This window comes from Pseudochaenichthys georgianus, chromosome 1, assembly GCF_902827115.2.
Source record: "Pseudochaenichthys georgianus chromosome 1, fPseGeo1.2, whole genome shotgun sequence".
Taxonomy (NCBI): domain Eukaryota; kingdom Metazoa; phylum Chordata; class Actinopteri; order Perciformes; family Channichthyidae; genus Pseudochaenichthys; species Pseudochaenichthys georgianus.
The window spans coordinates 15429181-15501269 of record NC_047503.1 but is presented as its reverse complement, the minus strand read 5'-3'; the positions used below and the strand labels follow the sequence as shown (position 1 = coordinate 15501269).

The 72089-nt window shown below is 42.8% G+C and overlaps 1 long non-coding RNA gene across 1 annotated transcript; it reads right to left on the bottom strand.

The window, feature by feature from the left end:
- Nucleotides 1-42798: 42798 nt before the first annotated feature.
- On the bottom strand, nucleotides 42799-43526 carry LOC139434483 (uncharacterized). Its single transcript, XR_011643831.1, has 2 exons — nucleotides 43461-43526; nucleotides 42799-42896 (listed from the first exon to the last, which is right to left on the bottom strand). It is a non-coding gene; the product is annotated as an uncharacterized lncRNA (long non-coding RNA).
- Nucleotides 43527-72089: the final 28563 nt, after the last annotated feature.

Here is a 72089-nt window from a genome sequence, read left to right as displayed (position 1 = left end):
GAAACAAGATAAAGTGGGAGGAAGTGACGGAGCGGGTGAGGTGAGATGGATGGAGCGTACTTTAGGGAGCAGAAGGAGAGTGATGACAGGTCAGGTAAGCCCATGGGGCTTGTGTCAGTGAATAATCTTCACATTAGCGTTGACTCATTTAAATAATATGGATGGCTCAGCAGATACAATGTTACTACAGGAATATTAAACCCTCATCTGCCTTTAAACAAAGTTATCTTTGTAAACAAAACCACACCTTTGCTTGATGTTCTGGGTGTTTAATAAACCAAATACAGTTGACTGCTATGCTTAAAAGTAAAATATCTGCAAGATACACTATTTGAACTATCTCAAGTGATGTTCTAAGACACCTTGAAGTAGTCACAATCATATTTTGAAGTTAAACATTTCAACATACATTCCCCGATTTATATAAGTTTATGGAACAGTATTGCCTTGCATTTTTAATTTGCATTAATAATCTAAATCGGAAAAGTAACTTTAGCTGTAAAAAGTGCAATATTTACCCCCACAATTGTAGTGCAGTAGAAGTAGAAAGTGTAATGGGGGTAGTGGAAGTACATGTAACTCATGTGACCCCCCTTTCAGCGAACATGAAAAAAACTTCGGTCTAATAATAATGATAATAATAATAATAATAATAATAATACATGAGACTTGTATAGCGCTTTTCTAGAAACTCAAATACACTTAAATTAAGATATTTCAGTGTGATTATCAGGCTCTGATTAGTATGTTTAAATTATTTACTGTATCACTAGACATGAAAAAATTACTAAATCAATTCGGCATTTGTTTTCGATCAGGTTTCATTAATCCAAACAGCATTACTTAGGTTGGCGGGACTGCCATGCAATTACAAACCGCTGCTCTGCTGCATGAAATTAGAAAACCTACATGCTCTTTTGAGCATGAAGCTGACCAGCGCAATTGAATGCAGGAGGTCAAGGATGAGTTCATGTTCACACGGTCGGGGCTTTAGAGCAACAATAAACTGTAATGGTGTTTGGGACCCACCGTTTTAAATCAGCTATCTTGCGATCAGCGCAACTCATTCACTTTGCTGATATTGGAATTTGCTTAACGTATACAAATTGTCTCAGTGTTGGTGGTTCTACACTGGCAGTCTTTTTTTATCAAAATGTCTTAAAAGATATCACCGAATCATGTGACACAGGCACAGGGAGCAAGTGTGCCCCGGGGAAGTCCTTTTGTTTACTGCGATGTGGATCAGGCCTCGGTTTAGATGGAACATGTAATGCCTCTAAGCAGCTTGCAGCTCTGGCTTCTCACTGACAGGATATCCGTCATAAAACGTGATAGTCTCTCATTCCTCACTGAGACACTCAAAGTCAGCTTCCCCCCCGCTCTCGCAGATTACACATTCGATCCACTTTGGATCTCTCTTTTCGTCATGTGTGAATTGTTGTGCTGTTGACTGCGTTGTAATGATGCACTTGATAAACGCCAAAGGGGGCTTCAGCTAAAACCTCACGTTGGCAGAAAAATAAGACAGCCAGCCGTGACTAAAACCTCACCTTGACTTTGACGGAGCAAGAAACCGCAATGTGCTCCGCCACAGAAACAGGGCAGGTGAGAGTTTGAGGGATGAGTTAAGTCGGCATTATTCTCATCAGGCGCAATGACAGCTCCGGTGGATTGGATTTGTCTCCCTTTTATTTATTTTTTAAAATATTTTTTTAACAGCCATAACTCATTCTGTCCGTGTAGCCACTGAGCCGAAGTATAGGAGTGTCGTTTCAGTGGGTTATTGAATTGTTTTGTATGCTCTTGTTTTAGTGCAAATGAATTCAGTTCATATTTGAGTGCAGGGCTTCTAGCTCAAGGTGTCAAATGTAGTGTGTTACACAAGCTACTCGGCCTTGGGAGAACTGTGCAGCTTTCACTGAGCAATCCTTTGTGTCTGTGTGAGAGAAAGAGAGAGTTGATGGTCTCTGTGTTTCCTCACACAGTATGAGCTGCACGTGCGCAGACACCAGTGTGCATTAGCGGGCAAGCAATAGGGATACCAACGTCTTTTCACAGTGGTAAGAGTATTGAAAGTTGCGTTGACATAGCAACCGTGACGAAATCTATAAATTACATTAATGGTCCCTCTCATTGTGCCTCTATCTTGATCAAATTCAGGTGCTGAAAAAATGATGGCTCCCTGCAGAGTTCACCGTTAGCCGAAGTGAAGGCGGCAGGTCACAGTGACAAGATGGTAGTTCCATGTGCAGATCCTTTTAGTACCATAACCTCAAACTTTATAGATGCTGCCTATTGTAGGCTTTTTGTGTTTTTTTATCTTTGAAACATTTTCTACAAATATATAAAGTCTCCCATTGAGGCTCTGCATATATTCTTTTTTTAAATCACATCAGTAAAATAAATGTTTCATTCCAGATGGAAGGGTACATTTACAGGTGATCTTATTGTTGCAGGTAATTGCCGCATCATTGCTTACTGTTGAAGTTATCAGTCCATTAAATGGCTGTTATCAGTTGTTATTACTGCCATTGTAGTTCTTTGGACGGGACAAAATGGGCAAATGCGGTAACCCACTGGGATAACGTCCTGAATAGAGAACCACAATGACGCGTCCTAAAACCCGGAAGTAAACTCCTTCCGGTTCCTTCGTCAAAAACCAATGCAATTTCTCCATAGGATTTTGGAAAATAGCTCGAAATAAGGTCTGTGGTTGACACACATTTAAGAGACGGATCACGTTTTGTTCAGTCGGATAATATCCACATGTCTATCCTACTTTTATAATTTTCGAATCATAAATCTAGTCGCCAGAAGCAAAATGCTAACGTTATGATATAAACTAACTACAGCAGGGTCGCTGCTTCAACATCACGCAACTTAAAGGGGAAAGGAAACACCATTACAGCTATAATATTCCGGTAGTTTATTCATTTTACAATGGATATTGATCGTAATATTTATTGTATATGATATTACTCGCCAAAAGAAAATTAATTATCCGCCGGCCGGGTGGGGAATTCCGGGACCAGGCCGCTGCCATTAGGGGAGTCCCAAATGGTGACGTCACTGTGTGGGTCCTCGCTACGGGTATCCATACCGGAAGTCAACACAACGTAGCAGATATGGCAGCGATGGAGGAATTTTGCAATGAGATCAACGTTTTGAACGATGAATTTGACTATTCGTCGGGAGATGACATTGATGTGGAAGCATCTATAGTTACCAGGCATCCCATGGCCTATGCTTATGAACCGATTCGGTCTAATACTAGAGTGGCATACGATCCGGAATCCGCCGAAAGTACCGACGGTTCTGAACTCGCCGAGTGGGATACCACCAGTTCCAGTACCGACTCGGTCTCAGAGGAAGAAGATGTTGCTCAACACCCGGGACGAATGGACAACACAGATTGGTGTACAATGTAACAATTGTGTGGTGATGCCATCGGAAAATGAATGTAGATGTTGCAGGGGAATTGGTATCGACCACATGCTCAATTCAGACGGGCATAATCTCCAGTGTATCATGGAACACCGACTGTTCCCTATGGTTTCCATCGAGAATGATATGTTGGTGATCGCAATGGTATCGCTACGAGACGTGCGTGCATCAACCCTCGAACGACCAATAAATAACGAGTAAGTGTAGGCCCTATTTAAAAATATATAATTGTTTTAAATTAAATGATTTGTATTTATAGGTGAATCCTATTTATTTCAGCCTCTACATACTAACAGCTTATCGGCAATTCACCATCTGGACTAGAGGTTTCCTTGGAAAAGGGTGCCGAAACCTGCCTGTGTTGTGAATCGGATACGAAGTCACTACCCATCAGTAACCTACAAAGGATTTGAATATTCTGGAGGGATATGATGTGACCAATGATTCCATGCATGGAAGGCAAATCTTTGAAAGTGAAATCGTGACATTTAGGCTAGCGAAGAAAATTCTACTTTGATAATGGAACCATTCATACAATGTTTGTGATATATCAGAACAGTATTTACAACTTATATTATTAAGCATATACATGTATCTCACTAGATTCTACAAATGTTTTTCAGTGCTCGATGTTCATAAAGTAATAAAGACCATTTTCCTGAACCAAACTATGTTTTTACCCTTCAAATAATAATATACAAATACTACCAGCATATATTTCTTCAGCCATAGACGTCCTTTATTTATTTGCCACAGAGCCCCACAGGCTCACTGACTTAATGTATTCCCCACTGACATATCAAGCCCCATATACAAGTTGTATTCATTGTTTTGTGTGTTAGCCATTAATTAGTCCAATAATAACAAATCTTACTATACAATAGTGCACACACACCACAACTCCCTGTCCACCCCTGCTATTCTGTCATCATTATAATACCACCTCACCCATGGCCAATGACAAAGGAACAACTTTCTGTCTTCCCACCCTTTTGTCATGGAGCTTACCCTGTGCCATCCACCCACCTATCAACACTCCGTTTCTTTCTATGCCTGTTTTCCATGCCCTTTATATATTTAAAGTGATATCATTATCACACTATTGGCCGACTTCAAATACCACAGACCCATTGATCACAACTGGCAGACTTCAAATACTAGTACCACAGACATAGAACCCCATGGGCGGACTTCCTATCCCACAGGCACATAGATCCCCACGGGCTGACTAAGCTTCATACACCACAGACACATTGAGCCCCACAGGCGACAGACACATAGAGACCGACATTACTTGTTCACAAATCGACTTAGGTGGTGTGCCACAGCATCCTCCTTCGATGGTTTTAGCAGGCCTTTATGCGCACCAAGTGTCCTTTTCTCCTTCTCTGCATCTGTACGACGGTGTTCTGCAAGTTCGGACCTCATGGACGATGCTGATAAACACCTATCGACTACCCCGACCATGATTTCTCTTCGGAAGTTGTAGCTTTTTGGTGTCTTCATCGCCTTCACCACATATCCTCCAGCAGGCTTCGAGTACTGCAGTTTGAACTGCAGTGCCCCTTTCTTGGTCTGTGCCTGCTCACGGTCGATGTTGTGGTTGTGATCCAATGCAGCGAGGCGTGCCTGAAAGCTCTCCTCCGTGAACTTCTTGCGCTTTGGAACGTACTTTGTATACAAAGAATGGATGCTCTCCAGCTCGCCAGTATGGATCCCTTCTGTAACCTGCAATTGAACAGAGTGGGTCATGAATGTCAGCATTATTTAGCATTTTTGTTATTACTTAATTTGTCAGATTGCGAACTATTGGAGTCGAGAGATGCCAGACATGCAATTCTCAAACATCACTATTGAATAATCACCCATGGTTGGTGGATAATTAAAATACTGATATTAATTATGCATGTGTTTGTATTTTTTTTTATACATATTTTCAATTTCATATTTTACTGTTTGTTCAGGGCTACATCCGTTGAATATATTCTCTTTAGATAAATATACTGCTTTGTGGTGAGGTAAGGCCAGAATATATAAATGAAGAAGGGCAATTAAGACAATACCTTATCTAGTTTTTTCAACAGTCTCTTGTCCATGACCACTTTCTGTAGAGTGCCAAAGGCCTTGGATGAACGCTCCAACCAAGGTCGGGAACTCCCATCCTCTTCAGAATAAGGCTTGTGTTCACACTTCAGCATCTTCTCTGCCGACAGCCACTCGTGAACATTGATGATATGATGGAGGATGGATGTCCATTTCTCCTTCAGCAGTAACGCGTCACCATCACATGTACACACACAGTACCAAAGATGGTTGGAATGGATACCATGCGCACCCACTCCTTCAGCTCGGTATTCCTGCTCTGCAGCATCCGCTTCTTCACACCTTTCACAATGTGCCACAAGTCAAACTCATGCTTGATGGTCTTGTGGTCCTCACGTAGCATCTTCTGCACTGCAGGGTGGCAGTCTGTGGCTAGTATGGAAATTGTCACATTGTGATCCTGAAAAGATATTTACCATACATTTAATTTAATAAAGCCAACATCTTCAATTTCTATCACACGGGTTGATAGCTACCCCCCACCCCGTGTCCAAGTCAAAGTTAGAGGGCCAGGCAATTTTCTCATGTAAAATCACAATTTGGTCAATTGTAGGATTAATTTTTGCAACATGGAATTTAAGACTTAACAATTTAGGTGGATTTCTATATTTTCATGTGACAATGTTTGTCCGAAATCATGGCCTCTCTAGCATATCATGTAACACATTTACATACATTATATATCTTTGGCTATCAGCAGAGATCCCATACATATAATGGCACAGGCAGACAGCTAGACATCACAACCTTTCTATTCCAAATTGACAATCGTTATTTAAAATTAGACAAAAGATTATACAATATATTGTATCAATACTACATGTACTATTTGTAAGGGAAACTTCTGTGTAGCAATGCAGTGGGAGTCACCGACTCAGGAAGGAGACAGGGTAGAGCAGGAGCTTCGATGTCAAACACTGGAGGTGTATTTGGAGTTAACGGCCGGAGAATTCACATCACAAGTCACAGCAGTCACGGTCTGACTGCACGGGTGGTTGCCACGTCAATTCTGGAGCGCCTCTCTCTTGCTAGCCCATTTAACTGGTTTCACAGAGAGTAATCAACATGTTTTGATAAGATAGCTTTAGACAGTTTGGGCACCTGCGTCCGCCACTTATGGCCTCGAATATGTCATACCCTGGAGTCCACAAACAACAAAGAAGGAAGTGTCCCAGTGCACCCACAACAACAGACCATCTGTGACCTAGTGTTGACCGGTCACAGAATGGGAACAATAACATTATGGCTGAAGCAGCCTATGTCCTTAAAGGAGATAAACTGACGTCAGGGTTGGTCCTGTACGTCATATCTAGGAGTCTAGGTCAATTATTTCCCTAACAGTCCTCTCTTTTTATCATTTATGATAACCTATAAACATTAGTCTAATAATAATTTGGTCAATACTTAAATCAATATGCGTCTCCAGATTTGAGTGTGGTCTCACCTTACATTAATTACATCACAAAGTAGAATAAGATTTAAACATTCAATCACAATGATTGATACAGCCAATCATAATAGGAAAAATCATCTCTCATCAGTGTTTGATCATCTTTTGTCAAAAGCATAATAATGAACACACATAAAACACAGATGCATAAATAGCAAAAATACTTGTTTTAAACTAATATATTTTATCATTTATCATTAGTTAATTTCATTCTTTAAATTATACTTCTCTAATTTGAGGATCAAATATGCTAGATAATTGTTATATGAAATATTATAAATATTAGTTTTGGGCCAAAACTGAAATTAATCCAGTACTTGAAACATCATTGTAGGTCTTTCTGTGTATGGATAATACATTAGAGAGTAGTGTTGTTAAGCCTGATTGCTGGACGATTAAGGATATTAACATTATCTGTGATAATAGTATAAATATCTTATTATTCAATCTGAAAATATTAATTAATTAATTCTGTTTAGTGCGAAAGTGTAATCTGATACGGCAAAAATATATTAATCACCACTATTCAACACATGTCTGGTCATTGGAAATATAAAGACAGTCATTAATTGTACATCTGTAAACATCCAAGATATAAAATCAATTAAAAGTTAATCTCTGTACGGGAGCTGGAAGAACGTGTCCTTCAGTCTTTCTGACTCGTTCTCCTCCTCTCTTTATGACAAAGAGTGTGTGGTGTGTGTAAAAGCATCCTGATACTGTAGATTAGCACTGAGGTGCTGATTGGCTCTAACTCTTCTTCATCAGAGCGCCATATTTAAACCCCCCAATTGCTCTGCTTTTGTGTGGCTCATCAGTGAGCACTGCAGTTGATCCCCCCAGTGAAACGGAGGCTCATCCGCCTGCATTCCTTCTGCTGCTTGAGAGTAGTGCCAGACAAAACTGCGTATTCCAAGTGGCGCATCCAGGTCTCCCCCGTGATGGGAGAGGTTAGGAAGACATCTTGTATGAAGCGTCTGAAGTCCTCGCTCGTCCCGCAGGGTTGTCTGCCTGAGCCCGCCGAGCAGAATGGTGAAGAAGCATCCCATCTCCTCAGATAGTTGAAGATTAGAATCCTCTCATCTCGATCGACCTCGTGCCTCCTTGCCCGTGGCTGGGGGTGCCCTCTGCAGCCGGAGAGTGTGACCCTCTCTCTCTGACCCTTGGCCTTCAGAGCTGTCCTAGTTATTGGGTTAACACTTGATAGGGATGTTTTCCTGAGTGAAGACAACTCAAGGTAATGGATTAGCACATTATCATTTTAATTACAAAAATAGGATAGGCCCCTCAGAATTATTTGGGAGCCTTCCCGACACATGCACATGCATAAATGTAAGGTTTGTGTTAGTCATTTAACATGCAAGAATCATATACTCATCAGTCCAAAGCAGAGAAATGTTATTGTAATTTAAAGGTGAGCTAGTCCCTGTGGATATAACCCCTTCTCAATGATTCTAACTGTTATATTAATTCACCATTTACCGTTTGATAACATATTAGTTTATCAAAAATATTTTCCTCTTCCATAAAACAGGTTTGAGAAATAAATGTTCCAATATAAAATCAATTACTCAATATAATTGACTCTTCCCTCCCTTTTCTTACATATGTCACATATGAAATAATAACTTAGGAGTCTATTTAAGCATGGTGTAATCTATTACTCGAGAAGACTCAGTATCACCTGTGTGCAGGAAATGTATACCTTTGTTGAAAAACAAAGCATCTCTGATTCGGGAGGAAAAGCTTCATCCCCCCTAACATCTGAGTTATTACTGATGGCATAGCATAGCATGAATGGAATTGGGTGTCTGAGGGTGTTATTACTGATAAATGTCAAACAAATTCAAAACCTTACATTTGAAAACAGGTTTGCATTCCTCCACTTAAGGTGACGTTATCATTGGAAACAATAAAAGCTAATTGTTTTGATGTAGCCTTTAGTTTTACCAGGTGCAAACATGGTCCATATAGTGTGAATACATGTAGAACTAAGAGGCCCCTGACATTAGGCCTATTTTAAAAATAGTAGGGGCTTTTAACAGCTTGCCAACTTTACAGGCATCCTCCGCATAGCAGTATGAATAGCCTTAAAAAAACAACCCACTCTGCGGTAACGAGAGTCATATTTCTGAACCAAATGCCCTAAGTTAAGCCGTTAGTCCCATCTGACTGACCCAAGGGTTTGGTGCTGGTGTGACCGGGAGGCTTCCAGGTGTTCAAAGCAGATGTCAAGCTTTCAGTTCATGGCTTGGTGGGGGGAGTGGCCCACGTGAGACAGTATCAGCTTGAGGAGCATTGTCTCTGGGAGCAGGGAATGGTGTCCATTCTCGGACCAGACCATTAATGTCATTTCATATAGAGCAGCCATAGCATCTCTGTGACTGCACTCAGCCGGACGGCAGCAGGGCATAACTGGGTGACTCTTTGTGAAGCCGTCCAAGGCCATAGACAAAATGGAACCACGTACTAACAAAAGGGACACAAGGTCATCAATGTCTCTCTTTAACATTGGCCTAATTGCACAACAAATGAGTGGGGAAAAGAAATGTGGAACACTATTCCATCATGTGAAATGTTGAGTTAATCTGAATAATTACTTATGGGTTGAAATCAAATTAACATTAACATTAGAACTAAAGTCAGTCAAAATTGGACTTGCACGGATCAGAATCTAAGCAATACACCATTTTCCCTGCTCTGTAATGAAAAGGATAACAAGATTAGGTACATTACAGGAGTGTTTAAAACACCCAAACATGCACACTTATCTTATTCTAGTAGAGATTAGAGGACAAGGTCTAATGTTGTGAACAAAATGATCAAGTCAAAGTTATTTTATTTATTCTATGTTATGTACCACATTTAAATTAATAATTAATCTTGAATTACTAATAACTTTAAAGAAGGCAACAATTTATAATTTGGATAAAGTGAAAACTCGTCCAAAGTGTGTGTGTGTGTGTGTGTGTGTGTGTGTGTGTGTGTGTGTGTGTGTGTGTGTGTGTGTGTGTGTGTGTGTGTGTGTGTGTGTGTGTGTGTGTGTGTGTGTGTGTGTGTGTGTGTGTGTGTGTGTGTGTGTGTGTGTGTGTGTGTGTGTGTGTGTGTGTGTGTGTGTGTGTGTGTGTGTGTGTGTGTGTGCTTGTCTGCCCAAGGTTTAAAACATTTGGGGCAGCACAGCAGTGAGAATGTTATGAGAACCAATATGTTGTTTACACTAAACTCGAAGGAAGCTAGACTGGAACATTTTAAATAAATCAAAACACTTGCACATTAATTAAATACATTTGACATTTAGCTCGAGCTGGGTTCAATACTTTTCTTTATGGTATTTAAAATTGGGCTCGAGTAGAACCCCTGGATTTGGCTTGCAACACAAAGTGATACTGATCTCTGTTGGACTTGGAAATGTTATGATTCAAAGTGTGGGCCTGTAAAAGAGGCCCTTGGAAAACAACATCTATTTTTTAACTGTAATTACTTATTTTACAACTATTTTAATTTTAGTAATGTCTATGGAGACCAATTGGTTGATACGAGAAATAATTTGAAGCAGTTTAATAAAGAATGTTAGACTATTTTTAAAACTGTAATTGAACTTCAACCTATATTAATTATCTGATTCCAGTGGCCAGTTGGAACAGACAATCAACAACGTTTCCATTTTGCAGCAACAGCACAAAAGGTTTCAACAACAATTAATGAAACAAATAATACAACATTGACCTACAAAAACAGATTTTGCAACCCTGATCTCCTCAGGCAGGTCTCTGAGGGTCTCGGGGCGCAGGACGGAGCATAGGGTTTATTCAAGGTCACAAACATATCTTAACATATCAGCAATACCATTTAAGAATGGATTCTTAAAGCAATATAATCTTCTTTTCTTCTTACACCTACAACGCACGCCCTGAACAGTGTGCTTCTTGTTTACATTTTCCTCTGCACACTGAGAGGCAGGACATATAAACACTCTTTTGCTATTTATTTTAATTTTGCAGCACATTTATACGACCAGAATTTTGCTTTACATCTTTATATTATTTATTTTTCTCAAGTCATTTACTTTTGGTGAGATAACTAAAGTTTAGTTCATTTTACCCTGGCTATGGACTGATTCATTATTAGTTGTTACAAAAAATTCACAAGACGGCGGGACAAACCAATATAGACCCCCCATACAAACAATCAGACAAACAAAACATGAACTCCAAATAAACACCAGCGTGACAGCAAAGCTCATCCAGCTCAATTTAGTCCGAATTAAGAGGTTTTTCAGAGGGGGTAGGGAATTATAGAAATGGAGCACTCGCGCATCCACCCTTGTACAAGTGCTAAGATCGTGCCTGAAGACCGTCCAAAAGCAATAACTAGCTTATCCTCCTGCGACAAACACTATTCCATCAGTGGCGCTATGAACCCCCGATCAGGAGAACATAGACTTTTTTTTCTCTACCCTTTCTCTCCAAACAGCCCAGTTAAATGAAGCTTAGCGCAAGTTCAGACAGGAAGACCTAACACTCCGTATTGCTCGTCATGGCAATACTTGCTCCCTGCATCTAAATGACAGGGAGCGCCACTCCTCAGCTAACCTATCACGCCCATCCATTTACAAGCCTAATTATCGCACCTGTTAATCCCTCTATATATGCTCTCCCCTTTTCTATCAGCTGTCTTCCAGGTGTCAACGCGTAAGCAGCAGCAGGGCTTCGTCCCAGCTCCAGGCATTATTCATCAGCTCCGCAGTCTGGCGGATTAAGCTACAGGCGGCGTTCCCCAGTCGGCTAGCGGTTCCAGCCGGCCGCCCCGCAAACCCGGACGCGGGAGGAAAAGACAAGGAAATGGGGCCCCACGGAAGTTCCTCCGGCTTAATGGAAACGGGCTACTTCACCCAAACAATTGACGCACGCCTTCAGTCTCTCAAGAGGGTATCACTGGCTTCAGGGCCGCTCAAATGCGGCGCTTCCGGCTTCACGCGGAACGGGTCCTCATCGCATGCGAAGCTTTACCCATTCTGGCTTCAAACCACAACCCCTCCTGCAGGCAGGCAGGGCTCAAGCTACATCCCATTGAAGCTACTTCCTCCTGCGCCTCACTCTAAAATAGGCGTCAGAGTAGCGCTGGCAAGAGGGGTAAGGTGAGTTCCAGGCAGTGTTGGGTGTAACGTGTTACAGTATGGAGTTTCAGTAACGTATTACTTGCATTACTAATGCAGTCGGGTAATTACTACCCATTACAATGCTCAGTAACTAACGCAGTTTCAAGCTTCAACACAGCGTTACCTGAAATGAATGGCGCCAACTCATTTCTAATATGCAAAAGACAAACAAATGCGTCTATGATGTATTTTCGATCAGACGAGATCTCTCTCCCCGGTCTGCGTGCGAGGGGGCGGGGCAGTTTACACACACGCAGCTGCTGCTACATGCAGCGGAGCACTCTGCGGAGGTGGCGGAGAGAACGTGCTCCGAGGTGTGGTTAAACTTTACCCGTCTCGACGTGGAGAATGCTCGTTGCCAAAAGTGCAATAAGAGTTTAGCTTTTGTCTAAACATTTATCAAAGTGCAGCACATTCAGACAGAGGAATGCACCGTTTTCGACTGTCTAGCAGCTCTGTAGCCCCATCCACGACTAACGTTTCCACGTCAGGTGTCATGTATGCTAGCAGCAACACACAGAGTTCACTAAATTATACAAACATGGGTTAATGATTAGAGGTAACTGAGTATTTTATTTTGTTGGGCTAGAGTCTTTCCCACGCTGTTTTCCGGGAATAATAGTCAAAGCCGTCAGGTGCAGCATAGGCAAGACGAGAAGATTTGTCATAACTTTAACGAAAACGTCTGCTACCACCCATATCGTACATTCCTCCACATCTGCAGTCCTGCAAGGACGCTCATCCGAGGTCTGTATGCCCCAGGCGCAACCACAGCTTTGCCAGTACCTCGCGCCAGGAACCACATGGCAAATAATCTTTCAAACCACCCCACCCGCATTAACGCCACGCATTAGCAGCGGCCGTATCTACTCACTCAGACACTCAATGAGTCTTCGTTTTTATTCACGGATGCTGCCCATCCGTGGGGTTTTGGGGAGTTTCTTTCAGGGAGAAAGAGAAGTTCACGTAAGATGATAGAAGACAGTCTAATCATCCAATCAAGTGCATCTATGTCTCACCGTGGCGTAATTAAACTGCTAATTAAGCTAGTCCCATATCATGGGTCATGGTTCAGTATTTACCTAGGCATACATCATTTTATGCTGCGCATATTTCACTCATTTATACTGGTTCATGCTCACATGGCTTACGATAAGCCAGGGTATAACATTCATGTATCATTGTACTCAAGCTAACAGCTGCATTACATTGTCTACATCTCCCTCTTCCCCCGGACATCGACTCGTGCCGGCAATCCTAGATCTCTCAGTTTACCTATGGTAAACATGCATATAACTGGTGGTGGTGTCTTAATAGCATTTCAGGGCTTCGTCCAGGATAGGTGCAGCAACCCTGCCGCAATCAAGGTAATTATTCCTCATCCCTACAACAACCAGACGGCCATCCAAGATCTCTCTTCCCTGGTATTTATACATTTTAGTGGTAGTGTTCATCTGTGCATGTTTAACCCTGCATCGCAGGTCATCGACCATCGTGTCGGCAATGTTTAGTGGTAGTGTTCACGTAAGCCCGGCGCTGATTCCGGCCGTCGACTTCCGAGTCAGCATCTTATGATGTACAGTAAGCCCGGCAGCGATTCCGGCCGTTGTTTAGTGGTAGTACGTAAGCCCGGCCTGATTCCGGCCGTTGGCTCTCGGGTCAAGCATCTTATGATGTACAGTAAGCCCAGCAGAGAACAGTAAGCCCGGCAGCGATTCCGGCCGTTGTTTAGTGGTAGTGTTCTCGTAAGTCCGGCGCTGATTCCGGCCGTCGACCTTTGGGTCAGCATCTTATGATGTACAGTAAGCCCGGCAGTGATTCCGGCCGATTGTTTAATCCACATGTTAATCTCTCATTTCATCCATAGATCACCGCAGTCAGCCCACAAGACGTTCCGGAACCTCTGCCCAGGAGCCAGCGCTCAACCCGCCAAGATTCCTCCCCTGCATCTCCTCTCTCTCTCTTAAATAGAAGCCCCCTAGAAAGGCACCTCGAATCAGCCAGGTTTTATGAGGAAGGGCTTAGCGCGTCCACCCTCAAAACATATGATTTCGCTTGGAGAACGTTTGCGACGTTTTGCTTTTCCGTAGGCATCACACTTAAACCTGTTCTCATCACCACCGTGTGTGCCTTCATGTGCTACTGCGCCACTGATCGCCACCTCAAACCCCAATACATCCGGGGCCTCTTAGCAGGAGTTCAGTTTAACATTCGCTGTTCCGATCCCGGCTTTCCCAGCCTGTTCGCAAACCAGTCAGTCAAACTCATCCTCAAAGGTCTCATTAAAATGTTCCCCCCGTCTTAGACCGGAGACGCCCTATTACACTCTCCACTTTACGCCTCATGCTCTCCAAACTTAGAAGTGGGTTATTCTCCCCTTATATCGATGCACTACTCGATGCTCTATTTCTCCTAGCTTTTTATGCCTTTCTCAGACCAGGCGAATTTACCACAGCTTCCCTTACTTTCGATTCCAATCGAGACGTCAGCTTTTCTGACATATCCTTTCACGCTAGCCACTTTAGTTTATATCTTAAACACTCCAAATGCGGCGGCGCCTGCTCCGTCATCGCCGCCCGCATCGACTCCCAGTTCTGCCCTTATAAGGCCATGATCAAGTTCCTACGGCTTAGACCTACCTCTAATCCTCTCCCACCATTATTCATTATCTCAGGGAATTTTCCTTTAACGCAATGACAGTTCAATGTCTATTTAAAACAAGTCCTCATTAAATCCGGGTTATCACCCCTTCTATACACGGGGCACTCCTTTAGAATAGGCGCAGCTACTTCCGCTGCTAATCAAGGTGTCTCATCCTCATCCCTGCAACAACTCGGACGGTGGTCCTCCTCCGCTTTCTCATCCTACATTCGCCCTGACCTCAATGCCGTGCTGGCTATCCAAAGGTCTCTCCAACCGTAACAAATTGGTACGTATGCATATAACTGGTGGTGGTTCTTAGCATGTCAGCACGTATGTCACCCCGCGGCTCATGTTTATTTCTGCATATCTAAACCTGTATATCCAGGCTGTAAAACCTTCGGGTCTGTATAACGTGTCCCTGCTAAGGCAGGTTGCCCCGCACGTTCAGGAAGCCTCGCACGTTCCGGGCGCCCCGCTGGTCGGGTCGCCCGGTGCGTCCGGGTAGCCCCGTTCGCCCGGGATGCCCCGTACGTCCGGGACGCCCTGTACGGCCAGGATGCCCTGTATGTCCAGGATGCCCCGTACGTCCGGGACGCCCTGTACGTCCAGGATGCCCTGTATGTCCAGGATGCCCTGTACGTCCAGGATGCCCCGTATGTCCGGGATGCCCTGTACGTCCAGGATGCCCCGTACATCCGGGAAGCCCCGTATGTCCGGGTCGTGAAACCTCCGGTCCGTATAATGTTTCCCTGCTAAAGTCAGGTTGCCCCGCACGTTCGGGAAGCCCTGCACGTTCCGAGCGCCCAGCATGTCGGGTCGCCCGGTGCGTCCGGGATGCCCCGTACATACGGGACGCCCTGTATGTCCAGGATGCCCTGTATGTCCAGGATGCCCCGTACGTCCGGGATGCCCTGTACGTCCAGGATGCCCCCTCCGGGATGCCCCGTACGTCCGGGAAGCCCTGTACGTCCAGGAAGGATGCCCGGGAGGCATCAGTCGTTTAAATTCTCACATGTATTAACCTCTCCTTTTTCCATCCATAGATTCCACTGCATCCCACAAGGTAAGATTCTTCACATTCAGTACTTCATACTTCATTCTTTTGGGGGTTCATCGGAAACGGTTCTTCCCTTCCCGATTGATATCCTACAAAACCTGGGCCTAATCGCCAAAACAACATTTCATTCACTTGTTATAAACTGTCATCATTATGTTTCATTTATATAATGTGACCGATAATAAATATGTATTCCATACATCACGTCTCTCCTGATTGAAATGAAGCTTAGCGCAAGTTCAGACAGGAAGACCTAACACTCCGTATTGCTCGTCATGGCAATACTTGCTCCCTGCATCTAAATGACAGGGAGCGCCACTCCTCAGCTAACCTATCACGCCCAACCATTTACAAGCCTAATTATCACACCTGTTAATCCCTCTATATATACTCTCCCCTTTTCTATCAGCTGTCTTCCAGGTGTCAACGCGCAACCCTCCTCCACCCCTTCGCCTCCTGCTTTCAACTCCATGCATGCACACACATGCATTTCCAAACATTTGGACTACCTATGTTGCAAATGTATTATCTTTTCAATTTACACACGGCATCTATTGCACGTCTGTCCGTCCTGGGAGAGGGATCCCTCCTCTGTTGCTCTCCCTGAGGTTTCTCCCATTTTGCCCTTTAAACTGGGTTTTCTTCGGAAGTTTTTCCTTGTACGATGTGAGGGTCTAAGGACAGAGGGTGTCGTATTGTCATACTGATATTCTGTACACACTGTGAAGACCACTGAGACAAATGTAACATTCGTGATATTGGGCTATATGACTAAACATTGATTGATCGATTGATTGAACTCTGGGCCAAGCTTAACCTTCTCCCTTCCAACCGGACCTAACCACTTATCACCACCACCAGTGTCTAGACCCAGGGGGGTTCATCGGAAACGGTTCTTCCCTTCCCGATTGATATCCTACAAAACCTGGGCCTAATCGCCAAAACAACATTTCATTCACTTGTTATAAACTGTCATCATTATGTTTCATTTATATAATGTGACCGATAATAAATATGTATTCCATACATCACATCTCTCCTGATTGAACTGTAGTCCTGCTTGACCAGCCTATACCCTATCGAGTTCACTTCAAGATGAAACACAGTTTTGTTCTACACTCTGCTTGCCACTGCCCACCTGTGATCAATTAGCCTATAATTTTATGTATGCACCCCGGACCGGCACCAGTTCCTCTAGCCATGTATAGGGAACCGTGGCGCATCGGGTGATGCACGCATCTCGCGCTGCCCCGGCCTTGCCAGCAATGTAGAAGACGGTCACAACAACAAGTGCTTTTAGACCATCCCTGTTTTTTTTAATAGAGATGGTGGTGGTGTGAGTTAAAGCTATAGACAAAAAGCTGTGACTTTCTCCCTCTCAGCTGCACAGCTCCAGCCCCACAAACACAGGGAGGTTTTACACACACACCCAAGCTTGCAGCTGGAGCCGTGTTTACAGAGGCGATAGCAGTGATATCTCCGGCTGCTTATTTTCAACTGCTGTGTTTGGCCGCTGAAAAACCCCCAGAATTCGGCGATTTGTCCAATACAAATATTTTACATTGCTTTCAATTCACACAGAAGCTCCACTTCACTGATGCCTTTCTTTAAGGTTTTCTGAACATGAGCTGTGCATGCTTGTATGGCAAATACGTCCCGAGCAGCATACACAGAGAAAATCAGCCAGGACAAAAGTCCCCAGACACTGATTCCCTGGGTTTACTATCCCCAAATTATCATCAACCAAAAACGAAACGCAGCTGCTCAGTTTCACAGGTAATTCTTTAGAATCACAGATTCTGGCAAGGCAATGTCCAAATGTAGATTTGAAAATCACACTTACCAGCTCTGAAGATTTGTTGGTATCCTGCCGACAACGCCAAATTGTAAGGGAAACTTCTGTGTAGCAATGCAGTGGGAGTCACCGACTCAGGAAGGAGACAGGGTAGAGCAGGAGCTTCGATGTCAAACACTGGAGGTTTATTTGGAGTTAACGGCCGGAGAATTCACATCACAAGTCACAGCAGTCACGGTCTGACTGCACGGGTGGTTGCCACGTCAATTCTGGAGCGCCTCTCTCTTGCTAGCCCATTTAACTGGTTTCACAGAGAGTAATCAACATGTTTTGATAAGATAGCTTTAGACAGTTTGGGCACACTGAGTTACCTGCATCCGCCACTTATGGCCTCGAATATGTCATACCCTGGAGTCCACAAACAACAAAGAAGGAAGTGTCCCTGTGCACCTAAACAACAGACCATCTGTGACCTAGTGTTGACCGGTCACAGAATGGGAACAATAACATTATGGCTGAAGCAACCTATGTCCTTAAAGGAGATAAACTGACGTCAGGGTTGGTGCTGTACGTCATATCTAGGTGTCTAGGTCAATTATTTCCCTAACACTATTGACCTGTGAAATAAACAAACTAACAATAGAATACCTGTAGTTTGGAAATACATCTTTCAATTCCAACAGGCTCCAACCAGTAGCTATTTTTGACCTCTGTCACCTTCACTGTCTGCTGGGCAATGATGAGCCTTGAGTTGATATCAAGCATGGTGTACGTTCCAAACGTAGCACAATGACCAGGGCTGTCACATCGCCCATCGCCTGACAAAGTGACAACCTGATCGCCAGTTGCTGCCATCACTGCCTCATTGTGCAAGTTCCAGACACTGGTAACTTCCGGCAGCAAATACACTCTCTGGATGTTATAGCAGTGTCTTGTCGAGAGTGATTCCAGGCCCAGACACTGGCATATCTCAGAAAATGGGCCATAAGCATTTCCAGTCAGGAAAATCACGGCTGGCACTAACAGGTTGCAGGACATTGTGCCATTTAAGAGGGGTTGAGAAGTCCACACAAACTCATGGCCATCTATGCAGTCAGTTTTCACTGTCAGTCCAAAGCCTTTGGCTGAACAGTACGGCCTGCTGATCACACATTTTCCGCATTCGGCAAAGTTGCATACACAAAACAGCTTCATCAGTTGTGCATGGGATACCAGATATTTTTTGTCTGACACTGGATCTTCTCCGCCATCCACTGAATGTTCTCCATCATCCTCGCTGTCTTCGCCGTCATTCTGTATAATTTCATCTTCAGTAGGGCTGTAGTCCGACGAAGAAGGCTCAGTCCCTAGAATGCTCTCCCCAGAGCTGGAAGCATCTTCTTCAGGCATTGACACATCAGGTGTTGGACTCGGTGGTGCTTTGGCCATTGCATCTGCAGGTGCCAGTGTGGCGGATCCACCTGCAATGTCCCTGCTGACGCAATATGGATGATCATGACTGAGCAACTGACTGTTGTTGATGTCATCGGTCCCAGTCTGCACACTCACCAAAGTCACAGTTTTTACACGGGCATGGTTCCAGTGGTTCCGTCTGTGTGGCCACAGTCACTGACTGCCCACGTTTAGTTGTGTGTGCCTCCAGTACCTGGGAATCATCACTTGCATCATCAGCACCTATGCAGGATGTATCTTCTGTCTGACAGGACAACAATCCTGCAGCAGTATGGACAGCTCGTTTGACCTGAAACAAAACAATATAAATATGTTACAGGTTAAGGTGAACTAGAAATATTCAAAATCATGACTATGATAAGTTGGCCGGAAAAACCCCATCACCACTATTTACCAATGTGATTATTCCATAATGGTAAAATAAAGAAACTGTTCATAGAAACCTAAGAATTAAAAGAACGTGATCGAGCCACCACAGCCCATCAGAGAGCAAACAATCAGCCTGAGCTCCATGGAGATGCCCTATAATTATGTAGATCTATGTGTATCTCGGCCGTTGGAAAAAAAATAGGAAAATATTTGTTTTTGAAGACTATTTAAGCAAACTCTCAAACTGTTATTACTCAGAGCTAAATATATTATGTATAAAGGATTGTGTTATTATTAAGCACATGTTCAGAAAATACTCAAGCAGGGCTAAGGATGGGCAGTCATTTTGATGAAGTATACTCCTACCAGGCTACCACATGTACCAGTGGTCCGTTGACATATATTTTGTATTATTTTCCAACACCTCATACATCTTGGCAATACCATCCATTGAGCACCTAGTCCAGCAATACTAGCCTTTTTAGGGCTGTTATCGACAGATGAGCGTGTGTATGCCAGTTTAATTAGTTGAGCTATAGAACACCCCCAATTCTCCATTGTACGTCATAATAATAGCTACCATTTAGTTTGGACGCGATTGTGTTAATTAATAAGGTAACACTGTGTCAGTAAATACATGTGTGAGCTAGTAATCTGGTAGTGCTGCAATATTTACCTCTCTCTCGGCAGCTGAAGCAACTCGTTTGGTGGCTCGAACTTCACGTTTGTTGACACTGTCATTGTCTTGCACGGCCGACATGCTGGGACGGTCGGTGTTCCCGACTGCATACGTTGAGAAATCGAATATTGTGGGAACAGATCCTGGCTTCAAATCCGATGTTTTGTATTGAACCAGGCATCCAGACTCATCAAACCTCATTTTGTGGACATAATCGTCATTTTTAAAGTGTTCGCTGCACACACGTGCGTACGTGCGTACTGATTCAGCGGCGGATCGGACCGTTTCATAGAAATAACCCATGCTTTGAGCAGCTTCTCATCCGTTAGTGGCAGCCTATGGAAATGTACTTCTTCCTTCTTCGTATAAAAACCATTTGTGCAGCCTGGGGCAATACAATACGCTCCTGACAACGACCGTTTTCTTTTGTTGTAAACCACTGGCGCATTGCACGCCATGTTGTTTGTTATTGAGCTTTGGCCCAGGAAGCCGTACCCACTCAGTGACGTCACTGGGAAAGTCCCGGATCTATGGAAGCGCCCAAGGTGTTACAATTGGGTGAAGCAGGTAGGACTCAAATGCAGAATAACGAAAAACGGCTCCTAAAGGAAGGGGTCGCAAGGCCAGGTTGGCAGCACGAGCGCAAAGAGCCAGGGTTCCAGAACCAGTTCAGCCCCCAGCAGCCATGGTTACGGACCCAGTTCTGGCCCCAGCAGCCATGGTTCCGTGCCCCAGTACCATCCCACATAGCCATGGTACCGTGCTCCAGTACCACCCCACACAGCCATGGATCTGTGTTCCGGTTCCCTGCCCAGCAGCCATGGTTCCGGCTCCAGTGCCGGTCCCAGCAGCCACGGTCCCTGCTCCGGAACCGGACTTTACAGCCATGTTTCCGGCTCCAGAACCGGACCTTTCAGCCAGGATTCTGGCTTCAATTCCAGCCCCAGTCCCGGTCCCAGCAGCCTTGGGGCCAGACCCAGATGTGGCCCCAGCTGCCACAGTCCCATCTCCAGTACCCCCTCGAGTTCCCACTCGAGTTCCCTCCTTTAGTCCCTCCTTTAGTCCCTCCTCTGGTCCCTCCTTTAGTCCCTCCTCGAGTCCCCTCTCTAGTTCGCCTCTCGAGTCCCCTCTCAAGTTCCCTTCTCTAGTCCCTCCTCTAGTCCCCTCTGGAGTCCCCTCTCCAGTTCCCTCCTCTAGTCCCTCCTTTAGTCCCTCCTCTGGTCCCTCCTCTAGTCCCTCCTCTAGTCCCTCCTTTAGTCCCTCCTCGAGTCCCCTCTCTAGTTCGCCTCTCGAGTCCCCTCTCAAGTTCCCTTCTCTAGTCCCTCCTCTAGTCTCTCCTCTAGTCCCCTCTGGAGTTCCCTCTCCAGTTCCCTCCTTTAGTCCCTCCTCTAGTTCGCCTCTCGAGTCCCCTCTCAAGTTCCCTTCTATAGTCCCTCCTCTAGTCTCTCCTCTAGTCCCCTCTGTAGTCCCTTCCCTAGTCCCTCCTCAGGTCACTTTCCTAGTCCCTTCTCTAGTCCCATCTCAAGTCCCTACTGAAGTGCTGTTGGAGGTCCCGCAGACTACTCTTCTGCCGGGGTCCTGCCAACCCCAGGTCCTGTGCCGTTGGAGGTCCCGCAGACTACTCTTCTGCCGGGGGTCCTGCCAACCCCATGTCCTGTGCCGTTGGAGGTCCCGCAGACTGCTCTTCTGCCGGGGGTCCTGCCAACTCCATGTCCTGTCCCGTTGGGGGTCCCGCCGACTGCTCTCCTGCCGGGGGTCCTGCCAACCCTGTGTCCTGTCCCGTTGGAGGTCCCGCCGCCTACTCTCCTGCCGGGGGGCCTGCCAGCTCCTTGTCCTGTCTCGTTGGTGGTCCCGCCGACTGCTCTCCTGCCGGGGGTCCTGCCAACTCTTAGTCCTGTGCCGTTGGAGGCCCCGTCGACTACTCTCCTGCCGGGGGTCCTGCCAACCCTTTGTCCTGTCCCGTTGGGGGTCCCGCCGTCTACTCTCCTGCCGGGGGTCCTGCCAGCTCCTTGTCCTGTCTCATTGGAGGTCCCGCCGACTGCTCTCCTGCCGGGGGTCCTGCCAACTCTTAGTCCTGTGCCGTTGGAGGCCCCACCGACTACTCTCCCGCCGGGGGTCCTGCCAACCCTTTGTCCTGTCCCGTTGGGGGTCCCGCCGTCTACTCTCCTGCCGGGGGTCCTGCCAGCTCCTTGTCCTGTCTCGTTGGAGGTCCCGCCGACTGCTCTCCTGCCGGGGGTCCTGCCGGCCCTTTGTCCTGTCCCGTTGGGGGTCCCGCCGTCTGCTCTCCTGCCGGGGGTCCTGCCGGCTCCTTGTCCTGTCTCGTTGGGGGTCCCGCCGACTGCTCTCCTGCCGGGGGTCCTGCCAACCCTTTGTCCTGTGCTGTTGGAGGCCCCGCCGACTACTCTCCTGCCGGGGGTCCTGCCAACCCTTTGTCCTGTCCCGTTGGGGGTCCCGCCGTCTACTCTTCTGCCGGGGGTCCTGCCAGCTCCTTGTCCTGTCTCGTTGGAGGTCCCGCCGACTGCTCTCCTGCCGGGGGTCCTGCCGGCCCTTTGTCCTGTCCCGTTGGGGGTCCCGCCATCTGCTCTCCTGCCGGGGGTCCTGCCGGCTCCTTGTCCTGTCTCGTTGGGGGTCCCGCCGACTGCTCTCCTGCCGGGGGTCCTGCCAACCCTTTGTCCTGTGCTGTTGGAGGCCCCGCCGACTGCTCTCCTGCCGGGGGTCCTGCCAATCCCGTGTCCTGGTCCTCTTCCGTGGGGGATCCTGCCGAGGCCTGTCCCACCAGCTCCGACACCGGGTCCTGCCCGGCCTCCGGCGCTGTCCCGTCAGCACCTTCCTGCCCGGCCTGCGGAGCTGTCTGGTCTTCGCCCTCGAGCCCGGCCCCCTGAGTGCAGCGGTGCTCGCCCTCGGGCCCGGCCCCCTGACTCTTCCTGCTGCTGCCTTCGCCCCTCCATGGTCCCCACCTTGGACTCTGTCTTGCCCCCGGGCCATCCGCCCGAGTCCCCCTTTTTGGACTCTGCCTTACCCCCGGGCCGTCCGCCCGAGACCCCTTCCTGGTCCTCTGTCTTGCCCCCGGGCCGTCCGCCCGAATCCCCCTTTTTGGACTCTGCCTTACCCCCGGGCCGTCCGCCCGAGACCCCTTCCTGGTCCTCTGCCTTGCCCCTGGGCGGTCAGTTCAGTCCCGTCCTCCTGACCCCCTCCTCCCACCCTGGTGGCTTAGTGATGCGTCCCTCCTCTGGACCCCCTCCACCCACCCTGCTTGAGTTTTTGGATTTTGTTTTGGGACGTCTGGGATCCGTCCCTTGAGGGGGGGGTACTGTTAGGATTTGTCTGTGTTGGTATTTTTCTTGTCCTTTTCTATCTTTGGGTTTCCTATTTTGTAAAGTGTTCACCCCCGTTTCCTGCCTGTTTGCTTTCTGTCGGTTTCCCTCTCTGATTACCCAATTGTGTTCACCTGGTAGCTATGTGTTTTCTCCTCCCTCCTCACCTGTCTCGTGTTTATGTGATTAGTCCTGGGTATATTTAAGTTCTGGGTTTTCTGTCTCTCTTTGTCGGGTTGTCTTGTGTATTGGCTTGTCCTCGGTGAGTGTTCTGTGCTGTATTTGTCAGCATAGCCTTGGAATAAAGGAATTATTTTTACGTTAATCTGCATTTGGGTCCTACCTGCTTCACACACCGTAACAATTGGGTAGGGACTTGAGACGTGACTCGAGAGGGGAACTAGAGACGGAACTCCAGAGGGGACTAGAGGAGAGACTAGAGGAGGAACAAGAGGAGGGACTAGAGGAGGAACTAGAGGAGGGAACTCGAGAGGGGACTTGAGAGGGGAACTAGAGAGGGGACTCGAGGAGGGACTAGAGAGGGGACTAGAGGAGGGACTAGAGGAGGGACCTCGAGAGGGAACTCGAGAGGGGACTGGAGAGGGGACTCGAGAAGTGTCTAGAGGAGGGACTAGAGATGGGACTAGGGAATTGACTAGAGGCGGGACTTGAGTAGGGACTAGAGATGGAACTCGAGAGGTGACTCGAGAGGGGACTGGAGAGGGGACTCGAGAGGGAACTGGAGATGGGACTAGAGAAGGGACTTGGGAAGGGACTCGGGAAGGGACTTGGGAAGGGACTTGAGAAGGGACTTGAGTAGGGACTAGAGATTGGACTAGAGAAGGGACTAGAGGTGGGACTGGAGAAGGGACTAGAGAAGGGACTAGGAAAGTGACCTGAGGAGGGACTAGGGAAGGGACTAGAGAAGGGACTAGAAGAGGGACTATGGCAGCTGGGACCAGGACTGGGGCCGGAACCATGGCTGCTGGGGCCAGAATTGGGGCTGTAACCATGGTTGCTGAGGCCGGAACCAGGGCCGGAACCATGGCCGCTGGGGCCAGAACTGGGGCCGGAGCCGCTGGAGTACGGGCTGGAATCCTGGCCTTGCATCTTCCAGAGACCTTTCGGAGGCTCCGTGGACCTCCAAACGCCAGACGGGTTCCTGAGAAAAGGTCTGAGGTTGGAACTGGAGCCGCTGGAACTGGAACAGAGGCCTGGACCATGGCTGTGTGGGCCAGGTAATCGAGCAAGGAAACATAGCTCTGCGGGCCGGTACTGGTGCATGGATCCATGGCTGTGGAAACCGGAACTGAAGCCGGGATCATGGCTGTTGGAGCACGGGCTGGAATCCTGGCCCTGCGTCTCCTAGAGGCTCTTTGGAGACTCTGTGGACCTTCAACAGGACAGTAGTTGGATCCCAGGAAAGGGTTAGAAGCTTGTGCCAATTCTTCAGGGCTACTTGAAAAGGTTTGTAGCCACTCCGGCAACAAGCTCCTGAGCCAGGGCTTGCAAGCAACCTCCCGGCATGCCTCCTTCAAAGCAGCCTCTTTACCCCGTCTAGATTAGGCGTTCTTCCAGGTGTAAAAAATGTACTCCAGAGAATACCCAAGACATTCCGCCTGTGGGGCCAAAACATTGAAATCTGCTGAGTCCAAATTTGGTCGGTTCATTCTGTTACGATTGGGTGAAGCAGGTAGGACTCAAATGCAGAATAACGAAAAGCGAGCTTTATTAAATAATAAAGCTGTGGCAAAAACAAGGCAGAATCCAAAATATCCAAAGCAGCACAAGGAACACAGACCGTGGAATAACATGGAGGGGAAACGGACAGAAAGCAGACAGGCAGGAAACGGGGGTGAACACTTTACACAATAAAACCCAAAGACAAGAAAAACACCAACACAGACAAAACTACAAACGTGACATAACATGAGAATCGTGATAGAATCGTGACACAAGGTCATTAGGTGCGTATTTCAAAAAATAAATGTGCGTATCTCGATCGTTTACATTGGAAATAGAATAGATAAATACATTTCCTAATGGGAATATTGTCGCATGAAAAGCAGTTTGAAAAGTGTTTCCATTTCCCTTTAAGATCCATATTCAAAACTACAGATTCAAAATTGTTCAAGTTGAAGCGTTTGTTTTAACAGTTTGCAAGAGCGCAGGTACTTGCTTTCAAGCAGAACAGGGCAAACAAACTTAGCGGGAGTGTTTACGTGTTTGATGTAATGACGTACAACGTCCTCAACAACTTCTGTAGTCCTATTCAGCCACTTGTTAACAACAATCGTTTTTCAGACACGTAAACTCTTCAAAAATCACCAGTAGGGTCACTGCTGATGTATTTAATGTCGTAGAACAAAACGTGATCTGTCTCTTCAATTTGTGTTAAACACAGACTTTATTTCGAGTTATTGTCCATTGCATTGCTTTTTGTCGAAGGAACCGGAAGTGGTACAAATGCTAACTTACTTCCGGGTCTTAGGACGCGTCACTGTGGTTCTCTATTGACACAAAAACAACTTATTTAGGTTTGATAAAAGATCAGGGTCTGACTCTGGCCCGGCGCCACGAGGGGGCATTGCCCCCTCAGTTGTATTATTAGCCCCCTCACTTTGAGCATTATTCATCCATCAAAAAGTACAATAAATATCACAATTATTAAATAACTTTAGATCAGATATGTGGGGCCGTCAAGCAACGTGTAAAAAATAGGGCTGTCAGTCGATTAAAATATTTAATCGCGATTAATCGCATGATTGTCCATAGTTAATCGCGATTAATCGCACATTTTTCATCTGTTATAAATGTACCTTAGAGGGATATTTTTCAAGTTTTTAATACTCTTATCAACATATGAGTGGACAAATACGCTTTATGCAAATGTTTGTTTATCATTTGATCAATGACAAATATTCTCATGAATATTAAACATAACAACCTCTGAACATAAAAAATATCTGCCTCAATTCAACCTGGAACCTCTCTCATACAATAATACAGTGTGTGTGTGTGTGTGTGTGTGTGTGTGTGTGTGTGTGTGTGTGTGTGTGTGTGTGTGTGTGTGTGTGTGTGTGTGTGTGTGTGTGTGTGTGTGTGTGTGTGTGTGTGTGTGTGTGTGTGTGTGTGTGTGTGTGGTTATTGTCTCATTATACCGCACTGTGAATGAATTAAAAGTAAATATATAAGTCATCATGAACACATCTGTCCATCAGACAGAGGGCTGCTGTGCCTCCTGTCATCATTAATGGACGTCTCTTTAAAATGACCGCTCAGAGGAGAGGAGTTCTCATTTCTCTAACTGCCTGCTGCTTTTCCTCGGCTCCCCTCCTCGGCTCCTCAAGCTCGCATCTCCTGTGGGCGGGACTAAGTCTCGAGGATAGGAGTCGAGGAGGGGAATTAGTGAAATGAGAAAGGGCCACTGTGATGGATCGTTGGAGCTATGTGCAACTCAAGACATATGCTCGAACGGGAGCTGCCTGGACGCTGCCTGTGTGCTGACTTTTCGTCCCACTGTCTGGCTCAACCCGGTATCACGGCAAGACGTGAACATGTGACGATTTACCATGCTGGGAGACGTGAAGATGTCACGATTTCGTCCCTTCAAACGTTACAGTTACACGGTATTGTTAACTCATGTTAACCAGTGGAGAAATAACCAGAAATACCAAGCAAATGCTACCCCGACGTAATGATTTATTTTTTAATAGTCACACTCGATTACGCCGATTTTCTTGTTGGCCCAGCTGATCGACATCTCTTTTAGCAGAAACAAAGGCTACATTAATGTATTAAAGCGATGTTATTCCATGCGTGTGGATGTGGAATTAACGGACGTGACGTTGTGCGATTGAGTTGCCAGGCAACAGCTTCGGTTCATGTTAATGCAAAGCTCTCTGTCGACCGGGCCATTTTCGTTCCTACCCTCACCTATGGTCATGAAGGATGGGTCATGACCGAAAGAACGAGATCGCGGATACAAGCGGCCGAGATGGGTTTTCTCCGCAGGGTGGCTGGTGTCTCCCTTAGGGATAAGGTGAGAAGTTCGGTCATCCGGGAGGGACTCGGAGTTGAGCCGCTCCTCCTTCGCGTCGAAAGGAGCCAGTTGAGGTGGTTCATTTCTCAACACATATGAAACAGAACTGTAAGCGGATTTACTTTTTCTTTATAGATATTTTACAAATCACTCCCCTTTCAAACTGTATTCTTGTTTATTAATAACAACTTTTTTTTACTGTCATATACCTGTTTACTTTATTCTCTTGTTTTTTGATAACCATAATGATCATATAAAGATGTGCCTTTACCTCACTGGTTGGAGAAAAAGCTTCTTATATTCGTTAGCATAGCTAGCTAACCAGATGCTAATAACAACAAAGTTATTGACTGTATGATCAGAATGACAGATGAACAGATCGCCACTGGGCTTACAACTAAAGACACAGACACGCAAAAACTGCAGCATGTGTACGGACTTATGGATACTGCAATTTTTTCCCGGAGTGGCGTTCTGGTCCTCTCCGTCAGAATTGCACCCCTGTCAGACGAGACATATACCACGTGATGACACGTTAGGCTCGTGTTGTGTTCAAGTACCATGACCGTTGCCAGGAAAAACAGGCACTCGCTTGTTTAATTATTTTGCGGTCTAGATTTCTTTAATTTTTTTCTTTTTTGCGTGTGTTTAGAAATTACCTCGAGGGCCATACCAAATGGTCTCTCGGGCCGTATGGCCCGGGGGCCGGAGGTTCCCCACCCCTGACTTAGACAAACAATTCAAAAAACAAAATGTATTTAAAGACCAATCTTTATTTGAATGTGCCTCTTAACCTGATATATTAGTTATACAGTAATAGTATTGACAATCTAAAAAAACTGAGCAACTCAACAGTCAACTTTATATTTCTTATTGTCTAAAGCAGTGGTTCCCAACCTGGGGGGCACCCATTTTTTTACATATAATTGTAAAGCAATACATGATTGTCACTAAAAGCCTTGTCTCTACATTACAATAAAATATAACAAATAATTGATTAATTAATTTGAATAACAATTCAAGTTAGTAGCTAAAGGCATAAAAAGACAGAAATGTATAATTCTTTCTTTAATATAAATGTTTCTTCTGCCCGTAAAGTGTCCATAGCAGGCTTTTCTGGATAATTGCATTTTTAAAACACAGTCATTGTCCATGCCGGTTTCAGTTGGATTATTTGTCACAGTTGCTCCGATCAGATCGGTCTCCTCCATTTTGTAGATTATTTACGACTTTTGAATCCACATAAACACATCGGCAAAATCCGGCTTACTTTGAGCATGTGTTTTAAACATAGACTGTATATATAAATGGACATAGGGTCCGTGACGTCACCCATAGGATTCTGCAGAGTTGCCGTGAAGCCCTTAGTAAGCGGAGTCGGCCACTAACGGCTCGACAGTGACGTCAGTCTAACTCCCGCCTTCTCCCGCCTGCTCCAAATAAGGGCAAAGAGGCGGTGCTGAGGCGGGACCTGCTGCCACCGAGCGTGACGTTCCAGACCTAGCTCAGGCTAAGAAGCTAAGCTAACATGCTCTCAGTATTAAGCTAACAACCTATGCTAACAACCCAGCTTGCGGTCACTGCTCCTCGTTCCCGACCATTCTGAAGGTAAGATACCCTGTAACTTTACAAAACTTGTCCTTTTGATTTAAATGTTCTTGAACCTACACTATACAATTGTGCTTCACCGTTTTTCAAATATAAATGTCATTTGTAACTAAACTTTGTAAACTAGCAGAGATATGGCCAGTGTTGCGTGAATTAAATGTGATTAATGAAATATGACTGTAGAAAAAGAAAGGTGCTTTTATATTGATTAAACCATTTTTATTTATTTCAGCATTAAGAAAAAAGAAGATGGCAGCCTCCTCCACGCCAAACTGCACAACCTGTAAGTTGATGGTCCTGGCTTACTTTACATGACTTCAGATGGTTGACATTACACACAAACATACTATACATATACATGTGTGCACAATTGTAGATAAACAGCACACAGTATATAAATATATATATATATATATATAAACTGTGTGCTGTTAATCTGTTTTTTGAGGTTTTGCTCTCTTGTTACTTTTAACCATACAGGTGTGATTTCATAGTTATTTTGTATGTTATTGTCAAAGGAACAAAATGAGCAACACTTTATACTTAATTTGATATTCCTCATTATCTGAAGCATTTGTTACTCTCATTTATTTTCCTCCCATAGTGACTGTATGGATAATCGGAGACAGCTATGTCCGGCGTGGAGCCCAGAGAGCTACAGAGACCATCAGCAGCAACCTTGGCCTCGACCTGAGGGTGTGCTGGTTCGGTTGGGGTGGACTGCGCTGGAGAGGTGTCCTCCCTTTATTTTCCTACTCCCTGCGAGGAAGAGCAGTCCCGGATGTCCTCCTCATCCACTGTGACTTGGGGGATGTGCCCAGTGTTCAGTTGCTGAACCAGATGGAGGACCTGCACCAGCTTCACCATCGGCACCCTGGCTTGAAGATCATGCTCTCCCAGAGGCGCCGGTGGAGGGCTGGTGCAAATCCTGTCAAAATTGACAAGGCCCGGAAGTTTGTTAACAGTGTTATGGCTACTTTTGTTCATAGCATAAATGGTGCCATTGTTGACCACTCCAACATTAGACATGACAGTCCTGGGCTGTTTTTGCGAGATGGAGTTCATTGCACCCCTAGGGGAAATGATATTTTTTTCAGTCACTAGCCAATTGCCTGAAAGACCACCTCCAAAGACTGTGAACTGCTAAAATGTCAGTATCACTGTTTTTGGATTTGGCCTTTAGAGTATGTATTCTAAGGCCCTTGCTAAGCCCAAACTGTCATGGCTAATGTTGAGTTAGATATTACATCTGTAGCCATAACACTGTTAACATGGCTGCTCTTCCTCTTCCCCCAATGGACTCTGCAGCTCTCCAGGCCCATGCTGGGCATGGCTGTCTGTCAAACCTTTTATTTTGTATTTGTTATGATGTTTTTTTTTATTTTATTTGTTAAAATAATTATGTATTTATGTAAATATTGAAAATAAATTACATTCATATTTTCACTTATTTTGTCTACTGCTTACTGAAAATGTTAGCTATCACATCCAAATGGGACTATCAAATGAAAGGATAAGCTAACCATACAATACAGAAAACATTACACATTAAGGCTCAAATCTTTTCCCAAGCCGGAGCAGTCTGAAAAGAGTCCCAAGTTTAAAAACACAAAATCTTGACAATGAACACTACGCTGTCATTTATCAGTGATAATGCAAACAACAAGAAGGTCTCCCCTAATCCCATGTATTTTGGCATCAATGTCATAAGCATAGAATGTAATTATGAAGTGCAATACCCACAATCCCTACAGGGTCGTAACGTCACAGAAGATAATACCTTTTAGAGAGTTTCTAAATTGTTCAGTATGCAGATAAATATTTGTTTTACAATAGAAACATTTTTCCCACATGTTGTGAGCATCAACTTTAAATCTTTTGTCAACAAATAAAAAACATCTTAATTTCCTTTAGGACAACATTTTGTTTATAACACCACATTAACAATAAGCATAGGAACATGATAAATGCCAACATTTAAGATTGTGCTTTTACTCTTTATTTAATCAGATCTATTTCACATTGAAAATGTGATAAATACACATTGAAAGTTACATCTTGCATTTTATGAAAAGTAAAGGTTTCGAATCATTGTATGACTTAAGTACACTAGAAAATAAATTAAAGATGTGCAACAACTGTATCAGTAATTACAATGATATAACTTATGTACAGGGTTGGGAGGGCTACTTGCCAAAAACACAACCAGATATAAAAGTAATGTAACGTGATAACTTTATTTTTGTTTTGGATTACCTCAATATCAAATGCAATGCAAATAAACACAGGAGAGAAGAAATATTAACATGATTTGTTTACTTAAATGTATAATATAATACCATAAAGCAGATTCAGGCAGTAGGTGTATAGATTCACAATTAAAGTATTAGCCTACAGAACAGTACGGCTTCCAGAGAAGAGATACAATTTGATCATTTTACATATATATGCTCTTTTTAGGTTTTGAATAAGATTGTAATCCTGAGTTTCCCTATTATTAAAAAAAGTACAACTAATCCGATTACATCGTTTCCTATGTAACTAAGGATTACACTTTCCTTTTTTTCTATACGATCTTGATTCGTGTTAGATGTAATCCATTACTACCTAAGCCAATACAAGTCATACCTTTTGGAAAATTGTCTCAAGTTATAAATCTCTTTCACGTGGAGAAGACATCCCATTGGCCGAGGCGTTGCAACTTCCCTCAAGCGTCCTACATGAAAGAAAGATCACATGTTAGAAATGTGTGCACAAACTATTCAGTATGACCCGTCTTAGTTTAAAGCCCAAGTGTAAGAGTGAACAGAGGCGGAGTCTGCCTGTTTTCCAATTTGTTTTGTTTGTTGGCTGCTGCTACCCAAACCAACATCCTCCTCACAAGCATTGACTGTTGGAATGTCATTATGCTCCACAAGTGGAACAACAAAGGCTTCTTCAGGTGTGCCTTGTATCATAATGATATTGCTCTGATCAGCAACAAGACTGTTTTCACCACTACCATGGTCGACATCTGCAACCTCCTCATTGCTGTTAACAGTCGAACTAGGAGTGTCACTTACCTCGTCATTGTTACTCACCCTGCTTTTCCTTCTAGGCTGTTGTTCTTTGCCTTTGGTGAAATAGAAAATGGTGGGCACTACAGTGTTTTTCAGGCATCTCCTTCCCTAATAAAAATAATAAACAAAAACACATAAAATAACTTTTTGAGGTCTGTAGATATTAGTGCTGTAGCGACGCGTCGACAACGTCGACTTCAAAATATCGTCGACGACATATTTCCGCGTCGCTACACACGTGGGTCACCCACAGCAACAAGCAGTTCTAGCTGTGGTGGCTACCATTAGCAGCTAGCATTTGCTCTCCGATTTTTACATTAAAATGGAATTATGGATTATAAATTCAATCATTTTTTTATACATAGACGTTAAAAACCTATGGATTAACCGATTCAGCCGCGTTTTTTCTCATTTTAATGCCATTGAACACGTCTTTTGATCAGATTGACAGCTATGGTGGTGAGACGATCTCCCTAGAAGCTCTGTAAAGGTACGTGTTGTGATGACTGTATTTGCTTCCCCTGTCGCGAGTCCGGATCACTCAGTGATGATACTATATACCTACATAATCTGTGGAACCTCAGTTTTAATCGGATATCTTGTATGTGCAGCTACGATAAGTAATAAGGGTACTTTTATCTTGAGTTCTGTGCCAATGTCCGTTAGCATTTTTCGCTCAGGGGTAATTTAGATGTGAGACTTGTGTTTTGTTTTGGTAAACATGGTTTGTATCGTCAATTAGCTGAGATTATTCCCGTTAATCTGGTATAACACATTAATAGGTTCTTAAATATTAAGATCCCCTGAGACACAGTATCATGAAAAATTAGTTTTTTACATTACGTTTTTTATGAATTGAACAACAGAAAAATAATCGTTAGATTAGGCGACTAATCGATCAAATAATCGCCCGATTAATCGTTTTCAAAATAATCGTTTCCCCCCAGCACTAGTAGATATTCAACTTTCTTTTCAATAATGTTGTTTTAAATGTAAGAGTGCATTATAAAAGACAATAGAGGGCCAACATGTTAACTATGCAGTTAATCTATTCAACAATTACGTGTTTCCAAGATTCAGATTCAAAGGATTTATATCATAGCACATAGTCTACAGTGTAGGAATGGCAATGAAAATCATCTGTCCCGAGCTCCTCCAACAATGCAACATAGTTATATAAGACATAAAATAATAAAAGAAATTCAAAATTAAATTAAGAATAATAAATTAGTGCAGGCAGAAATCTATATACACGTAAATATAATAAGACATATGCAAGAACAGAATGTAAAGATAAATATTGTATAGTAAAATTAAATTAAATACTTTTTTTTTGTACAGTGATAGCTGTTAAGATAAATAAGTTATAAGATGACAACAGATGAATGAATGTTGCTATTAAAATAATGTAAAAAAAGGTAATATAATTCATCTGTTTTTAACATAGAGTATGTGGGGGAAATGGCAATTCTGTTAAACTCAAAGAGCGCTTACAGGCTGAACTCTCAATACAAGCACGGAAGAGAGGAGACGTGAGTATGGAAGTAAAATGATTTATTTCCAATTCAAAACTCACACCATACTGCTGGGGAATTACTAATCCGGATCTGGGAATTACTAGGGGGGGAGAGTGGAGGTCCGTAGTTGATGATCCGGAGGATGTCGGAGAGAGCAGGCTGGAGCCGGGGTTCGGAGATTCGCAGCGGAACACGGGTGAGATGAGCCGGGGAATCAGAGTTCAATAGAGTGAGCAGGCTGGAGCTGGTAGTGATAATAATCCGAGGTTCGCTGACGAGGTGGTGTTGGCTGGACGTGGCAGGCAGAGTAGTTGACGGATTCTGGGCAGAGAAATACAGGTTTTAGTATAAAACTTTGACTTGGAAACTAGGTTTAGTTTTCTAGAAATCACTACGTGTTACCCAGTGGTGTAGTGGAGATTTTTTTACTGGGGGGACGCTATTTTAAATTAGGTCATCCCAAACAATGCCAAACAAGTGCGCACGCGCGCAGTGCACTCACAAAACGGGCAGAGAGGTCCACAGAAACTACCGGTATGCTTAGTCCTACTTTACTTACTGTACTGCAAAAAGCAGACGGCGCTGTGCTCAACAGACACACACAGACTCAAAACCATGGACACACTGGCACATACGTTACATAAACAATGTATAGGCCTAAATTGCATAAACTACAGTATTGCAACTAAGCATGCTTTTCTCTCTTTCTCTATCTCCACTTTCAAAATCTATTTAAAACTCATAATAAACAAACAAAATTCCCAAAGTTGTCCTGAAATTAACTTATTAAATAAACAAAACGAAAAATATATATAGCCTACTAATGCAAACATTGAATCTGGACTGGAAATTATTCTGATTAGGCCTAGCCTACATTGCAAATAAGCAGACAGCGCTGCTTTTTTCACACACACACACACACACCTTGCGTTTTGAAGACTGATACATCAGATATGGATGAACAAACTTTGCAGCCCAGTTTCCCAGCTTTGCAGTCTATCCACGGGTATGTCTCTTGTTTCCTCCGCCACATCTCCTCCGTCCATACCTCTGGGAAAGGTGAGCTTGAGCTAGCCAGGGGAACGTTGCTAGCGCAGCTAACGTGCACGTTAGCTAGCATTATCCACGTCTTTAGGCGGCTCTTGTGATGATGTACTGTAGTACTAGTAGCAGCTTCACTTGTAGCTTCGGTGCTGCTAGACTCTTTCTTCTTGTGAATTATATTCTTTTTAGAAAAGAAGTCAAGTAAAAAATGTTTGCCTGCCATTATAGAGCTTTTTCTTTAGCGTTCTTGAGGGAAAGAGCTGCCGCAAAATCGGCGGGCGGTAAGCTGGCCGTGGGTGTGTCACTGACACACCCCCAGCTCCCCGCGGGGTCACGAGCCTGATGACTAATCATAATTCTTTAAGGAAATCGTTTTTATTTTTATTATAATTACTGTGAAATGTATTATGTTTTTGTCATTATTACAACAAATACACACTTGCAAGTTGCAACTGATAAGACTGGCAATGATTTTATATTTATTAGACTATTACAGAAAAGATCATGCTCCAAATAAGTGGGGGTACGGCGTACCCCCGCGTCCAACGCCCACTACATCACTGGTGTTACCAGTGTATCTTTCACGACGAACTGGTGAATACTAGATGAGGAAGCCGGGTATTTAAGCAGGTGTGGGTGAGTAGATAATCAGGAAGATGAGTAGCAGCTGCGGAGGTGAATTGACGGGAACTGACAGTAGGTCAGCCACGCCCAGCCAGGAAGACAGACAGATACAAACAAATATGAAACAAAAAGAGAAGCAGAAGAAGGTAAAACTGCACATCCTTACAGTACCCCCCCCCCCCCCCCCCCTCAACGGGAGCCTCCTGGCGACCACCAGGCTTTTCGGGATGAGCCCTGTGGAAATCCCTCACCATAACGGGGTCCATTATCCGAGATCGAGGAACCCAGCAACGCTCCTCCAGGTTGTAACCCTCCCAATCCACCAAGTACTGTAAGCCCCTACCCCGGCGTCTAACATCCAAGAGTCGATGCACGGTATAGGCAGCATGATCATCAATGACTCGGGGGGGAGGAGGGGGAATGGCCGGAGGGCACAAGTCACTGGTGTGAACTGGGTTGATTTGTGAAACATGAAAAGTGGGATGGATCCTGATGATCCTGGGGAGCTTCAGGCGGACAGCAGAGGGGTTGATTATGCGCTCAATGGGGAAGGGGCCAATAAACCGGGGAGACAGCTTCTTGGACTCGGTAAGGAGGGGGATATTCTTGGAGGACAACCAAACCGATTGTCCAGGGGTGTAAAGGGGAGCAACAAGTCTGCGATGGTTGGCTGATTGCTGGGTCTTGGCGGAAGTTCGGAGGAGGGCAGATCGAGTGTCTCTCCAGATCTTACGGCACAGACGAACATGATGCTGGACAGATGGAACAGCCAACTCAATCTCCTCTTCGGGAAACAAGGGTGGCTGGTACCCTAGAGAGGCTTCGAAAGGAGAGAGTCCTGTAGCTGATGACGTGAGGGAATTGTGAGAATATTCCACCCAAGGCAGATGAGAGCTCCAGATCTTCTGATTCCGGTTTACAACACAGCGGAGGGCAGATTCCAGGTCCTGATTGGCCCTTTCGGTTTGACCATTAGACTGGGGGTGGTACCCGGAAGTTAAACTGACCGACGCACCCAGTGAACGACAAAAGGTCTTCCAAACTTGGGAGGTGAACTGAGGTCCACGGTCGGAGACGATGTCAGCCGGGATTCCATGTAGGCGGACAACATGCTGGGTGAGAAGTTGGGAGGTTTCCAGGGCTGAGGGGAGCTTGGGTAGAGCAACAAAATGAGCACACTTAGAGAAGCGGTCAACAACAGTTAGGATTGTCGTATTACCATGAGAGGGGGGCAGACCGGTGACAAAGTCCAGAGCAATATGTGACCAGGGTCGACTAGGGATTGGAAGGGGTTGGAGCAAACCTGCAGGTTTCTGATGAGAGGCCTTACTCCTGGCACATATTGTACAGGCTGAGACGAATTCCCTTGTATCCTTGTCGACTGTTGGCCACCAGAAATGTCTTTTGAGAAGGGAGAGGGTCCGGTTAGCACCGGGATGGTTGGAGAAACGGGAGCTGTGAACCCACTGCAGGACTTGGGAACGGACTGAGTTTGGGACAAACAGACGGTTAGGCGGACCACAACCAGGGTCTGGTTGTTCCAACAGTGCCTCCTGGATAGCGTTACTGATCTTCCAGGTGACGACTCCCACAACACATCTCTGGGGAAGAATAGAGTCCGAAGTAGAGACTGGACCCTCAGACGTGAATGATCTGGACAGGGCATCGGGCTTAGTATTCTTGGAACCTGGGCGATAGGTGAGAGAGAAGTTGAAGTGTCCAAAGAAGAGAGCCCACCTGGCTTGTCGAGAATTTAGCCGTTTGGCTGACTGAATGTACTCAAGGTTCTTATGGTCAGTCCACACCAGGAATGGCTGCTCGCTGCCCTCGAGCCAGTGCCGCCACTCATCCAATGCCATCTTAACTGCCAGCAGCTCCCTGTTGCCCACATCATAGTTTCTCTCAGCTGGGGAGAGACGGCGAGAGAAGAAAGCACAAGGATGAAGCTTGTTGCTTGGCCCGGAAGTCTGAGACAGAACAGCACCAACTCCGATGTCAGAGGCGTCAACTTCGACCACAAATTGTCTGCTTGAGTCAGGCTGGATGAGAATGGGGGCTGAAGTGAACTGGGACTTAAGTCTAAGAAAAGCATTGTTAGCTTCAGGGGTCCAGGAGAACTTAATCTTGATAGAGGTGAGACTGGAGAGTGGAGCAGCAACCTTGCTATAATGCTTGATGAACCGGCGATAGAAGTTGGCAAACCCCAGGAACCTTTGCAACTCCTTCCGAGAAGTGGGGACTGGCCACTCAGAGACTGCGAGAATCTTCCCTGGATCCGCCTCCAACCTGCCTTGCCGGATGATGTATCCAAGAAAACTGATCCGTTCCTGGTGAAACTCACACTTCTCTGCCTTGACGTAGAGCTTGTTCTCAAGCAGCCTCTGAAAAACCAGACTGACGTGTCTTTGGTGTTCCTCCAGGCTCTTGGAGAAGATCAGAATATCATCGATGTACACAAAGACAAACTGGTTGAGATAATCACGCAAGACATCATTTACCAGGGACTGAAAAACTGCTGGGGCATTGGAGAGTCCAAAGGGCATGACGAGATACTCAAAGTGGCCAAGGGGGGTGTTAAAGGCAGTCTTCTACTCATCACCTTGGCGGATACGAACCCAGTGATAGGCATTTCTGAGATCAAGCTTTGAGAAGATGGTGGCACCTTGAAGTGGCTCAAAAGCAGAGTTGATCAGGGGAAGTGGGTACTTATTCTTAACTGTGATGTTATTTAAGTCAATACAGGGTCGAAGAGTTTTATCCTTTTTGTCCACAAAGAAAAACCCCGCACCCAGAGGGGAGGAAGAAGGACGAATTATTCCTGAAGCCAGGGAATCACTGATGTATTTCTCCATGGACTCTCTCTCAGGCCGGGACAGATTATAGAGCTTGCTGGTGGGTAACGGAGCCCCAGGAAGCAAAACAATGGGACAGTCATATGGACGGTGAGGAGGGAGAGAGAGAGCCCTATCCTTACTGAAGACCTCACCCAGGTTGTGGTAAACGTTAGGAACGTCGGATAAATCTACATCTGGAGAGACACATGAAGCAGGTAACGGGTTAACAGGAACTGGAGGCACAGCTGACTGTAGACAGTTAAGGTGACACTTCTGATTCCATTCAATGATCCTTCCTCCAGCCCAGGGGTCTGCAACCTTTTTGACCAAAAGAGCCATTTTGTCCCCTTTGCCCAACAATTTGTTTTGTCTGGAGCCGCAAAACATATTTGATAGCTTATAAAGTTGTATTTACTGTTATATCATAGACAAAAACTACAGTTTTTTTGCATTTATTATTTATAAAACTGTTAACCTCTAATAAGAAACAAAGAACTCTTGTAAGGAGAATAAAAAAAAATACACAGGCCTACTTTAAAATAAATTAAACACAGCACTTGGGGAGTCCTCTGCACATTTGAAGGAAAAAAAAATACAATTAAAATGGGCCCACTTTGAAATAAATAAAACATATAGCTGCACCCTAAAAAGAGTTAACTGATTGCATTATGACTGAAGATCGTCAGCTGTTTTCTCCTCGATACGTAAAGGCTGCAGCACCTTTAACAACTTCTCTCCACATATCAAACATACCTGTAAGCCTCCGGAACACAGGATTTATTTTCTTTGATTTATCCATAGTTCACTCATCGAGCCGGGGTCAGGTTATTCGCCTGCAGGAAAAGGCGCTAGCGCGGGACCGGAGCAGGATGTGACGCATATTTTAGTTGACCTAATTAAAACAGTTTTGTTTTTTATTTATGCGTCACAGTATCACCTCAAAATACAAGATACGAAACATTTTCAACCATGCAACAAAATATAAATAGTCCTACAAATACTTTTATTTTATTCCTTCTTATTTTTGTCTAAGCTCAAGGGAGCCAGAGCAGAGGGCTTAAAGGGCCGCATGCGGCGCGTGGGCCGCGGGTTGCCGACCCCTGCTCCAGCCCAATCAATATGAGGATTGTGGGTGCGAAGCCAAGGGTAACCAAGTACCAAAGGAGTAGTTGGAGAGGAAATAACCTTAAGCTGGATTTGTTCTCTGTGATTTCCTGAAATAATCAGAGTAACGGGTTGTGACTGCTGAGTTACTCTAGAGATGCGTTGACCGTTTAAGGCATAAGCAGTCAAAGGATCCTGTAATAATTCCAACTTAAGTCCCAGCTGGTTGGCAAGTTCTAGGTCTACAAAACTATCTTCAGCGCCTGAGTCAATGAGGGCAGAGAGAGACAAGGTCTGAGAGTTTGTACAGAGTCTGGCAGGAATGAGAAATCGGCGCAGGGTTGGGGCAACAATAGATGGGGAAAGTGAGCTCGTCAGGACTCCCAAACTTACTGACGAGCTTCTGCGTTTGGGCGAACAGGACAACCAGCAACGAGATGGCCAAACTTGCTACAATACAGGCACTCACCCAACCTCATACGTCGAAGGCGTTCCTCTGGAGATAGTCCGGTACGTCCCAACTGCATCGGTTCCTCCCTAGCCAAAGGAGGCACGCGAGGTGAAGAGGTGAATCCAGAGGGTGTGGAAACAGAAGGAGCAAATCTGGGGGTGTAGCTTGGTTTACTTGGAAAAGCAAAAGGAGAATGTTGCGCTTTCTCCGCACGGCGCTCCCGCAACCGGCTGTCGAGGCGAGACACCAAGGTAATTAAGGCTTGGAGGACCGAACCGTGACTTCTGTGAAGCGTTACACCCCTATTGATTTGTGTATTAAGATATCTGCAGTAAGTATTTGCAGACTAAGTAACACAGTACATTTAAAGGACAATATCTTTCAAGTAATAAGTGTTGAAGAAATGTACCAAGTTTTTTTTGTTGTTTGCCTATATCATTATCACTTGTGATTTTCATTTAAATAAGGCTCAATAGCTGCGTATAAGCTTAAGATAACTCAAAGCTAATATCTAAATTGGCTAACTACTTAGCTTTAAAGATAATTAAATATTAGAGTTAAAAACAAGTAAGTAAAATGTCAGATGTTGAGTCTTACACTAAGAGTGATGAAGTGAGTGTAGTAGAAAATGAGCAACCACAGGCAACTGAAGATCCAAAAATGGATAGCCTTTCCACACAAGAGCCACAAAGGAGCCAAAGAGTCCGGAAGTTAACGAAAAAGGGCCAAGAACTGCATGATGAGCAAGTAACAAGACTTGTACACCATTTCAGTGTGAGCTACAAAAGGTGGAAAGATATCACAAAGGAAGCCAAACAAGTGCTAAGTGGTCAATGCTCTAATGACCTGCTGCATGAATACATCACTAAGGTAAGGAAGACCTCCAATGATGTGAATATTTCTTATGAAGAGTTGAGGCTCATTGACATTCCCGACCATGACACACGTCGCAGAGAAGACACCTGTGAAGCAGTTACAAAGACAATCATTGAGACTGCAAGAGAACGAATGGACACAAGAAAGGACAAAAGTCATGAGGAAGAAGAAATTGGTAAAAACCAGACAGAGTCTGTATGCAAATCTGTTGCCTCTGTTAAGAGAAGTAATGGCTCTCATGGCACCAGGTCCTCGACTCATTATCGTAGCAACTCGAGAGCCACATCAAAAAGTTCATTCCTCTCTTCTATTAAAAGACAAGAAGCCGCTGCTGAAATTTCTGCAAATGAAGCGACTTTAGAAGTAATGTTAGAACAGGAACAACAGATCGAAGAACTTGATATACTGGAGGCTGAAGCTGCTCAGTTAAGAGCCAAACAGGAGGCAGAAAATGCTGAGAGGCAAAGAGAGTTACAAGCCAAGCGCAGACAACTAGAGCGATTAAAAACAGTAAAGAAGCTAAAAGCTGCAAAGGCGAGACATCAAGTATATGAACAGAATGCATGCTCAGACGAAGAAATTAGCGAGCTGCTCCATCAACATGTTCCTCTGGTTGTGAAAGAAGAACTCAAGCATAAAAGCAGTGAACTGCAAAACCACTCACCACCTCAAGCTGCGACACAACAAAAACAAGAAGACAGTACTTCAGCTCTTATCAGAGCTCTTGCAGAGTCCATCAGTGCAAGTCGTCTACCTGTACCTGAACCTACAACGTTCAGTGGTGACCCACTGAGGTTCAATGACTGGAAGGTCTCCTTTCGTACACTCGTTGACAGGAAAAACATCCCAGCTGAAGAAAAGATATATTATCTAAGAAAGTATGTTGGTGGAACCGCCAAGAAGGCCATAGAGAGCTACTTCCTGCTAGGCACAGAGTCAGCCTATCATTCCGCGTGGACCATCCTAGAAGAGAGGTACTGTAATCCTTTCCTCATTGCTAAGGCCTTCAGAGATAAGCTTGATGCATGGCCCAAGATAAGTTCCAAAGACAGCGTAGAACTTCAAGAGCTCTCTGACTGCTACTGATACATGCTGTGTGGGATATGTGTGCCGTTTATTAAGCGGCATTAACAGTGATGACATGCATATATTCCATATTTATTTATTGTTTACCTTTTATATATTTGTTGTCTTACAACCCAGTTCTCACGGGTTGGAATAGGTTCCACAAGAATAAACCCCGTATTTAATCAAGACCTCAGCCTCGTGTCATTTACTGGAGGGAGCTACAATCCCTTTGTGAATTGTTTCCACTTCCGCGCCGTCCTTTAATTTCTTCATACAGCGGGAATCCAAATGAATTAATCCTGAGTCTAATAACCATCAAAGTCACTCCAATAGTGCTCCTTAATTACGCTTTCATCCTCCTTTAACAAAATACTTCACATTCATCTAGTTTGTGACAGTAGTGGTAGCATTTTTGAGAGTTTTAAACTTTAATTAATTGTGTGTGGGGGGGGGGGGGCGCGCAACTTCCAACAGGAGTCATTTGGGGGGGCTCTTGGGAAAAAAGGTTGGGAACCACTGGTCTAAAGCATTTATTATTTTCATTTTCGCCCTCTTGAGACAGCGTGGTGTCCAGAAAGCTGCAGAGACTTCAGGGAGAAACCTCCGTGTGATGGACGTCCTTGTCTGTTGGTTTGGAGAGGACTGAGGGTCTTTCCTCTGCAAGGAGGACCAGGCCTGATGGAGGAGCCCATGCTGGGCATAGCTGATACCAACTGCACAGGCCTAATCTGTCACTTTATTTGACTAAATGTGTTTATTTATACATTTAATAGGTTTACACCTTCTGTCCATATGTGCTTTTTATTTAAAACATTTGATTAACTTTTGGTTCACATTTCAATAAATTGTATTTGTATTTGCACTCCTTTCGTCCATTATTCTTACTGAAAATGTTAGATTACACATTCACATCTGACTGAAGATTGGCCCCATTTTTTGTGATGTTGTAAACTCTGCGGTACAAGGCACAAGCGATGTGAAGCTCATAAAGTGAGGCAAATAGAAATAATCAGCTGATGGAGTGTAGATGTGGAAATAGGTGCATTCGATCAGCTGACTGTGTTTTCACAATAAAAGTAGTTTCTTAGTGAATGTCCTGTACTGGTCTTAAAATCTCATAACATCAGCTTTTAATGTTCCTCTTGGATGTTCTTCTTGACCCTCAGAGAAGGAGAAGATGTCGTGTCTTTCAGGCATGTCCTTTCCTAACAAAAATGACAGGAAACATAAAACATATTATTGCAGAACAAGTGTGTTATTTATGAAAGCGGTGTGTTTGTGTGTTTAGGGGCTGTAGATATAATTATTTTGTAATTGTAATGTCTTTTTTTATTTCAACAGTGAGCTACAAAGACAATCAGATTATGAATGAACAGTATGAAGCTCATCAACATTGAAATATATGTTATAATATTGAACTGTCAAAACGTAGTGCAATTGTAGAAGCTTGCTCTGTTGTCTCACTGAAAGAATAACTTTTACCACGTTTTTTACAGACAATATTGAGAGATAAATAGTAGCAGTTCTCACTATGTGTTAAATATTGTTGCCTTCAATACATTAAATTAGAAAGCTGACAAAATCATATTGCTTGTTAAAAACATGTAACTTTTTGCATGGGAAAAAAAAACGTAACTGATGTGTAGGTGATCTAGTATTTAGTATTGTTTAATGGAATGTATATCAGTGTATTAAAGTCAATACTTCATTTATTTAAACCAATATATTTCTTGATTCTTTGTACAGTATGAAAAAAAGGGTCTTTATACCTGTGCTGAAGTTCACTGCTGTGAGGAGTCCAGTTCTGTCTCTCACTCTCTGGTCCAGCCTGTCTGCATCACCTGGACAGCTTAAACAAACAGATATATATATATGTAAAGTACCATGTGTACAAACAATATAACTGATTCTCTTCTGTTGGATCGTGTATTGTCCGAGTCAGGGTCCTTTTTATTTTACTGTAACTTTGGAAGTTGTGTTACCAATGCTTACTGTTTATTTGATACCAATTTGGTAATGCAATTAATACAAACAAGGTTTGGGTTCGTTCTTCAGATGACTGTGACGTTAACGTGTAAGCTCGATAATGAACTCCAGCTCAACCAACCATATTGTAATATATAAGTAATCATCTTGAAATACGACATTAATAATTGTAATATACACACATATTATTGTGAGGTTGATTTCACATACACTACTTCGACATTAGCTTGTCTACATACTTGAGCATAGCCAATTTAAATTAACCATAGCGATGCATCCAGTTCTACCTACATAATAAAATATCTCTCTGAGTTACAAGGACGACCTTATTTTATCAACCTCAAACAGAAGCCGTTTGTTCTACAGTATTATCCCACTTAACGCTTAACACTTTTATATATACAGTCTATGATTGTAACTTGGAGGCTACGATTAGCATCGTTAGCACCGATGTAGCTACCACTCGCTTACACGCTAACCCAAGCCTTAACATTCATTACGTAGCTGATTAAAATCATTAACACATAAATAAGTACTCGATTTTCACTTACCGCAAAACCGCATGCATGCACCGTCTGTTTCAACCTCAGAGCAAGTCACAATAGTCCGATATATAAGCATGAAGAACAAACAAACACGGCCGGGGTCAAGTTGTGTTCCCTGGATGAACTGAGCAGGCAGAGTCCCTGTAGCTTCACGGAGCAGCTAGCAGAGAGACAAGAAGCTAGCAGCAGCAGTCACTTGACAGAGCCGTCACTCAATGTGACCACGCCCTAATTTATGCAAAAACGTTAAGACCTAATATAAATAAAAGGGTTGTGTTAGAAAACAATTCACTCACAGATCCATAATCATGAAGGTGGAATCTAACTATATTCATAATAATATCTATTACATCCATGGGTAGAAACATGTTTTTTTATGCTGTAAATTTGGGCATTTTAACATGGGGGTCTATGGAAATTGCTCCTTTCTGCAGTCAGTCCCTATCGGCCAATATATGAACTGCAGTGTGTGGCACTTCCGTATTGGCGTCCCAGCTCTTCCCCAGAGTTTGCCGCTTGGTTTGAAGGGACGAAATCGTGACATCTTCACGTCTCCCAGCATGGTAAATCGTCACATGTTCACGTCTTGCTGTGATATCAGGTTGGTCTGGCTACCTGCATAAAGTCAAGTGCTCGGTGCAGTTGTCGGCGAAATGTCACTCCTCTGTTTTCATTTAAACAGCTCCTTATATCCGTTAGCGCAGCTAGCTAGCACCAGATGCTAACAACAATACACGTAAGGTGTGCCCGTTCTCTCTCGCTCGCGCCACACATACACACACCCTCCCGGTCCTCCCGATGGCCAGTTGGTGCCTGCCGGTGAGCGTGGAAGTGTGGTCTGCAGCAAGCGGACGGCTGTCAGCATCAGCTTGTAGATGGTATTTTAAACTCGATGCACTCTGAAACTACGGGCGGCTGAGGACAAAAAATACACATGCGTTAATCGCGTTAAAATAATTAATGGCGTTAATTCTTTTTTATTAACGCGTTAACTTGAAAACCCTCAACCCGTGAGCTTGTAGTCTTAATGTTAGCGTGTGTGCTTAGGTGTAAACACAGTCGGATGGGTGACCAAAACGTCCCCGTTTTCCGGGCAAAGTCCCCGTTTTCAGTGGCCGGTACCCAGTTGAAACTCCCGAAAATGTTCCCGTTTTTGAATGTGCGTTAAAAAACATAGAGCAAGGTGAAATAAAATGTTACATGTCAGCAGAGTTGGGTGTAACGCGTTACAAAGTAACGCGTTACTGTAATAATATTACTTTGTCGGTAACGGAGTAGTGTAACGCGTTACGTTAATTCAGTAATCACACTACAGTTACTAACATTGCCCCGGCACGCGTTACTTCGTTACTTCTAAAATCAGTCATAATCAAACCTCAACAAACACCTGCAAAGAACACATGCTAAGGTGAAGCTAACGCACATAGCTGTTGTTTATTTATATCACACACGTAGTCTGTTCTTCTTCTCTGTTTTCCGGTTGTTTCCTCTTTTGAATGACGAATACACACTACCGCCGCCTGCTGGTAAGGAGAGTTATTGTGACTCACGCATGCGCAGTTCGTACGTGCTCGGCTGAAGTCTTTGCGGTGTGCTCCAGTCTGGCTCCAGTGCAACACATGGCCAACACGCAGGAGAACACGCTGACGCAACAGCGTGAGCAGAGATAGACTGCGCAAAATATACAGATAGCAGGAGACAGAGGACAGCCACGGTCAGATAGGAAAACATTCAGGATCTATCTGGATCAGTCTTATGCGACAATGGAAACTGAACTAAAGAGAACATTTAAAACTTTAGCAGTCTGCGTGATCTGCCTGCAGGGAGGGGCGGGCCGGCCCTGCGAGTAAAGTAACGAGTAAAGTAACGAATTACTTTATGTAGAGAGTAACGAAGTAGTAATATGTAATATATTACTTTTTTTTAGTAACGACCCCATCTCTGCATGTCAGTAAAAACAGAGTAACAGTTTCATGCCTTTTTAGCGTATTTCTTCTTCTGCTACTTGTTCTTCTACCTCTACTTCTTCTTCTACTTCTAATTCAATGTACCTGCCCGCGATATTGGACAAAGGAAACTCGGCTAGTAGTGTCAACTAAATCCATAGTATTACAACAAAAGTGCTTTAAACGAGGTAAGTTACGAATTTATGTTCTCAATCGCCAAGTGTGGGATTGAATATTACATTAGTTTAGATTAGATGTATTGTCCTCAGGGGGAAATTCATTTCCACAGCACTGTGAAAACAATATGAAATCAACAAAAAATAAGACAGACAACTACAGATAGCACCACACATAATGGTTACTTATTATTATTTAGGCCTGTATGGATCAGGTTTTTTGCCAAAGCGAGCCCTGTTACTATAATAATAATATGTTATGTATTATATAAACCATATTGGTACAATGAGCGACATCCAGTGACGGATTTTGGAACATTGATTATATTTTTCTCATGGCAGTTACCCAGCTAGCAGGGAACGTTCTCACAACTTTGGCTAACGTTACCTACAGGTTCTAATAATGTTTTAAAGAAACGTTTGAATCTTTTTAGGATGTTTATTCCTCACTTTTTCTCTCTGGCTTTTGTTTAATTATTTAATTATTTATTTAGTTCTTTATGTATTAATTTAGTTCTTTATTTTAATATTTATAACATAACATAGGATTTCATAAAGTATTTTTAAAATAGTTTATACATTATTTGAATATAGGAATAGTAGATAGGATTACTTAAAATATAGTACCTTATATTTCATATTTTTCCCCCTTAGACCAGGGGTTCTCAAAGTGTTGATGAGTGAGGGCCAATTTAGGTACCCAATATTGGATTGAGGGCCGCCCAAGAAAAAACTGAACACAAAATAATTCCAAAACAAATCCTTTCTTTATTGTACTAACCAATTACCGCAACCCGCGAGATGCCTAGTTGCCATGCAACCAGTAGTCTAGCAAACTTTCCACAAGCTGTCATTCATAATTTAGGAATGACAACCAAGGGGGCGCAGTTTTACCATTCCTAACCCTCTGGAGTCTAAGGGTATTTTCTCGATTTTTAGATGTTTTCTTAAATCACCTTTTAAATGTATTTCTTCTAACATGGCACCCCATGTGTTACATATCAAAATGTTCAGGACAATCTCTGGTCTTGCTATATATGCATATTGCTCACCTTAGAGCACTGTTTCATGAGATAAGTAGCTCAAAATCTTAAAATGTGACATCCGATTTTTGGAAAATCTTCAAAACTCTTGTGAAAACACAAATGTACTCATGTGATCGAATTGTTTTGGTGTTTTAGATTTGGTTACCAAAGTCCTAGGATCACAAAAGCAGTGAAATATTTGAATTACACTGTATATAAATGTGTTATTCATGTCTAAAATTAAAAAAATTAAATTCAAATTTTGAGTAAAACAAGTGTTTATCACTCTACTTTCACCACAGCAGGGACTGAGATACATTAGGACTGAATAATGACTTCATATTACATACCAAGGTTCATGTGATGTGTACAAATACAAATTGAGCATTCAACCTTTTTTTTTCAACCAACAATTTATTATAAATATGTTTTTTTCAACCAACTATTTATATAAATATAAGAAACTGGAAAATATAACTATTTACAAAATTGAACATAAGAACTTTCAACCAACTATTCATTATACAATGTCAAGACAGTATCAAGGTCTTTGTCTGTCTTCCAAGACAGTGGGTCTGGCTGCTGTGTAGGTGGGGTGTACAAGTGCTATACGAGACCTCCACGAGACCTCCTTGCTGGCTGGGTTGAAGGTGATGGCTGTGGTGGAGCCTTTGTGCTGAGGTGTATCTTGACCTGGTGGCAGCCGCAGATGGAGGTGGAGGCAGCTGTAGTGATGCTGGTCTGCTGGTCCTTGGTGGTGATGGCTCTGGTGAAGGCCCTTGAGCCACAGTAGATCTTGACCTGGGGGCTGGCACAGATGGATGTTGTAGCTGCTGGATAAACGCCGCCATAGGACAATAATTACAACTAATTTAATTGAAATAAAGTTCAAGTAAAATGTTGCTCAAGCACAAATAACAATGCACACATAAAAATAAAGTTTGGGAGGTTGCAGAAGGAGTCTCTCTCGATCTCTCTCTCTCTCTCTCTCTCTCACACACACACACACACACACACTAACACACACACACACACACACACACACACACACACACACACACACACACACAGGTATTTCCAGTTACTTTACATTCAGTATAAAATCACAGACACACATATACATAGGCTACATCTGATTTCAAAGTCTCATCTGTACAGGACGGTAAAATAATAACAGGCACACATATAAATAAATCTATGACAAAGTCTCATCTGTACAGAACAGTATGATAAAATAATCGATGGCAAAAACATGTCACTGTAAATGTCTCCGTTGTGGGACGAATAAATGATTAATTTAATCATCTACACATGTAATCTCACTTTTACACACCAAAATAACGTTAACACAGAGTAAACGTTTGCTAATGGAGAGTCTATTTTGTCCCAATAAAAAGTTCATGACTATCGATAAAAAATATATCAATAAACCTATTGTTAATTTTCGCGGTATTCCCCACACATTGCCAGTACACTATTACTGTAATATTTACACTTACCCATGTCCAAATGGATCCTTGTTGTTGTCTTTGTGTTCTTCTTCTTCAGAAGAGTCAAATACTTCAGGTTCTGAGGCTCTATCTTCACTGCTGCTAGCAAAAAAAATCTCTTGCAAAGTCGGCAACTGTAAAGTTTTTTTTAGCCATTTTCTCTGTCTCTCTCTCTCCCCTCACAGACGTAAACTGATGGGAGACACGTGGTTTATGTTTTGTTTACTTGGTGGGTAGGTCCTTAGTGATTTCTCGATGTCCATTGGTCATTTCAGACCGTGATGGCTGCCGGCCGAGATTTCCTTCACGGACACACAAATCCACCAATCCCACACAGTGTAAAGTCAAGCTGCTTTGAGCGGCCATATTTGCTGCGGTGCCCTGGTTACAGTCTCACAGGAGATACAGCTGGAAAGCTACTCTTCCAGCGATTCCGCGGATATCTAATCTGAAGATATAGATACAACCATGGAGGATTAAAATATAACGCATGCATTTCAGCGTGTCACATTAACTATCGCGGGCCGCCAGAAACATTTCCGAGGGCCGCCATTGGCCCGCGGGCCGCACTTTGAGAACCCCTGCTTTAGACCCTTGCGGTTTATTCTTAAAAACCCTTACCCACCCCCCATTTTCCCTCTGCTGGTCTATGGCCTTGTAGAGGGTAACGGGGTACAGAGTCGCTTAGATAAGCGTGGGAGTGCATCTGACGAAGAGATAGGTTGTTGTGCTCCCTATCTCTGTTTCTTATCCTATATCTAATTGAACTGCTCGGGTCTTGATAGATTGAGTGGGGAAGTTCATGAGATCTTTCTAGAGGGTTATTAAGAATAACTTGTATCCAATGACCTTTTCCCTCTCTGTCTGTGTCTGTGTATTCTCTTGTTCCGATTAACCCAGCCAAATCCTTTTTTTTCTTGTTTTGTATCTATATCTACGCCGGGATCCGGAGTCGAGGCTGATCCTCTTGCTGTAGTCCTGTGTCTTGGATCCTCTATCCTGAGTTCTGGATTAAGTCGTGGACGTTCGGGTCGTGGCTGAACCTGTCTCTGCGGTCCTGCCTTGGGTCTCGCCATGCTGCTTCCCTGATGGCTTCCTCAGGACTGTAGCTGACATCCTCGTGGATTCATCTTCTTATTACAGACACATGCATTTCCTAACATTCGGTCTATATGCTGTAAAATGTATTATCTCTTCGATTTACACACGGCATCTATTGCACGTCTGTCCGTCCTGGGAGAGGGATCCCTCCTCTGTTGCTCTCCCTGAGGTTTCTCGCATTTTCCCTTTAAACTGTGGGTTTTCTCTGGAAGTGTTTCCTTGTACGATGTGAGGGTCAAAGGACAGAGGGTGTCGTTTTTCTCATACTGATATTCTGAACAATCTGTGCTGTTGTATTTGCTGTAAAGTGTCTCTACTGTAAGCTATTTTTATTATATGTACAGCACTTTGGTTCGACCAAAAATAGTTTCTAAATGTGCTATATAAATAAAACTTGATTTGATTTGATTTATTATTTCAAAGCAACATTCAGAAAATGTTTCAGGATGTTATTCTTTTTTTATAAAACCTGTGATGGCAAATATTAACACGGTCATGGTCAACGTCAGATTTATTTCTAGAGCGCTTTAAAAAACATAAACATTTGTTTGAAAAGGATGTTTTAAAAAATCTGATGTCACCATATTTTCCTTTTGAAAAAAACAAACAAGCACGTAATTCATGATAAACTGTAAGCAGATATTGCTTGTTTGCGGTGGCATGTGTGAGTTCCCAGCTAGACATTTTGGTTCTAAAAACATTCTGAGAATGTTACCATTCACTGCTCTAGGAATGTTTTCAGCTGGAGGTTTTATTTTGTTGTTCCCAGAATGTTCTTCTGAAAGGTAGGATAACATTCTCTAAAAACATTCTTAAAATATTTTGTGATGACCTTCTTCAAATGTTTTTGATAACATTGTTCGAACATTATGCTCCCAGAAAATGTTTTGAACATATTGATGCAAAGATCTCCGCTATTCTGAGACCCTCACTGTATTCCAGTCCCTTTTCAAAACTCATCTCTTCTCCTCTTGTATACTCATAGCCCACCCCCCATCAATCCATGCCGGTTGATCAAGTTTGATAGTCCTATAACCCCCACCCTAACCTTCCCTTATATTGTAAAGCGATTTTCTGTCCTTGAAAAGCACTATACAAATATAATGTATTATTTATTATTATTATAATGACAGGTATCAGATCTTGCCGTGTAAAATAATCTTCCTGAGAGGTGTCACTTGTGATGTAGTCTGTGTGGTCTACAGTGAATGTATTCCTGACAGCCTGAGAAGCTGACCGTTGAGCGGCCCAGACCAAGCAAGGAGGCAGAGGCAGAACGTCCAAAAATATAACCCGACGTGGGCATTTATTAAAATCATGGGCACAAAGTTCACCGCCTCAATCCTGCGGTTCTCCTTTCACACCTCCTGCAGCCACAAGGATCTCACACACACACCCAGCCCCCTCAACAGACACATTTAGAGCCTAAATACACACACTCTAATCAGCACAACAAGACACAGGTGAGGGGGGAGGAGACAACACAGGACACCAGGTGCACACAATCATCAGCCACAGACAACATATACTGTGCAATCACGCTAATAAAGTGCCATATTACCCAGCCTGAAGCCGTCAGTCCATAGTGACGAAGTTCCCTTCGTCACACAGCCACAGGTGATGAGAATCAAATGTTCCCATAGGATTCCATAGAAAATGCATGCGGGTCATTTTTTACCCACTTATGGAAGCTTGGGGTAGTAATACAACAACAACTACAATTTCTTAAAATGTATAACATTTAAATTTAAAATTTGAATGGCATGATATCCAAAACATGTTTTTTGAGGAATAGCTGGAATATGAAATTATAAACTAATGTAATTACAAAGATGCTTCAAGAAAACCACCTCACCGGGTCAAAAAAGACCCACTTATGCATCTGAGGGTTAAGATGTGTTTTATAACATTGTTAGAACATTATGCCCTACTGTTCTTAAAATGTTTTCAGCAGGACGTTTTATTTTGGTTCCCAGAATGTTCTTCTGAAAGGTAGGATAACGTTCTCTAAAAACATTCTTAAAATGCTTGATAATAACCTTTTTTAAATGTTTTGATAACATTGTTAGAACATTATGCCCTACTATTCTTAAAAAGTTTTCAGCTACAAGTTAGATTTTTTTATGTTGCCAGAATGTTATTATTTTAGAGTAGGTTAATGTGCTTTATCGTTCCGATTTATCAGAAGTCTTTTCTCTTCTTTTTTATTCGACCAGCAGCTAGTACAAGTCACTGTCGGTGTCACATGTACTGGAGGGGACCCAGAATCAGACTCGGAATCAGCTGTTGAAAGTAACATTTGTTAATTATAAAAGGGGAGCTGGGAGTGGAGGTTGGTTATGGCGGCAGTGATAAACAGTTGTTCCAGGGTGGGTAGTAGGGATGCCAGCGATTATTCGATTATTCGAATATTCGCTACAGTCTCCATAATCGAATATTATTTTTAAAAATCGATTTTATTTATATATAGGCTATATATATATATTTTTTTTTTATGTTTTTTTTTTTATGGCTTAGTTTCAACCAAAATATATATAAATATATATATGCTAATAATAGTAATAGTATTAATAATTGTAAATGGTCATTGGTCACACCACCAGTTTGTTTTACTGTAAACTTGGAGGAAGCCTGCGTGCAGAGCAGACTGCTGCTGCAGCACGCGACACACCGACCCCGCTCCCACCCCCCTCTCCCTCACACGTGCGACTAAAGATGAACAAAGCGGCAGGTAAAAAGAGTTCCTCCTCGTGGAACTACTTCGAACTTACAAGTCCAAAGGAAGTTAAATGCAAGCTCTGCGAAAAGACGTTGGTCTATCACAGCTCAACCTCAACAATGCGTTGGCATTTGAGTGCGAAGCACGCCAAAGAGGTTACAGAGAAAGGCGCAGCACAGCCGGCCATTACCAACTTCACTTCAAGGCCACGTCGTTGTGATGAGATGCTTGTTTGTTGTTTGTACTGTTAAACATGTTCCAGTAAAGAGGAGAGGGGGGAGGAGAGAGACACACAGTAGAAACAAACACATACAAACACTAAGAGGGGTTTCAGGGACGGGCAGTGACAGTCGGTCCGTTCTTCTATCTGTCGGTCTCAAATCTAAAGGGTGCAATAACGATTTTTATCCAATATGCATATACAACGGACACTGTTTATACGCAGCCCTCACAAACCACACACGGCCAGATAGCTTATCCAACAGTTAGAACCTACATACGAGACACAACCTTTATAGTCAGAAAAAAGTGTGATTATGTTCTGATATTTTACACATATGATATTATGAATACTGTGGGCCTACACACCTTAGTGTGATTATAAGTGCATGTGAGTGAATATTGGCATTCAAATTCGTTTTTATACGTCCTATTTAATGTTGCTCTCAAAGTGCACCAGATTGATGCTTTTAACTTCAACATTTAAAAATCTTCCCGGTGGAGCATGCCCCCGGACCCCCCTAGAGGAGATGAGGTCCCCCCCCCACTTAAATCATGTCCACATGGATAGGAAACTAAATACATTTGCACACATCTTGTGTCCATATCTTTCTGTGTTGGTGGTCATGCCACAACCATGGGGCGGTGGTGGCGAAGTCGATAGGGACTTGGCTTGGCAACTGGAAGGTCACCAGTTCAAGTCCCGGCCAAGTGCTACTGAGGTGTCCCTGAGCAAGGCACAGTTCCCCACACTGCTCCCCGGGTGCTGTTCAAAATGGCAGCCCACTGCTCCTAACACTAGGATGGGTCAAATGCAGAGAAACAATTTCCCCACGGGGATTAATAAAGTATATCCAATCCAAACCATGCATGTGAATGAGCGAGTCATGGTAAAATATCTGGATTAAGAGGTAGCTTTTTCTTTGCACAGCATGAAAGAAATTGGCGAAATGAATGGGCTGTGATTTTAGTATTTTGAAGCAGAGGTCAATAATTTGTACGGCCCTCGGAGGATGTTGAAAAAATTGAAATGGCCCTTGAGAGAAAAAGGTTACCCACCCCTGCATTAAAGGAACGTTTTATAAAAAAACGTTCTGTCATCTCAGGCCTTAAAGGTGGGGTAGGTAAGTTTGAGAAACCGGCTCGAGATACACTTTTTGTTATATTCCATGGAATGCTGTTAACATCCCGATAGCAATGAATATCTTAAAGGTAGGGTAGGTAATTTTGGAGAAACCTGCTCGAGTGCGCTAGAATTTGAAAATACACAGCCGGAAAAAATCTGCCACTTCCTTACAGAGCCCCTCCTCCAACACACACAAACGCGCACATGACCAATGAGGGCACGAGATAAGTTTGTGTCCATCCAGTTATTTTAGCCGGCCCGGCTAAAATGATTGGTCGTGCTTTTTACAGTATTACGGCTTCCACAGATGACATTTTTTTATGGATTTTTTGTCAAAGCACTTCAGATATTCATTGCTATCGGGATGTTAAGAGCATTCCATGGAATATAACAACAAGTGTATCTCGAGCCGGTTTCTGAAACGTACCTACCCCACCTTTAATAACATCCTCAAAACATCCTCTGAATGTTGCAGTTAAAACTTTTTGTCTTAGTTAACCTTAAACCTTATAGGAACATTATTTGAAATAATAAACATCCTAAAAAGGTTCTTTGAACATCAGGTTAAAACGTTTCTTTAAAACATTATTAGAACCTGTAGGTAACGTTAGCCAAAGTTGTGAGAACGTTCCCCGCTAACCACTAATAATGCATATTTTTATAATTTTGTATTCAATTAACTTGTACAATTGACTGAATTAAGCTAGAATTTTAACATTTAAAACCATAACAAATCAAGAGCCAACTATTGTAAAATGTTGTGTAGAGCTTGGTGGCATTACCTTGCTTTCATGACACTGTGCACAACAAGCAAACATTTTCAAATTACATATTGTAATTTCTTCCATTTTTATTGGTAAGTGCAACTTTAAAAAACAGTAGAGACAGGTACGGGACGGGTGGCGCAGTGGTCTGTGCGTTTGATCATCAGATCAAGGGGGCGTTGGGGAACTCCAGTTCGAAACCCGCTCCCGCCCTACTGCGTCAGGCCGTTGTGTCCTTGGGCAAGACACTTCACCCGAATTTGCTCCTGTGGGTATTGTCCACAGTAGATGACCATTACATGTATGTATGATCTGTATGTGTAATGTGTATTTGTAAAGCGCTTTGAGAGTCATTGATAAAGCGCTATAATAAATATAAGGATTATTATTATTATATTTCCACCAACTAAAATAAGTCTAGTACAAATCCAAGCCGCTTATTGTCTATACTGCTGTAAGTAAAAAGGAAAGCCGTGAGCTTATGGCAGTGCCGATGGCCTTTGAGTTTGGAGGCAGTGGGCTAAAATGAAATTGTCAATTTGAAGTCGGACAAAAAGACGAGAACCATTTGTTCACCTCTCCCTCCTACTTGAAGCCTTCAGCCTTTACTTAGACAGCAGCAAAGATACAGATCTGCACCAAACACACCCTGCTTGCTGCTGCATTCACTGTAAAATATCCGCCACTGCATCTGTAAGTCGTTATACTGCAAATCCTTTAAAGGCAACATATCGTTAATCTTTAATATGATCTGTAAATACGGTGGTTATACTGTATGTTATCTATATCGTATTTTTACTGCAGTAAAAACTGAATTCACCCTTAGGGATCAATATGGTTCATCACATCTTCCCCCTTTAACAAGGTAGCAGTAAAAATGTCTTCCACAACCAACAAATAAAGAACCCTTTATATTTAATATTTGTCCATTTTCCAGTTTAATCTGCTTTGCCAGGTATCATCAGTCAATAGGGTAAATATATATTATTTTTTGAAACACCACAATGAAGTGTTAGGAGGCACACAGTGATCGAATGAAAAAGCATGTTGAAGGAGACAAACAGTCCTCCCCTAAAGAGGAAAGAAATGTTTGTGTAGTGTGTAGTTTACTGTGCTGTATTAGTTATCATTTCCAGTCTGCAGGTGACTCTGTTTGACTAAACACAGTTAAAAGAGAAAAGCCTCTGCAAGTAATCTCCCACAGTGGGATAAAGATCAGTAACTTTAAAGGCTCCTTTAGCCTTTGTTTTCACTGAGATATTAGCACAGTCCCTGGTAAAACCTCACAATCCTGCATTTCAGAAACACACAGAGCCATGTTCCATGATACCCCCCCCCCTCAACCAAAAAAGGGGGAAGCCGCACTGAGGCGTGACCAGGGTCGGAGGGCATGAATCAAGATCACCATCAAGAGAATTAAAAAGAATAAATACTTAGCTATCATAGAGGCCTGAGTGATTTATTCTACGCATTCACACCGCTGGCTGAACAACGGCCCCCGAGAAATCAATATGTAATTATAGACATCCTTCCCAGGGCCATTCCTCTCCCAGCATGCACCTCCCACCACCAGCCCGCACCAACATCCTCAAAACAAATGTCAGAACAGCACTGGGCACGAAAACAACAAGCACGAGAAAATAAAAGACTGCATGATCTGTTTTTGTGTCTTGGAGCCTTTTGCATTTTTTTGTTTTTGGATTTAGTTCAATTTAGTTGATGCGGTTTCATTTGTTATGTATAACACCATGTTAAGTTAGACACAACATGCCTAAAGAACTACAGAAAAGTAAGAAATTGGACTGAAATTGTTGTCTACACTATGAAAGGACTGCTCCAAACGTATTCAAAGTTAGCTCAGCATAAAAACTTGAAATGCAAAAACAGTAATTTACAGGGAATATCATGTTTGTTTGATCTTTCTCAGTAAGCGAGGCAAGTTAGAAACTGTGTTTGTTTAAACATTTCTAACTAGAGCAAACCCAGCTAGCGGGGAACGTTCTCACAACTTTGGCTAACGTTACCTACAGGTTCTAATAATGTTTTAAAGAAACGTTTTAATCTGATGTTCAAAGAACCTTTTGAGGATGATTATCATTTTTAAATAATGTTCCTATAAGGTTTAAGGTTAACTAAGACATAATGTTTTAACTGCAACATTCAGAGGATGTTTTGAGGATGTTATTAAGGCCTGAGATGACAGAAAGTTTTTTTATAAAACGTTCCTTTAATGTGATATGTTAACAAATGTGGAACGTTTTGCCTGCAACATTCTAAGGATGTGTTTTGGACGTTGTTGGGTAACACATTAAAGATGTTCTTTATAAAACGTTCCCTCAATGTTACATGATAATAAATGAAGAACATTTTGAAAGCAACATTCAGAGGATGTTTTCAGGAGGTTATTCTTTTTTTATAAAACGTTCCTGTGATGCGAAATATGAACACGGTCATGGTCAACGTCAGATTTATTTGTAGTGCGCTTTAAAAAGCAAAATTGTTGCATTTGTTTGAAAAGGATGTTTAAAAGAAGTCACCACATTTTCCTTTTAAAGAAAAAAACAAGCACGCAATTCATGATATTACATTTTTGCGTAGGCATGTCTGAGTTCCCAGCTAGACATTGTTGCTTCTAAAAACATTCTGAGAATGTTACCATTCATTCTTCTAGGAATGGTTTCATCGAGAAGTTTTATTTTGGTTCCTAGAATGTACTTCTGAAAGGTAGGATAACGTTCTCTAAAAACATTTTTAAAATGTTTGGTGATAACATTGTTCAAACATTATACCCCAAGTGTTTTTGTTGTTTATGCACATATCTCTATTCATATGGATCGAATAACACTTAGAAAACCAAAGACAGACATATAGAAGAACGGACCGACTATCACTGCCCGTCCCTGAAACCCCTGTTAGTGTTTGTATGTGTTTGTTTCTACTGTGTGTCTCTCTCTCACCTGGCTGCTGGTCAAGCTCTACACGGCTGGGAGCAATCTCCAATCAACCACACCTGCAACCTGCTCATCAGCCACACTATGAAAGCCTGCAGCCTGCACTCATTCCCTGCCGGATTGTTGCCGTGAACGGTTTGTTGCGTGCCGCTCTACCTTTTTACCAGCATATTCTTTGACAACTTTGCCTGCTTTTGCCTCACACTCATTTTTGTGTCTCTCCCAGGAGGAATCCAAGGCCTTTCACACTCCCAAGACCAGCCAGGCCTCTCCACCCTGGAACAACTGTTTCCCACTGCTGCCATAACCAACCTCCACTCCCAGCTCCCCTTTTCTAATAAACAAATGTTACTTTCACCAGCTGATTCCGAGTCATCCTTTTACATGTGTTAATTGTCAAATTCCAATAGTTAAGTAAACTATCAAAATCATGCTAATGACCACAGTGGTCAGTCCACTTACCCAGGAATTTTGAGTTGAAATATTACAGGAATGTTATGTCTTTATGTTCTAATAATGTGAAAATATTTTAGTAAATTGTTACCACAGAACATTTGCATAATGTTGTAAACATAAAGTATGTTATCCTTCTCTAAAATATTAATATTCTGGCCGTCAGAAGTGTTGAGTTCAGTCACGTTTCATGTTTTTGTTTAATCATTTTTTATCTTGTCTCCCACTTCCTGTCTTAATTTGGTACTCACCTTTTGTGTTTCATTCCAGGGTTGCGTTCCAATAGTCCATTTAGCTTAGGAACCTTCCTAACGGAGTGAAATGACCCGGAAGTCCCTCAGTGGCAGCCATGATAAGTGCCGTTCCAATTCTCCAAATGAAAGGAAAGGAGGTTTCAAACTTCCTTTATAACCTCCTTTAGCTAAAGGCCCTGTCACACTGTCCCGAAATTGACACCCGATGGACACACGATAAAGGAAATGTTCAAATTCGGCTGTGATCGTAGCAACATCGGGCCATTCGTGAGGGCATCTAAAGCCATTGTATGACCGCCGGTGGAGTTTCTCAGGCTCCGGCAGCAACTTCGTGAGCGGCAACTTCGTAAGGCACTCGTGAGGGCATCTTGTCAAATCGTGTCATCTTCGTGTTATCATCGGTGCATTCACACTCACTCTGATCGGGGCGAATGCCCGATGGCACCGAGGATAACATGATGCCCTCACGATGGCCTTACGAAGGGCAAAATTGATACACAAATTCAACACGAAAATGAACCTTCGCAAGGTCCTTCGGCAATTATTTGGCATGCCAAAGATTTTGCCACCGCTCACGAAGTTGCTGCCGGAGCCTGAGAAACTCCACCGGTCATACGATGGCTTAAGATGCCCTCACGAATGGCCAGATGTTGCTACGATCACAGCCGAATTTGAACATTTCCTTTATCGTGTGTCCATCTGGTTGTTTTATTGCACAAAATCATGTAAACATATTATGTAAATAACCCAATTTGTGTTCTGTGAAACTAAAAAGGATATAATATATTATTTTGAAGGAGAGTTGACAGGAAGTTGTTGTTGCTATGGAAACAACATTACGGAGAAAACGTAATATTTTCTACATATAAAGACGGATAAAGTAAAGAACAAAGTCTGAAGATATCAGTACAGTATCATAGTACTTTAACATAATTCTTTTTGGTACTTTCATTGCAGTTGTATGTGTTAAATGTAATGTAAATGTTGCCTTCGTGTGTTGTTCGGGGCCATCTTCGTGCGAAATTCACAATTCCATATTCGTGTGTCCATCGGGTGTCAATTTCGGGACAGTGTGACAGGGGCTTTAGGAACCACTGGACTTCCCTTACCGAAAGGAGAGGGGAAAATGCTGCCCCACAATGCATTGCAGCCGCAGCATTTGCCGTCACTCAACAGTCAGCCGTTCACGGAAACAAACGATTATGACCGAGAAATGATATCATGAAAGTTACGGTGCTTATTAAGCTTTTTAAAACATATGTGGTAAGTTGCCAAAGTGCTTTGTTTTGAACGTTCATCAGTATTATAATCAAAGAGAGAAATATGAACGTTAGTTTTTACTGAAATGATCAAATAAAGTCAACATCTCACAGTCTTTACTGACCTGTGTGGAGTTTGTTCAACTTTCAAAAGATGTTTGAATGGTGATGTTAAGGACTAACGTTTATAATAAATACATTTGTATTGATTTTAAGATATTTTCATACAATCATACGTATTGGGATCATTTGTATTAATGTGGACCGGAGGGAGAGGGCTAGGAGCATAAGTTTCACTTTCCTTTTTTATTTCAATTCCAACTTTGGTCATGAAGAATATGTTTCTCTGTTGTCCACGTTCATAAAGCATAAAGCAACAGCATCTGAGCACGGTGCAGAGTCTCTAGATGAGTTTACAGTAGTCCCTTGTTCTTATTATACATCCTTGTTGTAGTCCGCTGTATAGAAAACTGTAGTTTCCATAGTTTCCCCACAGCAGCAGACGCACATTCATGACGTCCGCTGGCGCATCATAAACATGTCGGATAGTGAAAGTGCATTCGGATTCTCTAAAGTACTGCAGTCTCTTCTCCTAAGTCCTTTTGAATTCTCCTATCCACTATCCCTTAACCCCGTGAAGTTTCACTCAGAGGTCAAGGAATAGGAGATAGGGTTAGAACTGCGGTACTTTAGAGAATCCAAATGCACTTTCACTATCCGACGTGTTTATGATGCGCCAGCGGACGTCATTTTGTGCGTCTGCTGCTGTGGGGAAACTATGGAAACTACAGTTTTCTATAGCGGACTACAACATGGATGTTTAATAAGAACGAGGGACTACTGTAAACTCATATAGAGACTCTGCACCGTGCTCTGATGCTGTTTTATGCTTTATGAACGTGGACAACAGAGAAACATATTCTTCATGACCAAAGTTGGAATTGAAATGAAAAAATGAAAGTGAAACTCATGCTCGTCACCCTCTCCCTCCGGTCCACATTAATGATCCCAATACGTATGATTGTATGAACTATGAAAAGATCTTAAAATCAATACAAATGTATTTATTATAAACGTTAGTTCTTAACACCTATCACTGTGTACATCACCATTCAAACATCTTTTAAAAGTTGGACAAACTCCACACAGCTCAGTAAAGACTGTAAAATGTTGACTTTATTTGATAATTTCAGTAAAAACTAACGTTCATATTTCTCTCTTTGATTATAATACTGATGAACGTTCCGAAAAAAGCACTTTGGCAACTCACCACATACGTTTTAAAAAGCTTAATAAGCACCGTAACTTTCATGATATAATTCCTCCGTCATAATCGTTTGTTTCCGTGAACGGCCGACTGTTGTGTGACGGCAAATGCTGCGGCTACAATGCATTGTGGGGCAGCATTTTCTCCTCTCCTTTAGGTTAGGGAGGTCCAGTGGTTCCTAAGCTAAAGGAGGTTATAAAGGAAGTTTGAAACCTCCTTTCCTTTCATTCTAGAGAATTCGAACGGCACTTATCATGGCTGCCAGTGAGGGACTTCTGGGTCATTTCACTCCGTTAGGAAGGTTCCTAAGCTAAATGGACTATTCGACTTCAGCCCTTGTGTGTGTCTCCCGCTCTCATCAGCGTCAGCCCCGCCCCTGATTGTTTCCACATGTGCCAGTTACCTTTTGTTTAAATTCCCCAGCCTTCCTTTGTCTTGTGTCAGTGTGTCTTGCCCTGTCTCCACGCCAGTAGTCTGCTTACCAGCTATTTCATATTTTGTTTCAAGCCTGATTCATGCTCCTGAAACTCTTTGTAAGTTTTGTTCCTCACGTAGGGAGCGATTTTCGTCGTGCCTTTTTGGAGCCTTTCTGTCACCTCGTTAAGAGTGTCGATCATTTTGTATACATATTTTGGAAATAAAGTCTATTACTTATACTTTGCCTCTGTCTCCCGGGTTGTGCATTTGAGTCCTTTTCCTTGTGTATCCAAGTTCGTGACACATTGACAGAAATGGGCTTCCAAAGAAGTTTTGACGAGTCAGTTAGAAGCCGAGCTAACACACATACAGGCCTTCTCTATTTAGATCATTTCATAGCTAGCCAGCTAGCTACTAGGGATGCACGATAATTATCGGCCCGATAATTATCGGTCCGATATTAGGAATTATGACGTCATCCCGATAAACCGATAACAGTATTAATAGCCCCGATAATATACAATATATTTTTTGGGTAAAAAAAAAGAAAAAAATACTGCGGTGTGGGTGGATTGGGATGAGGGGCGCTTGTTTTTCACTCGGCTCCTCCCGTTTTGCCAGTACTGTGGTGTTAGTGGTTTAGGAAGAGGGGAGTTCTTCACAAATCCAGCGCTCCCTAATACTTCGAACCTGATCAGTCACCTGAAACATCGCCATCGCTACGATGGTGTGTTAAAAGCGTACAAGATAATAATACAATACAGTGTGTGTGTGTGTGTGTGTGTGTGTGTGTGTGTGTGTGTGTGTGTGTGTGTGTGTGTGTGTGTGTGTGTGTGTGTGTGTGTGTGTGTGTGGGTGGGTGGGTGTGTGTGTGTGTGTGTGTGTGTGTGTGTGTGTGTGTGTGTGTGTGTGTGTGTGTGTGTGTGTGTGTGTGTGTGTGTGTGTGTGTGTGTGTGTGTGTGTGTGTGTGTGTGTGTGTGTGTGTGTGTGTGTGTGTGTGTGTGTGTGTGTGTGTCTGCGCGCGCACGTTGGAGCTATGTGCAACTCAAGGCATATGCTCGAACCGGAGCTGCCTGGACGCTGCAATCATGTTGCTGAGTGTGCTGACTTTTCGTACAATGTCCCGCTGTCTGCTTCCTGCATAAAGTCAAGTGCTCGGCGCAGTTGTGTGGATAGAGCGCTCCTCTGTTTTCATTTAAACAGCTCCTTATATCCGTTAGCGCAGCTAGCTAGCACCAGATGCTAACAACAACAATGCACGTAAGGTCTCTCTCTTGCTCGCTCGGACCACACGTACACACACCCTCCCGGTCCTCCAGATGGCCAGTCGGTGCCTGCCGGTGAGCGTGGAAGTGTGGTCTGCCACAAGCGGGCGGCAGGAGCGGGGCTGTCAGCATCAGCTTGTAGATGGTATTTTAAACTCGATGCGCTCTGAAACTACGGGGCGGCCGAGGAAAACAAATACACATGCGTTAATCGCGTTAAAATAATTAGTGGCGTAATTTTTATTTTTATTATCGGTTATCGGTTATCGGTATCGGTATCGGTCTTGAGAAGCAGGAAGTTATCGGTATCGGTATCGGTTTCAAAAAACCAATATCGTGCATCCCTACTAGCTACAGCTAACAATAGGCGTCAACTTTAAGCTAACATCACATTCTACAAATGCAAGGGTACATTTACTCATTTAGTGATACAACTAACCTTTAAAACAGACTAACATTAAATCTGTACTCAAATTGATACATTTCATTACATTGAATACATGTTTTGATATGGTATTTTGTGCTTTCATTTAGCATCCCATATTTCTGATTTACTTTGACTGATCTTACTTAGCTATCTCATTATTTTGACTTGATATAAAAAAAGTTTCTGTTTTTTTTTAATCTTGATGCTGTTTTGTTCTTTCTTGCCAGGCACAAATAGACATCCACTAGGATGTGGATCTGTGAAGAGTGAAAGCCACACGTCTTTAGATCACGAATACAATTCACTACGTTATCTAAGACGGAGTAGCTTTTGTGAGAATAGAGCACATTTTATTTTAGTTGCCTTTGAGTGCTTGATGAGTCAACACTGCATGGTTTGAGGAATATTTTATGGAAGCAATCCACTCTCAGTGGGATATTCTTTTCAAGGGATAGCACTGAAATGTGTGCGAATACAGCGCCGAAAAAAATGAAGAGACCACTTCAAATCCTTCTTAAATCTCAATCTCTCCATGTATAGCAGCCATTCCATTCCAGTGAGTTCCAACACAGAGAAATGTTGCCAGTAGTTTACAGAATAAAACTACATTAAAAAAAAACATTCATTTAATTGAAACACATACCTATACATATTAAAACCAGAGAAACTGATAATGCTGCTGTGGTCTCTTAATTTTTTTCAGAGCTGCATGTGCCAAGACAAACCTGACAATATGTTAAGCATCTTATCAGGAAAAACAAACGAGTGATGGGCGATGACAGCTTATATTTCTCAGGGGTTAAGAAAAGTTCACGCTCCATATTCCGCTCCTCAGTATCGGATGAAGTGTGCAGCATTAGCTCAGGTGCTACGGTCAGGAGACGGGCCTCGGGGGGGGGGGGGGCTGTAGGCCCTGACACTTTGATGAACGGCTGTACAGCTCTGAACTCTGTGCATCGCTCTGTGCTCACTCCAAGTTAAATCAATGGGGTAACCAGTCAATGCTTGCCCACACTCAAGCTATTGCCAAGCCCTTATCTGGCCCCGGCAGTTTAACACTGACCCCCGCACAGGTAGCAGGAGACACACTAATCCATCTCCTCTAGCCCAGACAGACTCATCTCATCTCATCCGAGCTATCCCCCCCTCCACCCCCCCAACTCTCTATCTCTCCCAGCCTCACCCATTCACTTACTAAAACACCTCTCTCAGTTTCTCCCTCGATGTCCTGAACAGTTTCATCTTCCCTGTAGCCAGAGGTGGAAGAAATACAAAGATCCTTTCACTGATAAGTAAAAGTCCTGAATTGAAAATGTTACTTAGGTAGACTTTTTTTGAAAAAGTATTATAGGATAATATTATTATTTGTATCTCCAATACATACATTTCATATCATTTTAATGTTTTTGTTTTGTCAAAGTTTGAAAATGTAAGTTACTTTTTAAATACTGGATGTTGGTACAGTATTGAATCATTGTATATCATCATATCATGTTTTTTATATGAAGTAACTAACATTTTACAAGGGTAGAGGTACAGTGTAAGTACTATAATGAATATGTTCCATAAAAGTACTCAACATGAAGATAGCATTTCTTTTTTAAATATATTTTTTTATAACCAAAAAATCCCCGTTTGATCATTTTAATGTTGTAGTTTGTCAAAGTTGAGCCAATTTAAGACTTTTTTAAACGCTGGATAAAAGTAGTACAGTAGTGCGTCATGAGAATATCATTTTTTTGTCTATATGTACAAAGTAAGTTAGGGTGTAAATTAAAGTTGTACATTTTTTACCTAAACTATATGCAGCATAAAATGGAAATACTCTATTAAAATAATACTTAAGTATGATTATCGAATACATTTGTTACATCTCACCGCTGCCTGTATCTATGTAATCATACATTTCCATGCTGCTGCAGTTTTTTTCTGCATCCTGATCCATCTCTCCCCCCCCCCCCCCTGCTCTCTCTGCGGGTGCCTCCTGGTCTGGCCATGGGAGACAGACCTCTGGTCAAATTGACACACACACACATCATTACCGTCAATATCTGCTCTCACTGAGGGCTGAAATGATTGGGAATCAGAGCTGTTTAGATTCGCCTCCCCCTCCATGCGCCTCGGGCCCTGCGTTTGATTACAAAGAGCTTCAGTCGAGCAGCACAAGAATGTCTGAAAATATCTCAGTATCCATAAGGGCCATATGGAAGTGAAGTCATTCAATGCAACACACATCTCAGATTATTGCAGAGGAACAAGTGTTGGGAGCAGATTGAGACTGCATATATTTTATCATAGCAACAAATAGCAAATGTAGGAAACAGCTTCTACCTGTGTTGTTACTGTTACTGTGGAAACAGTAGGCTGATGGTGTAAAGGCAAGAGACGTAAACAACATATTTTAACTAAACTGTTTCTAAGGTGTATCTGTTAAAGCAAACTACTGAATGCCTAATGTAGTTAATGTTAATATAAATATTTCTTTTGTCTAAGAAAAACCTTGCTTTTAACTTTCTTTCAAGATATGTAATTGTACAAAGTATTCTCTATATAAAAAGAGATAGAGAGATAGTAATAAACCAGAAAAGATAAACCATAACATTATTATTATTTTTATAACAAACATTTTAAATAAAAAATGAAAAACTGATATGAAGGTACAAAATGATACATTAAAGAACAATCGTTAAACAAATACATCTTAACAAATAAGTAGGTAACAAAATATATAAATCACTAAACAATAAAAACACAAGTTATATTTTTGTAATCCAAACAAATGCTTGGCCCTCTGCAGCTTTATTTAATCCACAAACAGTTACACCATTGAGCTCTCACTCTGATGACCTGTAAACTATTTTTCTGCTGAGTCAGCATGTATGAACAGTGACACTTGTTACAACAAAGCTAAATGGGCAAAACCACAGATTTTTTGTTATCATAATATAAATAAATATTATGTTTATCAGATTATATTGCACCCTGTTTGAGATTAGGCATCTGTCTCTTGGTCCAAATGACAGTAATGGGCAAATCAAAGCAGCATGAGTTTGCAGCTGACTTCATTAAAAACAGCTGACTTCAGTAAAAACAGCTGACTTCATTAAAAACAGCTGAGAATATAGCAAACTATTTGAAAATAACATAATAGATATTCGGAGCCTTCAAGCCTGCATCCCCCCTAGGATATTTCAGATCAGTGTAACTGCCCAGCAGCACCTCAGACAGTGATCATGATAGAAATCGGCAGTATAAAATATTCATCTGTAAAGCACAGAGACCGCTAGCTTATAAGGCTAATCGACTGACAACCTTCGTAAGCACTGAACTTTAATTGACCTCAGAAAAGTGTTCAGTTCATCCTTGAAGATTTGTGATTCAGAAGATTTAATATTGAATATCCATATATTTCAAATTAGTTAAAGAGACAGTGCACTCTGAAACTATAAACTTGTTTTCTTGTACCTTCAGTGCTATCAAGTGTCTCTCCCCCTGCTTTAACATGTCGCCCCCCACTAAGCACTCATTAGGTGTGCTGTTCAAACAGGTGTAAGGGGGCGGGGCCTGGAGGAGAAAGGAAGAGGAAATGTTTGGTGAGGGGATTTTGTTTGGTGCAGCTTGATGAAAAGGGACAGTAAGTAAGAAGGGAAGAAAACAAGTGAAATAATAATCATTAAGCTCTTTTTTATGGTTGCACCTTGAGCAACAGAAGCCTACAAAACAAACGGTGGAGTCTGAGGACCGTTAGCATTGAAGAGCAAACCTCACATGAGAGCTTTATTTCCCTCCAAGGCTGCCGGTGAATTTGATTCCTTTTTGGGTGCTTTTCAATCTTTGCAATGGATTCCTTTTCCCTGGATTGTATTCTTGCATTTTGAAGGACGTTGGACGAAGATATTTCATTGCATTATTTGATCGCATTAAGGAGACCATTTCTGAGTTGGACAATTCTTGTTAACAGTCAAGTTTTTTCAGCAATTTTTATTTGTGCTCTTGTAAGGAGCTGGGAATTAATTGTTGCTAAATTACCATAAAGTTTCCTCCTAGTCTTTTCCTGGGGTTGGATAGTTAGATACATAAAGGACCTATATTATTGTCAGCAACTCTCTTAACCAGTTTTTAGCGCCACTAGGCCTTGAACTTTTATAGTTTCAGCTATGCTTAAAGCTGTTTTTTTACGACATTTAGTACTGTTATGAGCATCTTGTCCATGAGCAGATGCACACTTTCTACTGCACAGAGATATGGTTGGCAGGTGAGTGTACTTTGGCTTAAAGAAAATAGTTCCTATGTGAAACTGCTCTCAACAGGGTCTGTGGATTACCTCTTTTTTAACCGGGTCATGGTTTGGAAATGGGATGTTTTTCGTTTTTTTGCCAGCAGTTAGTAGTATTATATTCGAGAAAAGGCTAATACATCTATGGCCAAATTATCCCACACTTTGCAAATCCAACCAAAACCATCCAGAGTTATGAATAGCACACAGAAAACAAATATGTCTTTGAGATTTTAGGGGTAAATGTTCCTGTTTAATATATTAAACACATGTTTATATCACTGTGCTTTGAACTGTTTACAACATATGTTTAATAGAGCAGACACATTATATCTTGGTTGAAAAATTCTCCATGAATTACATTTAAAATGTGCTTAGTGTAACGTTACCATCTTGGTAACCCCCCCCCCCCCCCCCCCCCGCCCAGGTGAAAATGAACTGATGGTTTATGTGGATTGTTTTTGTGGAAATTGGATCTGAACTCCTCTCACCCTTTTCCCTCTTTCTCACCTCTTTACCTCTCCTTGGAGTGGTTTGAAATGCACATCCATCCAAAAAGTGTAAATGTAAAAAAAATGTTGGACGGATCAGCGAAGAAAGAAGCTATTAGATCGTGGAATCTTTAAACACTTCTGGGACCAGAGAAAAATATATTTCACTGAATAACAAGTAAGGTGGATAGGAGAAAATGAGTGTATTCAGAGTTATTTCGCTTGCTGTCATAAAGGATGCGTGACAATAGGGTTATGATACGCTGAATTGAACAAGAATTAAAGGGAGAAAGAGACAGAAATTGAGAGTTGATGGAAGCAGGGCGAGGATGTGAACAAGAAAGGGAGAAGCAGGAGGGAAGAGTGAAGGCCATATCGCCACTAGGATTTGTCATTTAAGATTCATTATGGGCAAGCGCGCCTGTATCAACGGAGAGAAACTCAGCCGTCACCCTGATATATGATAGCAGTGTTTCCCCCTAAAATCTGATGGCCCACGGTAACTTGGTATTTAGTAAGTGATGTTTATCTGCCCTCCTTTCCTTTCTCCCTCCCACTCGCTGTAATAGCTGCACATTGACATTCTGGTTTAAAAGAGCTACTGTAAATAGGCAAGGTCTCTGTGGATGGTTTTGTATTTGAAAGAGATTTTCTTGCGACAGCCTCTGTGTTGTTTTATCTGAAGCAACATCAGGTCCCGTTGGTAGAGAACATTTACCGAATTGTTATTCTGGTCAGTGAATGTCTCACAGCAGGTATTACGTCCACTAAAGACAACTTTGAGGAACAACTGTAGCTGAAGTCAGTTTACAGCAATCTTAAATGTTTAAGCTAATGTTTTAAGTTAGTGGTGTTAATTTACAGATGGCATTATTGGTCTGTCAGATGATCCATTAATCCAGACTAAAATATCTTTATATCTTTTAGATGAATTTTCACAGACATTTTTCATAAATTCATGGCTGGATGATAAAGGAGGATATTTACATGTATGAAGGGACTTTTTTATTTTTTAGTCAAATGTCATTGGGTGGAAATTGGCTCTCATGGTCCCCAGAGGATAACTTAAACTCCAAACTAAATTATGGTTTATAAACAAGCTAATGTTAGCATACTAACAGACTTTTAAAACAATTGTTTCATATGTTGTTTTGAACTCATTGTTTGTATGGCCCCAAATTGTGGAACAGCCTCCCATTGAATCTTAGAACAGCAAACTCCATTGGAATTTGTTTAAGTAAATTAAAGACCTATCTTTTTTAATTTGGGGTCATTTTAGTGGTATCACTGCTCATGTTTTATTGTTTTATGGTTCTGTGATATAACTCTTTCTGTTTGTTTATAACTTGTTTTAAATTATGTTCCTCACTTTTATTTGGTATCTTGTCATTACTCTGTAAAGCAGTTTGGGCTGCATCTTGCATGAAAGATGCTATATAAATAAAGTGTGTTATTATTGACAAAACACCTTTACATGTAGAAAATGGGGAATATTGTAAACATGATACTTAATATTATGCCAAAAATAAGCATGTTAATATTGTAATTTTAAATATGTTACAATGCTGGCATTTGCATTTTTAACAAAGCACTGATGGGCTACAGTATGTTTAGCCACACATCACTGCTAGAATGTCTGTATTGGTCTTGTTAGGAGCCATTGTTGGAAAACAAGCAACTGAAATGCTTATTTGTTCTTGTTTATTAATCATGATCATGGACTACATTCATAATCTCCTCTTTAAGTGCTTTTCTCGTCTGAAATGTACAAAGCAGAAAACAAGGCCATGCGACATTGACAGCCAAGCCGGCAGCAAGAAATTCATTTTTTCTTTCCTTTTCTTGAGAGGACATCGAGACTGTATGTTTTTCTTTTCCTCCCTGCCAAATATATGCCATTCTTACATTTACCATGTTGTCTGAAAAAGCGCTAATCTGGGTCTTGATAGCCCGCTAGCGTTGGAGCACTTATGTTACTGCAGTAACATCAACACTACCCCGGCTTTATGCTACAGAGAGAATTTACCATGTGGAACTGAAACTACCACTTGAATCAAAATATCAAGATTGCACTGAGTATACATTTTTCTGTCAGGCACCCTGAAAATCACGTATCTTAAGGTATTTACAACAGTAACCTTTTTCTCATAATCTGAATGCCTGCCAAGCTTGCGGGGTCCTTTTTATAGCCGAGCTGGCACACAACCTGGGCCTGTGCTTGGCCTGCCAGTGTTTGTTTTGTGATAATGTGAGCATGAATAAATGTTATAATTGTGTGCATGTGTGGCAGCTGAGGTTTTAATACATACATTCACTTGGCATGCATGGGAGCCATACAAAGAGTCTCTTGTTTGTGTCTGACATGTTATTTTAGATGTTTCTTCCGTGTGTCTTGAGTGTATAACATATTCATACGGGGAGGCATTCTCCCAAAAGATTTTTGTACCAGTTAAGGAAGAAAAAGGCCTCAAATCAGACCAGCTGCATCCTTTGCTTTGGGCTGTGTGGCATAGATATGAAGGCAACGTTCTTCCTCCATGCAGGACTGTTTTTATTCACCCCGGAGCAGAGTACAGTGTACAGCCCAGCATCGAAAATATCTGCTGGTTGCCTTGCGCTTTCTCATAATCATTCCTCACCTGGGGAGCTGGATCCAGCTGGGGATGCATATGTGACGAGAGGCTTAGATAGAGGGAGAAGCCGAGAGAGGGAGAGGGAGATGAAACTTTCATGAGGCGCGGGGTTGGTGTGGGCAAACACAATGAAAATGCAAAGATTGAACTTTTCTCCAGGACCGAGGGTGGGGTGATGAGAGTTGAGACAGCCTGAAGGCGCGGGGGGGGGGGCAGGTGAGGGGGCTGGGGGATGAAGAAGAAAGGGTTTATCGCTGGGATTCTAATCCCACTGTTCGTCTCCATTTCCCACCCTCTTGCATTGTTTACCCCTTTAATCTCTCCATGTCTTTAGTCCCCATGGACTTCATTTTTCATTTATTTTTTCCATTATCTCAACCCAACCTCCCACTCTATTATTTACCCATCCCCGCCAATACTGCACCATCCTCTCCGGGATGTGGTGGGCGCGGGGACGAGAGCTCTGACCACAGGACGCATCAGGAGGTCGGGCTGGGAGGGGACAGATGTCTGATGGTTCCTCAGCGGATGTCTCCACAATGTCCTCCTGTCCTCTATTGCACACACACACACACACACACACACACACACACACACACACACACACACACACACACACACACACACACACACACACACACACACACACACACACAAATGCCTCGTCTCCACTGTTCTCCCGCTCTGCATCCTCTTGTCTCCCTCTTCCAGGAAATGCACGGTTATGATGGATGGGTTGTGTTCAGAGACTGAGCAGCCCCCCCCACTGTTTGTTTGCCTCTGCCACGCATGGCTGCAGAATGACATCTGGGACTAGTTCATGGTTTTGATTCTGTCTGGCAAGGACAAGTTGGGCACTTGGTTTTCCTCGTCTTTCGTTCCAAAGAGAAAAGGGCGGATCATATCCATGGTGGAGGAAGCACTCAGATATTTACTTGAGTCAAAGTAGCAATACTCAACTGTAAGAATACTCTGCATTCAAAGTACAAAAGTATTGGCATTTCTCCCCCCCCACCTGAAATGTCTCCATTGGACTACTTTGTTTACTTCTGTAACATAGCGACATCACTATGTAACACTCAGCTTCTATTGGCTAGTGCTCCAACACATTGTACGTGATAAGGCTAAGGGGCAGGACATCTCTAAGCGGTTGACCAATCACAACAGAGCCGGTCAGCTAACCAATCAGAGCACACTGGGCTCTGGTTTCAGACAGAGGGTGAAAAGAGGTTCTGCAGTATGAGAACAATAAAGAGGTTTTTCAACATTAAAGCATAGAGAAGTGTCACAGCAGAGGCACACAATACAATTATGAACCTGAAAATGAGTAGAACATGTATATATATCTTTAGACTACCAAAAGTAAAATAATCCGTTAAGTGTAATGGTTCATTTCAGAATCATATATATTCAATTACTGGATAATGATTATTGATGCCTTCATGTTACATTACACCGCTCGCTCAGATACACTATAGTAAAACATATTTGCTCTGGGCACTTGTGTGTGTGTGTGGGGGGGGGGGGCATGTTTGAGGAAGGAAAAGTAAGGGTATGGATTTATTTCTAGCATGCGTGTGAGGATATGGACAATTTATATTATTGCAT